Consider the following 72,089-nt stretch of genomic DNA (forward strand, 5'->3'; position numbering starts at 1 on the left):
CAGTTATGATCACAAAATGTTCTAGCCCATGAAGGGAAATGAAAATTTCATACATAAATGGAATAACAAATACTTCTATTTTTGAGTTACTTCCTTATGTGTGGACCTGAATCTCTCTGTCTCTATCTCTGTCTCTGTCTCTTCTCTCTCTCTCTCTCTCTCTCTCTCTCTCTCTCTCTCTCTCTCTCTCTCTCTCTCTCTCTCTCTCTCTCTCTCTCTTTCTCGCATTTGCAGTGGCAGAATTGCCAGGGGGCCTCATAGAAGAGGTTCTTGAAAGTCTGGATGAACAAACCTACAACAGGAAAGTGTCTAGAGTGTTATTTTAGTAACTGGGCTCTTATTCTCTGAAACTAAAGACCAACTGACTAGAGCCTCATATTTCATTCAAATAAATTTGATTTCAGATATATAATATTGGGCCTGGGCTATCTTTCATTTTTCTGCTATGGTGGCTGATTTTTTCCCAAATCACCTGTTTGGAAATATTTATTTCTAAATTGTAGAGAAAAGAAACAGGCTATCCTAATCACTCCTTTTGCTTTCAGAAGCCACAGGTTCACAATGTACACTGCTCAAACACAAATAGGGGTCTCTCTCTCTCTGCTAGTTACAAGCAGACTTGACTGTATCCTTGAGAATAAATCATCTTCCCTGATTTACTTGTTATTGTTTTCCTATCTCTATTCTGCTTATTTATTTTACTAAGGTTAGACTCTTGAATTTTATGAAGATAGGAATCAAATTGTGTTTCTCTCTTCCTCTTTGTATAGAAAATGTCAAAAAATTAATTTTCTTTTAAGGATTTCCCCCACCTCCTACGAGTTCCCCCGTCCAATAGTGTGAGATATCATTGTGTCCCCTTTGTAGAAAACAGGAGGAGAATTTTCTCACGAATTTGCTTGGTCTTCACTCCATAGACAATGGGGTTGAGAGCTGGTGGAATGACAACATAAAAGTTGGCAAATAGGATGAGGACATGACGTGGAACTTTGTGTCCAAAGCGATGGGCAAGAATGGAGAAGAAGGCTGGAATGTAGAACATGAGGATAACACAGATGTGAGACCCACAGGTTCCAAGAGCCTTCTGGCGAGCTCCATGAGAAGGAAGGTGAAAGACTGTGCTCAGTATAATGGTGTAAGAGACAGCAATAAGGACAATATCAGAGATTACAGTCATGAGGGGCACAGCAAAACCATACCAGATGTTGATGGAGATGTCAGCACAGGAGAGTCGAGCCACACCTATGTGTTCACAGTATGTATGAGGGATGACAAGTGTCCTACAGAAGGGCAATCGCTTTAGCAAGAACACATCTGGTAAGATGACACAGAAGCTCCTGATGATGATTCCCATCATAATCTTGACGATGACTTGGTAGGTCAGGATGGTGGTATATCTCAGTGGGGAGCATATGGCCACATAGCGGTCATATGCCATGGCCAGTAGTATGGCAGAATCCACAACAAAGCTGAAATGGAGGAAGAACATCTGGGTGAGGCAGCCTGAGAAGGTGATTTTCTTGTCACCAAACCAGAAGTTACTGAGGAGTTTGGGCACTGTAGTAGATGACAGAATCAGGTCTGTTTGGGCCAGCATGGAGAGGAAAAGGAACATGGGCTCATGGAGGCTGCGCTCCATGGCAATGAGGTACAGCAGGAGAGAGTTACCTGTAATGGCCACAAGGTAGATGACACAGAAAGGAATTGCAATCCAGATGTGGAATTTCTCAAGCCCTGGGATCCCTACTAGGGTAAAGGAGCTGGGGCTGTAGCTGCTTAGGTTGAATGTGGCCATCAGGACTCCTGAAAAGGTGATTCTTGGGCTCTGAAAAGAAGGCAAAGTCAGAAGTATCTGCCAGAGATCGTGGTTGCTCTGAGGAATGTGCCAGTGTCAAAATTCTATGTGCTTGGGGACCTCTTCCCCAGTGCAAAGAATTCTTCAGGGTGTGGTACACTGGAGAACTAACAGTTCAGTGTTAACCCAAGCATTTTCTAGGAGTAGAATAGACAGAGAGCATTTTGTTCCCAGCAGAGGAAGAGGGTGCTAAATAAATAAGGGTAGTCAATCCTACACATATACAAATATATAGACGTATGCACATATATCTGTATATATATAATACATGAAATTATATTCACTGATGTACATATTTGTCCACATGGTTTTATGTAATGTGCATAAAGTTCTACTCACAAAATACATATACCTATATAAAATGCAAATAAAAGTTCTATTCACCTAAAAGTTTGTATACACATAGGTGTGTGTGTGTGTGTGTGTGTGTATATATATATATATGTATATATATATATATATATATATATATATATGTATATATATATATATATAGTGGTATTCATAAACTTTATAGTTAACAAATTGCTTTCCTTACAGTAACTCTGTGAGGTAGGTAATGGAAAGTCTCATAACCCCACTTTATCGATGAAGGCTTTGGGTTCAGGGAGATTAAGTAATTGACACATAGTGACAAAAATCAATAAATTTGACAATCCGGATCTTGTGTCCTGGCCAGAGTTCTTTGTCTAAAAGGGCAGATGATCAAACACTTACATCCTTAGCAGTACTACCTAGGGTGATCCTTGACCTTAGAAGTAGGTAGAAATTATTCAAATTTGTATTGATGGGTAGAGTCCTTAATATTATAGCAAACAGCCCATTGTGTAAGAATGATATGATTTATTTGAGAATGTCATTGGTTTTGGGAACTACTGGTTAGAGACTACTCTATCAATGAAGGTTAATGTCCTCTCTTATGCTAATGGTTTTACAGAGTGTACTAGGGACATTAAATGGTTAAGTGACTTACTTAGGGACACAGAGTATATTTCAGAGGTGGACTTGAACCCAAGACTTCCTGGTTTGGAAGTCAGCTCTCTATCCACTCTACTATGCTACCTCTGATTTATATTCAAGGGGAAATGATACTTGATCAATATAATCATCAAGTCATCACCACTGTGGAGTGGGATCCCATGTCTCACCAAGGAATATAGAGCTCTATCTAATTCATCCCTAAACAATGATCACATAATGTCCACTTACAATCATGGGATTGTTGATTTTGAGCTAGAAGGTACCTTTGAAGTCATGTAATCCAATCGCCTCAGTTTACAAATGAGAAAACTGGTTCCCAGAGAGTCTGACTTGTTCAAAGTCACCCAGCTTGAGGCAGAGCTCTCTTTTGCCAACCTGGCCTTTTTCCTAGTATACAGTGATAGGGACCCCATTACTTCTAAATGGCAGTCCATTTTAGGTCTGAATAACTCTCTTAGAGAATTTCTCCTCCATTGGACCAAAATATGTCTCTTTGTAACTGTCTCCCATTGGTGGGAGCTCATATTTGTGGAGCCAAGTTGTATAAATTCCATCCCCATTTTACTTGTCACCTTTGTGGAGCTTTGCAAACAGTGACCAGATCACCACCAAATTTAATTTCATCTGAAATATATAGCTTTCATTTCTGAGAGCAGTTTTCATCTAGCCTGATTTCTATTTCCCACACCATCCCTGTTATCATCATATGGTGATACTCTGAAAATATGACAACCTGAATGGAAGCAAAAACTGGAGCACAGTACAGCTAGGTGATCACCTCTTTTGCTCCAGGCAGTCTTGTATCTATGTATACGGCCTAAGAAAACATTTGACTTTTTTAATTACTTAGCCATATCATTGAATGCTTTTCAGCTTATGCCCATCAAAGGACAAATTCATTCGTGCTGTAGATTTCTAAACGATTTATTATCTGGCCAGCCTCCTCCCCCTACCCCCAACACCTCACTCTGGACTTAATAAAGTTAATATTTTTGAAGTCCAATTCAAATCTTGACACTGATTCCTACAAAATTTTGTCAGTGATTTTAAATTTAAGTAAAATTGGGAAGGATGCTATAAGTCATAGATAAGGATGTTTTCTGGCCACCTGTTAACTTTGGATGCTTCATTGTATTTTTATTTATTTTGCTAATTTTTTCTCAGTTACATAGTTGGGACTGTTGTGGTCCACATCCAGTTCAACAACATCATTTTTCTGACTAGGAAATGGAGGGCCAGGGAAACCAAATGGCTCCTTTAGGTTACACCAGTAACCTAGGTTGGGTTGGTTTGGGTTGATTTGTTTTTTAAACAATCACGCAAGCTAGTTACCTGGAAAGATAATTTAAGAATTATTGGACCATCTTAAAGTCATGATGAAAAGAGCTTAATAAATATACAGAATGAATACTGTAAATTGAGGATTACAGTTAATTTCTGTTTAACTGGATTGAAGTTCCTTCCTCCATAATACAGCGTCTCCTTTAATGGTCGGAGAAGAAAAAAATGTCAGATTTGATTGGATTTATTTATTCAGAGATTATCTTCCTTGAAATTTCAAACTGACATCACCATACCCGAGTGCTAACCCTCCACAACCTGGAGCTAAGTTTTGATCTTATCTCATACTCCCTTATAGCAATATGAGGGCTCCCTTCTGCCTGCATATTGCATACTCAAGCTGAGGTGGACTACTTATGCTCTTTCCCCCCACACTGAAAGGATCATAAATGCAGAGGTGGTAGGGACCTCAGAGGCCAACTCTCCTCACTTTACATATGGAGAAAGTGAGGCCCCAGGAATTAATTATTTTATCCAAGGTGGCTTAGGTAATAAGCATTGAAAATAGGATTTGAACCCAGGTCTTCCGACCCCAGAATCCCACTATTTAACAATGTCATTCTTATACCTCTGTAACTTTGCTTTTGATTTTAACCCTGAGTGGTACATTCTCTTTCCCTGCCCCATTTTTATCTACTAAATTGAGACTCATCTTTAAAGTCTAGTCTAAATTATACCCTCTCCAGGAATCTGTCTCTCATACTGGGGTGATGTGAGGCTAAAATGAGATAATGGATATAAAGCAAATTGTAAACCTTAACATGATCTATGACTGCCGGTTCTTGGGATTGTAATTAAAGGCATTATTAAACCTTCATTCCCTTAGCCTTCTACTATATAGTACTGTTGAAATCAAGCAATGTTACACAGAACAATACAAGGTGTACTGGAAAATATTTAATTTGGACTCTCTGGGGAAAAAATATTTGAATTATGAGTAAGAAAAATGAAGTGACATATTCAAAGTCACAAATGCTCATGTATAAGAAATGATCAAACAAAGGCTTCTGATGGCATTCCTTACATCCAGTCCTCATTCTAGTTCTTTCCTAAGGATTGAGACCCTCTTATATGTACCCAGACACATATTCACACATTTGTGTATTTATGTGTGTGTTTATGTATATATGTATATATGTGTGTATGTGTATACATGTGTCACACCCACACATACATACAATATACACAGATTCACTATTAATCCAAGGTGGTCTTATGTACTTCCTTACCTCCTTATGTAGGCTGTATCCTACATAAGTCTGAGATAAGGTAGTTTAATGATATTTCTGGACAAATAGTACAACCCCCCACCTCCACCCCAGTCCTCAGCAATCAACATCACTTTGCTCACAACCTTGGTTTAGCTCACCGAACTCAGACTTCAGTTATCCTACTTGTAGAAAGGAAATACCTGTTGTTGATAGGGAACTCAGCTGAAGGCTGAATGAATGCCCTTGTAAGAAACAAGACGTGACTTCTTACTCTTCTCCTTAGAATCCCAGGAGGGAAAGCTCCAAGCCTTTAAATCCCTGAGTACTTATTTCTGTGCCATCCTCCAGGATATGATAAAAATAATTCAGATTAACCCTTGCCTGTCTGAGAAGAGATATTGTATTCTCTGCAGAGAATGACTCTAGAGGTTGTGAAGGCCAAGGACTCAGAGTAGTCTCAGCTAACGCGGCTGTGGTTCCTTAGATTAGCAGTATCATCTCAGGCCAAAAGTATTAGTGGTTTTCCTTCTCCTACAGTATAAAACGATACCTCATTAATTTGGCATTCACAGCTTTTCAGGCTTATTTCACACATTCTTACTTCAATCACTCCATATTTCAATTAGAGTGCAGATTTTATCTGCAAATTATTGTCTGATCTTCATGTGCCTACTTTCACCTTTAAGCATTTGCTTGGGCTGTTCTCCATGCCTGGAATAGACATAATCCTTCTCTATCACTTGGGTTCCTGATGGTAGGGTCTATTGAAATCCTACCTTTCCTTCAATGTCTAGCTCAGATGACATTTTCTCAATGAAACTCCCTCTGATGGCTCCAGCTAGAGGAAATCCTAGCTTTCTTAATTTCTTAGACCATTTAGTTTTGTATTCATTCCTTTTTAAGTTTTATTATGATAGGTAGTATTGCATATTGAATGGAGAACCAGCCTTAAGAAGAAAGACCTGGTTTCAAGTTCTACCCTCTGACACTTACTAGCTATGTGACCCTAAGCTAGTCATTTAACTTGTTGATGCTCTAGATTTTAGATAGTGTCAAGCTCAAATAGAAAAAGGTTTATTTAACCATACCTGTGGGCTTCATATTGAGTTAGAAAAATACATATTAGCATTATCTATGTCCTAGTGCATTTTTATTTATTTTGCTAAATATTTCCCAATTACATTTTCAAATAGTTCATCGGCACACTGGAATGTTTGCTGCTGCAATGCCAGTTGGTTGAATGTATGACATTTCTGATCTAGACAATATATGTCAGAAAAATCAGTGTCCTCACATTGGTGAACAGAGTTCGTTTTTTTACATGGGAGTTCTCTACAGCAATAAAAGCACAGGTACAGTTCCTGATTGTAATTTGTCTTATAGTTATTTGTAGAGTGGTTTTATCTTTATAATAGATTATAATCTACTTGAGATCAGATAGCTTCATATTTTCCTACATATGGCATGGTGTCTTGAATATAGCAAATGTCTATGAAATGGTAAGTTACTATTTCAGTATTTGTGTGTGTGTGTGTACACACACACGCACACACACACACACACACACACACACACACACATATATATATATATGTATATGTATATGCAGGGATTTAATAAGTGTGGTTTTGAGTGGGAGGAGGAGGGAGAAAACCCAGAATCTTTGAGATGACTCAGGGAAATCAGAACTGTGACACAAAGTCTTCATTGGACACTTGTCTCCGTAAAAATATCACAGAAGGGGAGTGTTCCTGCAAAAGAAACAGAACAGTAAATTTAAGCACATTATTCTTGTACTGCTTTCTTAATCTAACTTTGTCATTTTGCTTACACCCCATTCCAATACCCAGGGTTTCCTCTAGTGAAATTTCATTATTTTATGTCTCATCATGTTAGGACCTATCTGCTCCTAAATGTTCAGTACTTTCTATTGTGATATTATAGTCTCTTGAGATTTGATAATGGGCACTAAATAGAGAAGCATCCTAGTTAGTACATGCTTTTCTAGGAGAATCCTTGAAAAAGTATCTTTCCTAAGTTGTCTAACTTAGAGGAGCCACTCAAATAATGAAAGTTTCAGTGTAGGACTTCTGATGGTCCAGCTAATGTGATAAATACAGCTGGGTTGAAAAAGGACTTGCTCTTGTAATCTCATAGGTCACCACCTCCCCTTCCTAAAGGTAACCCATGAAGGCAGATCAGTGCTCTGTCTTTAGCCCCACTGTGCTAAACCAATTTTTGAGAGTCTTCAAATTCCATTTATCATCCTGTGCTCAGCCCTATTCTCAATCGAGAAAGGACATGCACTCAGAAAGCATTTCATCCAAACTTTGTTATTGTTCCAAAGTTAAAGAGGGAGACTTCTTAGGGTCTACTGTACCATGCACTGTACCAAATTAGTGAATAAATGGCTTTTAGGTTTCACAGCGGTCTAGAAGGATCATCTGTAATATGCTTAAATATACCTCAAACAGAACATCCTTCTCATCTCTGTTCTGTGAGCCCCCATCCTATGCTTTGACTCTTTCTTCCTTATTTGTACCCTTTCCCCTTCTCCCATTGAGTAATGTATTCTTAATAGTCACGTGGTTCTTGGCATAATCAGGTAGTATAGAAACTCAAATTGTAAAATGCTTTCAGAAGGCAAGGATTTGCAAGTTGGATTAATTCCCTTTTGACCTCCTTCAGTAGTTTCACATATGTTATACCACAGGTGGTGAAAAGGAGATAAAAAGAAGGAAAAATAGTAAGTTTCAGAATGAGAAAAGATGTCCTTAGGAGGTGTTCAGAGAGACCCAGAGGAAGAAAGTTTTTCTGAAAGTGGGCTTGATTTGTCTCACCCCAAATCTCCATCTTTTCTTCTCTACCTACAATTTTCTAGAGCTCCTCTGCACAGGGCTCCATAATATTTCAGGATAATTCTCATTTCTCATCATTCTGGTTCACCTGATTACAGTGGATCAACCAGGAAACATATTCACATATGTGGGCATCTTTCTTTTTCTTCCCAAAGCCAATGGAACTTGGAGCAGGGTGTTTCTTCAAGAACAAAAGGGCATAGAAATCTGAGGGCTCTGAGACACGTAAACTCACATGTATTTCTTAGTTTTCCTGACTCTCCTGATTATCCATCTCCCCCAAATCCTAGAGGATTTGAACAATAATGGTTATTGTAAAACTTAAGGACCTGAATCCAGTAGACAAAGTACACCATTATTAATTCATTTTTTTGTGCACTCTGCTTTTTATAAGAAGAAGAGCATCAGAGAGCTGGAAGGAATTTCAGACCTTATCAAGTTTAGCTACATCAATGTATAAGGAAGAAGGATATTGAATAACTTCCCCAAGGTTATACAAAAGGTATATGGGATTTGATAGCAGGAGAAAACCCAGTTTTCCTGACTTTAAATTCTTTATTGCCCTGAACTTAGCACAGTGCCTGGCATCTTAACTCCCAACCTAGTGCTCTTCCTGGATGAAATATACCATTCTGAGATACCCCCTCCAATTTGAAAAGTTCTGAGGAGTAAAAAAGAAATTCAATACATAGTCCCCACACTCAAGGAATTCACATCATTAATTTGTTGCTAATTCTGAATACCTGAGGTAATATTCTGTCTAAGAAACTATCCCTCTGTCATCAAGACCTTTCCTGATTACTCTTCTCTCTTGGTTTCAATTTATCCCCCCCAATAGTGTATGACATGTATAAGTCCCATACACTGCCATAAGATGGCAGCAGTGGATGACAATCACTGGATGACAGGAGCAAACCAGGTGCAATTCTTGAGCATCACTTTTGAGGGACTGTGAGTGACTAATTCAGCCTGACCAGGTTTAGAAACAAACTTACAGCAATTTCTTCAGGACAAAGAATATAGATTAGAAGGGTAGAGCCAAGATAGTGGAGTAGAAAGACACATATACTCTAGCTCTTCCCCTACAGCCTGTATAATACCTGTAAAGAATGACTCTCAACAAATTCTACAGCAGCAGAAGCCACAGAACAATGGAGTGGATGAAATTTCCAGCCCATGGTGACCTTGGAGGCCAACAAGAAAGGTCTGTCACACCAGACATGGAGCAAAGCCCAACCCAGCCTTGATCACGTAGGGCAGGGAGGAAGACCAGAACAGGCCTCAGGGGGCGGAATTCCCAGAAGTAGCAGTGGTGATTCACAAATTCCCTCATCCCACAGGTGACAAAGGTCAGTGAAAGGGCTTTTTCAAAGGAGAAGGGTCCTCCCCATAGTTCTGGCCCCAGGCAGTAGTGGCAGAGACCTCAGTGGGCAGTGGCAGCTCCCATTGCAGGGAGCAGCCAACATCCATTGTTAGAGGCATCATTGTAAAGACCCTGGGGGAACTGAGCAGCTGATCTGAACCTCAGCCCTGAGTGCTGGGGTGGCGGAACTGGAGGTGAGGCTATTGTGGAGAGGACATTCTACTACTCACAGATTCTGGGCACAAAAGTTTCTGGTTGCTCCCAGATCAGTGTGGAGGCTTGATGGTGCCACCTTGGAGGAACTGAAAGCTTACAGGTCCCCAGAATAATACTCTACTCTTGATAAAGAACCCAAAAGTCAAGTAACTTCTTGGGAAAATGCCCAAACAAGGGAAAAAATTAAGACTATAGAAGATTACTTTCTTGGTGAACAGGCATCTTCCCCCATCCTTTCAGATGAGGAAAAACAATGTTTATCAACAGGGAAAGACATAAACATCAAGGCTTCTGTATCCCAAATATCCAAAATAACTATTCAATGGTCTCAGGCCATGGAAGAGCTCAAAAATGATTTTGAAAATCAAGTAAGAGAGGCGAAGGAAAACTTGGGAAGAGAAACGAGAGAGGCGCAAGAAAATCATGAAAAACGAGTCAATAGCTTGCTAAAGGAGACCCAAAAATGCTGAAGAAAATAACACCTTTAGAAATAGGTTAACTTAATTGGCAAAAGAGGTTCAAAAAGCCAATGAGGAGATTAATGCTCTAAAAAGCAGAATTAGCCAAATGGAAAAGGAGGCTCAAAAGCTCACTGAAGAAAGTTCTTTAAAAATTAGAATAGAACAGATGAAAACTAATGACTTTATGAGAAACCAAGAAATTATAAAATAAAATCAAAAGAATGAAAAAAATAGAAGAAAATGTGAAACATTTTATTAGAAAAACAACTGACCTGGAAAAAAAGATTCAGAAGAGACAATTAAAAATTGTGAGACTACCTGAAACTCATGATCAGAAAAAGAGTCTTAGACATCATCCTTCATGAAATCATCAAGGAAAACTGCCCTGATAGTCTAAAATCAGAGGAAAAATAAATATTGAAAGAATCCATTGATCACCTCCTGAAAGTGATCCAAAAAGAGACACTCCTGGGAACATTGTGGGCAAACTGCAGAGTTTCCAGGTCAAGGAGAAAACATTGTAAGCAGCTAGAAAGAAACAACTCAAGTATTGTGGAAATACAATCAGAATGACACAAGATCTAGAATCTTCTACATTAAGGGATAGAAAGGCATGGAATATGATATTCCAGAAGTCAAAGGAACTGGAATTAAAACTAAGAATCACCTAGGCAGCCAAACTGAGTATAATACTTCAGGGGAAAAATGGTCATTCAATAAATACAGGACTTTCAAGCATTCTTGATGAAAAGACCAGAGTTGAAAAGAAAATCTGACTTTCAAATGCAAGAATCAAGGAAAGCACAAAAAGGTAAACAGGAAAGAGAAATTGTAAGGGCCTTACTAAATTGAACTGTTTACATTCCTATATGAAAGGTAATATTTGTAACTCTTGAAACTTTTCTCAGTATCTGGGCAGTTGGTGGGATTACACAGACACAGACACACACACACACACATATGGAGAGAGAGACAGAGACAGAGAGAGACAATGACAGAGCATGGCATGCGTTGAATAGGAAGGAATCATATCTAAAAAAACAAAATTAAGAGGTGAGACAGGAATATATTGGGAGGAGAAAGAGAGAAATGGAATGGGTCAAATTATCTTTCATAAAAGAGGCAAGAAAAAGTCTTTTCAATGGAAGAGAAAAGTGCGGAGGTGAGAGGGAAAAAGTGAAGCTTACTCTCATCACATTTGGCTCAAGGAAGGAATAACATGCATACTCAATTTTGTTTGAAAATAGGTCTTACAATACAGAAAAGTAGGGGAGAAGGGGAGAAGCATGGTGGGGGTAATGATAGAAGGGAGGGCAAGTGGGAGGAGGGAGCAATTAGAAATAAACACTGTTGGGGAGGAACAAGGTCAAAAGAGAGAATAGAAGAAATGGAAGACAGGATAAGATGGATGGAAATATTATTAGTCTTACACAACATGACTGTTATGGAAGTCATTTGCAAAATTACACATATATAGCCTGTACTGAATTGCTTACCTTTTCAGTGGGGTTGGGTGGGGAGGGAGGAAGGAAGAGAAGTTGGAATTCAAAGTTTTAGGAACAAATGTTAAGTATTGTTCCTGCATACAACTGAGAAATAAGAAATACAGGTAATGGGGTATAGAACTTTATCTTGCCCTACAGGACAAAAGACAAGATGGGGATAAGGGAAGGGAGGGATGTTAGAAGGGAGGGCAGATTGGTGGAATGGGTAATCAGAATGCTCAGCCTTTTGGCGTGGGGGGAGGGGAGAGATGGGGAGAAAATTTAAAACTCAGAATTTTGTGGAAATGAATGCTGAAAACTTAAAATAAATAAATACATTTTAAAAAAGGAATATATATTCCTGGGAAGTTAGCTGGTTCACAGGCATAGTGGACATGAAGGGTAACAAAAAGAATCAGCATCACAACCTAGCCTGACTCCATGCTTGCTTTATAAGAAGACTTAAGAAGGAAATACACTCAGTAAGGAGACAGGAATAGGGGTCAGTCTGTGCTAGGTCAGCGGGCTCACATCAATGAGCCATTGATTCATAATACCATATAATGACATTAGTCTAGCATAGGAAGGTACTTCAGCAACTGCCTAGTCTATTTTTCCTCTGAGCAGAAATCCTTTCTATCTACAACTATTCCTGACAAGAGGAAGTTGACAGTAATTATGGGCCTTACTCTACCTATCCAACAAGTAAATTCCACTTGGAAATGGTTCACATTGTTAGTGACTTTTTGTGTTTCCTTTTGCTGAGTCCAAATCTGCCTCTCTTGAATTTCTGTCCATTGTTCTTTATTCTGGCCTCTGATGCCATTTTTTTAAAAGTCACAGCAAACAGAACTCTTCATTAAAACAATTGAATTTAGTCAAATAAATTCAAAACATAGAATATTTGGTCCAACATATGAATGAATGAGAGGTAGTGTGAATGATACAATAGATAAAGCTGATGTCAGAGTAGAAAGTCTAGGGGTTAGTTCTTACCTCTGATACATATTAATTGATTTTGTGATGCTGAGTAAGTCATTTAATCTATCATTACATCAGGCAACCATCTAAGTTTCTAAATTGCTAAATCTTTTCCAATCTACATTAGTAGAGAGAATTAATTTGCTCAAAGGGCAGACGAGAGCATGAATCAAAAGTTTTGGATCCTGGATTAAGTCCACTTGGTATAAATTCAGTATTGTTTTGTGGAACTATGAGCTAGCCATGGAATTCTGTAATATCCTGAAATTGCAGTTTCAAAATAGAAGAGAGATCTATTTTGGCCATAACCTACCCATTTGAACCATGAATGATGAAATATGGCAGAGTTTGCTTTGATCTAGCCTCAGCAATGGTAGCAAAACAATTTTGTACTGCCTTAAAATTTTTTAAGGTCCCTGGAAGAGACATCTTTGTGATTTGTCCTCTGAGAAGTAACTAGACAGGAAAATTGTCAGCAGAGCCTAAAAATTGAATAAAGGGGGAACTGAAAGTAAATCCTTACTTTGTCCTCTGCAGGTGTTCCAGAGGTGCATGTCTTCTCACACTCAAGATCTAGAATCTGCCCAGAAATTGAAAATACACTCATTGATGTTTATCTGTGTTCTGACTTTAACAAAACAAAGGAAGAAAAATATTCTCCTGTCTGACAAACCTAGGATACGAAATGAAAACCAGCATGAAATGAAAGGCCTTCCCTCACTAGGAAGATTTCTTATAACATTCAGTGCTTCCATAAAAATATGCTAATCTCCCATTATGAGAGCATTAATGAGAAAAATACACACACATCCTTGGGTGATTACTCTCAGTTCCAGGATTATAACTGATTCCCCAATATTTACACATATGTATATACACACTGTGCAAAAACCAGATGATTATCAAACCTCCTAGTAACTCCTTTCAAGTGGTTCTTATAAATGAACAAAATAGTAGTTAAGGGTGATGAAGAATGAATGAGGGTGAATGAAGAAGCTAGTGATATCAAATATATCTTGGAAAGATCAACACAGAATTAAATTGAAGTCAGTGTGGTACATTTGAAAGGCAATGGGACTTGGAGTCAGAGAACTTGGTTTTAAGTTCTATCTATGTGAGTTTGAGAAATTTGCTTTTCTCTTCATCTTGGTTTCCTCATCTATAAAAGGAATGAGTTGGATTTGGTGACCTCTAGGATTCCTTCCAGCTCTAAATCTGTATGTCTATGAGTCTATGGAGGGACTAAAATTATAAAGGCAAGTAGAGATGATCAAAGAGATGCTTATTGGAGATACATAAGAGTAATGTTCAAATTAGTTAAGCTGAAATTAAAGTCCTCCACATCCTGTCTCCCACTTTCCTTTTCAGGTTTATCACATAAAACTTTTCTTAATGCATTCTGTTCTTCAGGCATATTGGACTCTTAGTTGTGCTCAGACAAGTCCCAACTTCTTAGACTTTCATCTGTTTTCACAGAGAGACCCAAATACTTGAGATTTGCTGAGATATCCTTAGTTTTACCTGCTAAAACCTTTCTTTTAGTTCTGCTCAGACTGAGCTTTCTGCAAATACTTCTTTGAATTCTGCTCAGATGAATGCATTTTCTTACTCCACAAATTTTTGATTGAAAAGATTTGAGCTGTTATTATTCATAAAAAGGCAGTCAAGAAAACATTAAAAAACCCTAACATTTCAAAAACACATAATTGGAAAATATGACCTTCTTTCATGAACTGAGTTCTCATCACCACAAATGTGTTCCTTGGGTAAATAGGCAGGGCAGGTATTTGAACTTTCTGGCCTTGGTGGGCTTGTCTGTAAAAGTGAGGTGACTTGTTGAGATGACTTTTCATGTGTCTTCCCATTCTAAATGCAATAATCCTAATCCTAGAATCTTAGACCTATTTATAAATGTCACCTCCCCTTGGAGGGATGTAAACAGTTTGCCCTTATTGAATAACTTGTTTTTTTTTCTTTTCCATTTACCTTTTCATGCCTTTTTTGAGTATTGTATCTGACGATGAAATTTTCTGTTGGAAGGTTTGGAAGTCCTTTATTTTATTGAATATCTATCTCCTTCCCTAAAAGATTATGCTCAATTTCTTACGGTAGTTGATCCCTGGCCGTAATCCAAGATTTTTTTCCCTTATGGAGTATCATATTCCAAGCCCTTAAGAGAAGGGTTTGAAAGGGCAAATTAATTGTTTGCAAATTCCTTTGAGTAAATAAGTGATACAGCAACCAAGAAGTTGTTAAAATTGTTTTAGAGTACATTAAAGAGGTATGGTAATACAAAGGATGTAGGAGATAGGTCTGTCTTAATTTGTCTTGGTCAATGTAATGGTAATTTAAATGGGAAGATCCTTCCCATTCATTAATGGACTCATGTGACCTGCTTAAATCACATGGAAGCCTAAGTCACATATGGTGAGAGAAGCTTGCTCTCCTGGTGGAACCAGAAAGGTGGAACAGAATTGGGAGGAAGTTGCTAACAGCAGTTAGGACAGAGGGAAGATAGGATACAGGGAAGCAGGCATAGCTAGACTAGTGAATGTTTGTTTGTGGGAAGGTCCTGGGGGGAGGATAGAGGGATAAGGCTTAGGAATGGCTTTGTCCCCTGCAGTGATAATGTATATTGACTTCTTGGCTACTATGACAAATTTCATTTTCTGGTGTTAAGATTTAACTTTCTGGTATCTAAATAAATGTTTTTCCTCTGCCTTCTATATGGCAAGTCTGTTTTACTTTGTGATTCAGAACTACACCAGCATATTAATAGTAGCCCTCAGTGCTGTGAATATTGCCTGAGCAATACAGTCAAAACATAGCTAGAGTTTTGTGTATTCTTTTGTTTACTTCTGAGTTTACTTAAAAGGAAATTTCAGGCAGAGGCATTAGCTATTGGGAGGAATTCCCATGTCTTAGGAAAGACATAAACAAGCTTTTCTAGGGGAAAAATAAGTTGCACAGTGATGGGATTGAATACTGATTGATTATTTTAACACCATACTATGAGAATAAGGTTTATAAAGTGAAACAGTGTTTTACTTTTTAAAAAAGAAGATTTAGGGGAAATATCGTAGTAGTCTTCAAGTATTTGAAGGGTTGTCATGTAAAAGAGAGAATAAATTCTATCTTCTTTATGCTAGATTGCAGAAGGTCAGGGGGTGAACATTTCCAAGAAGGTTATAGATTGATATAAAGAAAAGTTTCCAAACATTTCAATCTACTCAAAACAGAAGCAGCCTGCTTGAAAAGTTAGTGCATTCCATTCTATAATTATAACAACTAAACTTAGCACTCCAAAACAGAGGAGAAAATGGATCATTTTCATATCTCTTCAGAGTTGGGGAACTATGGGTGTTTAATATTACATATATTGTCAGTTACATTTGGTGTATTAGTTCTGCTGAACCGCTTTTTTCCTCTTTTAAAAAATCTTTATTATATCTTACATAAAATGTCTCACTGGTATGAGAAGAAGGCATACATATATTTGGAAATGAAGATGATTATAAAAACAAAAAAATTTCCTGATTTTTTAAAAAGAAGGTGGTATATTTTTAAGGGTTTTCAATACAGACTGCCTGACCACTTTCAGGAATAGTGTAGATTCTTGGTCAAGTAGTTTCCTCACCTTGGTACAGGTAGATTTAGAGACATTCTTATGGAATAGTAGAGAAGAAAGATGTTCTCTCTCCTGGCCATTGTTGTGGGAGTATTAACAGCCCTTCAGAAAGAGAAAGTAGGCATAATACAATGTAAAATTAGAAGTCATCTTTATCATAATAACCCTAACAGAAAGGAGAATAAATACCATAGAAAGGATTTGGTACTTTTAAACTTAATTTAATATAGTTTTCTGATTCATTTCCTCCTTATCTGATTTTCACAAAATCTTGTAAAGTAGGCAACATAGATATTTTTGCTAAAGAGGAAATTATCTCACAGTCCAATTTCTTATCCAAAATTGTACAGTATTTACAAACTCAACCTTTATTAAGTGTTTACAATGAGTCACAAAGCATGATACTAGGCACTGGTCAAGAGTCCAACTTTAGCTAATATTGCATATTTCCCCTCATGGAGGTTATCCTCTAACGGACATAACATAGACATATAAACAACTATAACACAAAATAATTCAGAAGAATTTCATTAATTCTGTCCCCCAAAGTGCTAGATGCTTTCAAAGGAGTGGGAAGGCCAAGGTTTTCACCCAGAGGTGAGATCAGGGTTAGGCTTCCCAGAAGAGGCTGTGTTTATTTAGGCTTTAAACGATAGGTAGGAATGCAACTAAGAAACTAACATTTGAAGACTCTCATGACATAAGGAGCAGAATGATCAAGGTGAACCTGGGGGAAAGAGTCGCTCTTTATTTTTTTGACTAGATTGTTATGCATTTTTTCAAAAGGATTCTTTGCTTTGAAAATAGATATATGACAAGATTCATTCAAATGGTGAATTCCTTGAATATTCACCAAAATAAATCAATTACATGCAACTGTATAGGACAACAATATCATGAGAAAAAGGGAGCCTAAACTTTGCTTTCACTCTGTATTTCAATCAAAAATTTGTTGCAAGATAAGAAGAAAAGTAATTATGTTTATCTCCCTACCATTATTCAAGACAAAACCAAATCTCTTCCCATGATGATTCCAGCCTCCTTCAACAACAGTTTCCCCTTGATGAAAACAAAAGGGCCACACGCTCCCTTATCTGTTTGGTTTTGACACCATAAATGACTGGGTTCATCATTGGAGGTACAAGTACATAGAGATTAGCCAGTAGAATATGGACATGCCTAGGGATTTTCCGGCCAAATCGCTGAGCGATGACAGTGAAAATCCCTGGCAGGTAGAACATGAGGATTACACAGACATGGGACCCACAAGTGCTCAGTGTCTTCAGTCGGGCATCCCGAGAAGATAGCCTGAAGACTGCCCGGAGGATGAGAATATAGGACATAACAATGACTGCCATGTCGAGCATGACACTGAGCAGGGGCACAGAGATTCCATACCAGATATTGATGGTGATATCTGCACAGGCCAGCTTGGCCAGGCCCATGTGTTCACAGAACGTGTGAGCAATGATGTTGGTCCGGCAGAAGGGAAGGCGCTTCAGCAAGAAGACAATGGGGAAGACAGTGGCAAAGCTCCTGAATACTACTATGCCTCCAATTTTGCCAATGACACTGTGATTGAGGATAGCGGTATACTGCAGTGGGTAGCAGATGGCCACAAAGCGATCAAAGGCCATGGCCAGCAGGATCTCTGACTCCACCACAAAGGCAAAGTGCATGAAAAAGAGCTGAGTGACACAACCCCCAAAGGAGATGGCTGTGTCATCCATCCAGAAGATGGCCAGGGCTTTGGGCACAGTAGAAGTGGATAGGATCAGGTCCCAGAATGCCAGCATGGACAAAAAAAGGTACACGGGTTCATGAAGACTACGCTCCACAGCCACAACGAAGATCAGGATGAGATTTCCTGAGGCAGCAACCAAGTACATCAGGCAGAAGGGGATGGAGATCCACAGATGCATCTCCTTCAGGCCAGGGATGCCAATCAGGACAAACATGTCATAGTTGATGGTGGAAAGGTTGGGAGCAAACATGTCATGAAAACTGCCAGTTTCATCCACTCACCTCCCTGCCTGTCCTGCAGCCAAGGGGATGAGAAGTCACAGGACTAAAAAGGAGAATCATCCCATCAAGTAGTTAATCAACATTTCTCAAGCCCCTTCTCTGGGTTCAGCTTTGTGCTTTTTAAAAATAACAATTCACCATAATCCAGTAGCCATGATCCATCATTATTAAGGGGTTTTTCTTCTAAGCACTTTATTAAGAAAGCATTGGATCGTAGAACTTAGAATTGGAAAGTTCTTAGAGATAATCTGGCCTTATTCCTTTTCTCTATTTTCATGTGAGGAAGTTGAGGCACATAAAGATTAAGTAATTTGTCCAAGGACATGCATGTAATAGAACAGAATCAATTCCTCTCATCCCAAATCCAGGGCCCTTTTCACTGAAGTATAATGTAAAGCTAACTAAACAAACATAAAACAATGCAAAATTATTGACTACTTGTTGATTTTGCAAAAGCACATCACAAAGCACATGTAAGACTCAGTTGGGTGGTATAGTGGATAGAATATTGATCCTGCAGTCAGGAAAATCTGAGTTCAAATCTGAGCTCAGGCACTTACTAGCTGTGTGACCCTGGATGGACAAATCACTTAACTGCTATCTGCCTTAATTTGCTCATACTTAAAATAAGAATAAGACTTGTTTTCCAACATTGTTGTGTGAAAATCAAAAATATAATATTTCTAAAGAATATAGCAAATTGCCTGGCCCAGAGTAGATGATCATTAAATGCTTCTTTCCTTCCTTCCCAAATCCTCATTCTTAATGAATACATAATATAGCTAAATTCTATGTTCATTTTGATCATTTCAAGTGTTGGTCTACTTAACAGACTTGTAACTTGTCAAGTCTGTAAACTGTGGGATATATTGTTAAGTCTCATGAAGTTTATATATCACAATTATCCTATACTTTCTTCATATCAAATTGTGTTATTAGATACTTATGTATTTTGCGATGACAAGATGGGGAAGATGCAACTAGACAGTAATTCATTTGAAGAGACACCTGAGGGTGCTAATGGACCTGAAGCTCACTATAAATTCAATTGCTGCCAAGAAAGTCAATATACCTTTAGGTTGTATTAAGACAAGCAAAGAGTCAAGGACTGGGCTTTCCTCATTTGGGGGTATTGTGTTCAATTCTGGGTACCACATTTTAGGAAAAACATTGATAAACCAAAGAGCATCCAAAGAAGGGAAACCAAGATGATAAAGGACAATGACTTAATGATGATCTATTGAAGGAAGTGGAGATTTTAATCTGTGGAAGATTTAGTGGAAACATGAAGTCTTTAAATAAAGATTGATTGACCACATATTGGCTATGATTTAGAGGAATTTCTAAGCATGTCTCGGAACAAATTCGGAGATTCTATGATTCTGTGGAAGAAGCAGAAGATCAGTAATATAGAAAAAAATGGAAGATAACATTTGTTTAACCCTGTTGTTGAATCAGGATCTAAGAAACATTAAAAGGACCAGGGCACTAAGTAGCTCCCAGAAGGCTGTCTTACATAAATAAATTGAAAAAAATACAATGCAATTAGAAAGCATGGATAATTTGCTGTCTGCCCTGTTGGAGGGAGTGATCCTATGTGGAAGGATACATTATTGGGCTAAATTATCCCATCACAGATTTACAGAATTGCAAATCTGAAAGAGATTTCAGAAGGTGTCTAGACCAACACCCACCTAAACAAGAATCCCCTCTATACTCTTCCCCCAAGTAGTCCTCCCACTTCTTCCTAGACAGCTGCAGTAAGGAAGGCAGAAAGGAAGCTCATTAATTCTTTAGGAAGACCGTTGACTTTTTGGATGCTTTAAAGTGTGCAATTTTTTTCTTCATATTGAGCAAAAAAAAAAAAATCACCATTGCTTCTTCCCACGTCATTCTTACAGTTGATATCTACCCATTGCTATTAGTTCTACCCTCTGGGATCAAGCAAAACAGGTTTAATGGATGTTACTTTAATTTGCCATCAGAGAACCTGGGTTCAAATCTGCCTTAATATGTCTAATGTTGAACAAGTCACTTGTTTTTAGGGCCTATTTGACTCATCTCTAAGATGATAATATTAAGTCAGATGATTTTAGTGACCTCTCCCAGTTCTAAAACCTTGGATCCTAATTTAGATAGACATTTTGTGATGCTTTATATAGAACAATGGCCTTGGAATGAGGAAGGCAGAAAATCCTTCCTCAGATGCTTTCTTAGCCAGATGACCCTATGCAAGTCACTTATTAGCTCTCAGCTTTCATGTTATCATCTATAAAATGAAGATAATAATAGCACCTTCTTTATAGAGTTTTTGTGATGATTGAATGGGAGAAAACAAGCAAATAAATAAAACCCATGCTTTTTATTTATTATTTAAAAGCATTTATTTTAATACCATTTTTTTGCTGTTGTTTCCCCTTTTATATTGTGAGCTCCTAGAGGGCATTTTTGTTACTTATTTATCCCCAACTCTTGCTCAGTACCTGGTACATAATAGGCACATAGTAAATGTTAACTGACTATCGAGAAGAAACTGGAAACTGCAATATAAATACGAGCTGTGATTTTTGAAACAATGAAATTTAGAGAGAGAATTCTTTAGGAAAATGTGTAAATGAATATTTATTAATAACGATTACCTATCATCCCTGATTTTTACTTGGCATTCAACTGGTCAAATTAGTTATTTCATTTACAGCATGAAAGGTAAATGAAAAAATATTAAATCAGGAAAACATATCCTAGCAATAATAATAATGCAAATCATATTATGTGTCTTAGGAAATATAATTCAATGTTTAGGAGTGCAGGAAAGCTGAGAAATACCAAATGGTGAATTATTTCATCATGTATTAATTCTAGGGGATATTCAGCTTAGAGAAGAGAGGGTTACGAGGACAATCCAGTTCCTATCTGGAAGTATTGAAAGGCTATATTGAAGAGGGATTAAATTTGTTCTGCTTGTCTCAGAGGACAGAACCAGGAGCAATGGTATATATTCACATTCATATGACACTCTAGATTTCTCCTCCACAGATGCTCTCTAGTGTGTCTCATTATCTCAAAGGTTCTAAAAGGTCAACTGAGCCCAAAGTGTATAGAATTCTACCAGATCAGAGAGGCTTTGAGTATGGACCTGGTGAAATAATACGTATCATTCTTGAGGACACCTAATCAAATTTGATGAGGACCATGATCAGATTGGCTCTAAGCAGAGATAAAGTTTTAAAGGACTGACAATTGCTTAAGACCATCTAATTCATTGTAAAGAATGTCATCATCAGAAGGATCATCTTACATTATTGCTGGTACTTTGTACCCAATGCATTCTTTGCAACTCTTCCTCTCTTTTATGTGTTATCTTCCTGTTTTAGAACGTAGCTCCATTAGGGCATCTGTCATCTTGCTATATTTGTATCCTTAGTGTTGCAAAGAGCCTGACACATAGTAAGTGCTTACTCAGTGTATTTTGATCTCTTCATCTACCCATTCATTTACTCAACCATTAATTTATTCAATCAAAATCTCTGTAATGAGTTGTAGGCTACTTTGGTCAAGACTCCCTTCCTTGATCAACAGTCTTTCTTTTTTCATACCTTTCCCTCTCATTCCTCTAAAGAGCTTTGTTGACTTTCTATCCTATGCTTGCCTACCTTTCAATTATACCATTGGGAACTTCTTTGTTAATAAACTTAAGAAGGCAAAAATCACCCTGATCTATTTTGACTCTGATAGCCACTGACTTCTTCAAAAGATTGGAATTCTGGTTTCCCTGAGTTCAAATCCAACCTCAGAAACGTATTAGCTCTGTGACCCTGGGCAAGTCACTTAACCCTGTTTGCCTCAGTTTCCTCATCTGTAAAATTAGCTAGAGAAGAAAATGGCAAACTACTCAAATATGTTTGCCAAGAAAACACCAAAATGGGGTCACAAAGAGTCAGATACTGAAAAGACTCAACATTATACTCCTACTCCTAACTTCTCTCCTAAGTATTCTCTTCCACATGCTAAACAGCCCCAGTATCATTTCTCTGCGATTTTAATTAGTGCTTCAGATAAAAACAAAACAAATAACTGCCATCTTGGGAAGCATAGAGAGCTTAGTTCTGAGGGGACATGAGAGCTGTTATGTCATCTGAAAAACTATAATATAAAAGAGAGATTAGATCTGTTTTGACTGATTCCACAGTGGCAGTGGATGGACATCACAGAAAGGAGAACATTTATAGAGTGCATGCGATATGCCAAACACTGTGCTAAATGCTTTGCAAATATTATCTCCTTTGATCCTTGCAACTTTGGGAAGTGAGCCCTATTATTATCTCCATTTTTAGATGAGGAAACAGACAGAGATTCAGTAAATTTGCCAGGATAGCAAAACTAGGAAGTGTCTAAAGCCAAATTTGACCTGGAGTCTTCTCTACCTCAGATCCACCACACTTATCTACTATTCAATCTAGTATGGGAAATCTCTCCTGGGAATTAGAAAAAAGAAATATATATGTGTATGTGTGTGTGTGTGTGTGTATGTGTGTGTGTGTGTGTATAAGTAAAAGTTGTATTTGGAGTCCAAGGACATCTTTAGATTCTGGATTCCCATTTCATATGGATGTTGCAGGAGGGATTCCTTGTGCAGTAAAAGATGTACTGATGACTTTCCAGCTCCTTTTCAACTCTGAGATTCTGGAATTCTGGCCAAACACAGGGTCAGAGAGGTTCCTTGGAGAAACTGATTATGATAAGAAGGAGTCTTGAATATTTCACTGCCTACTGACTGTCTGACTGAAAAGGAATGTACAAAGAGACTTTGACCAAAGAGATATTTAATCTATTTCTATTACATGCCAGCCTAGCCTGGTGTACCCAGGAGTGGACTCTTTCAGTAACCACAGCTTTTTAATATAACAACAACTAAGAAACACCTGTTTTCTTTGTATTCTTGGAGCTCTCTCCATCCACTAGCCCCTGTGACTCACTCACCTCCCTCCATGGTTTTTCTAACACCACAGGTGAAGGTACAAGGTAGAAACAGAGACCTCAAACCTGTTGGGAGTGGCTATTTATCCTTTCTAGAAGCCTTAAGGAAGATTTCAGGATATTCAGGGTCTAGAACTCTCTTCCCTAGTTAAAAAGTCCCCAAGGAGAATTAAACTCAATTTAACAAATGTTGGAGAACAGTATTAAAGAGTCTTCCATCTCACTCTCACTTGATTTCTTCCTTTTGGGTCCCCTGATGATCTCTGGAGCTGTTTATGCATGGAAAGTAGGAGGAGTTAGTAGAATTCATAAGGTTGTGTGTTTACCAATCATCTGAGGATTCATGCTTCTCAATTAGACTTCTCTTGTCCTTGAGGGGTCACTTTATCCCAGTGAAACTCCCAATGCACAAAAGTATGTTATGTTTCCTCTCCAGAATGACGTTAACAGCCAGACTGTAAGAAAAAAAGTCATCATCTTTATTCGCACACTTCAATTTTTCCTCTATAATCAGCATTACTACATATATCTCCTGCTTTTCTTATTTTTGGCTCCCACTCACTTTGGACCATTTCCAGTAACTTATATGATGCTTTGAGATTTTCAAAGTCTTTTATAATATTATCTCAATGTATTCTCATAACGACCCTAGGAGATAGGCATTATTGTTCCCTTTTAACAGATGAGGAAACTGAGGCATGAAGGGATTAACTGACTTGCCCAGGGTTACGCCTCTTGGAAGTGCCTAAGTCCAAATTTGAATCTGAGTACTACTGATTTGAGTCTAATGCCACCTAGCTGAATTTATTTCCAGTCTTACAACCCCTCCAAAGAGGAGAAAGATATGACTGTATCAAGCAGATTGCAATGAACATTTCACAGACTCTGAGGGAGTAACTCCAAAGGGAAACTTTACCGTTAGTTCTAAATCAAGTGAGTTTATCAATGTTTTGTGGCAAGTTCATCACATTGGGTTAAGTGTAAACCCTTAACAGGATTACCTTAGAGGGATAAAATCAGGGGTGTGCTGGAGGTTTCAGTGTTAGAATTTAACTTTATAAATTGGCAATCACTACAATTCAGAACTTGATTTATTATTTTATTAGTTGCCTGGACTTAAGAAAGTGTTAATAATATGGATTAAATTTAAAACTATGCATGTATGTAATTTTTGAGAGACTACTGGTGAAACATTAACTAGCACACATCTGTATTGCCTCATAAACATTGCTTGAGCTCAGCAGGAATACAGTAGAAGGCTCAAGGAATGGAATTATCACCAGACTGTATGCCTGTTAACTATAGGTTAACATTAATAAAAATGACAACACCAACAACCGGCGTTTATGTCTCACTATATGGCTTTCAAAGTACTTTATATCTCTTATCTCATCTGAGCCTCACAACACTGCTGGACAGGACTTTGTGGATATTAGAGTCTTGAGATTTTGTTTTATTATATTATTAAATTATTAAAATCAATGCTTTATAGATACAATCATAGCAAAGAGAGTTGAATATGAAATGGTCTGGCCAGTTTAGAGATCAAAACCCAATCTAGACTTTCATAGGAAAAGTTGGACCCATTATCCAACTCTACTATCAATTTCCATCCTCAAAATTAGCATCATCATCTTGACTACCAACATATCATCATCATAATTGTCACCTTTGTCATTACTATCAATATTGCCACCACCATTTTTATCACTATTATCACAGATATCATCATTAGAATAAAAATTTCTCTAATGAAACTATGCCTTCATGTTTTATCTCACATTCTTTGCAAGCTTTTGTTAATCCCAATTACATTTCTAGAAACCTTTAAAGCACAGATCAGGCATCATCTTCTACAACCTTTCCTGATTTTTCCCTTCACCCCAACCTTTCTCCCCAGATTTTGGTGTGATCTACCTCTTGAAGTCTCTTTGTATATGTTCCACCTTTACTCACTTGTGTCCTTTTTGCATTGTCCTAATAGTATGAACATTTGTTGAGGACATGCCTATTTATTTTTACATCTTTGGTCTCTAGTGTCTAGCACATTACCTTGCATGTAGGCTTTTAAATATGTGATGAATTAAATTGTTGCATTTTAAAATTCTAGTAATATTTTGTTGGTTGGGAAACAGGATTCTAGGATTGCCCTTTTCTGTTGTATTTCTAGAGTGTGACATTACCGCAAAAGACTATGGTCATACTGTATATTGCTTAAACTGAGGAACTATAGGAAATTGTCTTTTTGCATGAGAAACCTTACTACTTTTAGGGTAAAACAACAATATTTCCCTGTGACTGTAATCTATTTTCCTGTCAAAAATGTTATTTCTTTCTAGAATATTCTGTATTAACCCTGATTTGTCTTTCATCTCTGTGCCTTCATCAATCATCTCTTGACTTCTCAATCAACCTAATAAGTATAAATATGCCAAGTATGAAGATATTTATGTTACCAAGCATTATATGGAAGATGAGTTGCATAGTTGCACATCTCTCTTTTTCACATATACATATGATGACCTCTAGTGTAGAACTTAAAATGCAGTAAATAATAAAATTAAAAAAATAAAATAACCTATGATCAAAATAAGTAAATAAATAATTTTTAAAGTGAAAAAGAGAGATATGCAATGATGCAACTTTGGTTGTAAATAATGCCTGGTGATATAAATATCTCGATTCTTATGAGGGCTAATACTTCTTCCATAATAAAGACAACTATTCTGATCAATATAATGATCTAAGACAATTCTAAAGACTCCTAATGAAAAAAATGCTATCCACCTCCAAAGAGAGAACTGATGAGCTCCAAGTGCAAGTCGAAATATAATTTTCATCCTTTATTCTTGTTTTGCTGAAATATGGATAACGTGAAAATATGGTTTCATGACTTCATACGTATAATTGATATCATATTGCTTGCCTTATCAATGAATAGGGGGAAACAGGGGGAGAAACAGAATTTGGACTTAATATATATTTTAAAAAGAATGTTAAAAGCAATTAAATATCTGATTGGCTAAAATAATAGAAGGGGAAATGACAAATTCTGGAGGATGTGTGGAAAAACTGGAATGCTGTTGGTATAACCACTTTGGAGAGAAGTCTGGAATTATGTCCAAAGAGTTATATGTTGTTTTAGTCAGAATAGTCAAGTCTTACATAGTTGATCATTGTTACAATATTGCTGTTATTGTACACAGTTCTCTTTTGGTTCTTCTCACTTCATCTAGCATCAGTTCATATAGATCTTGGCATGTTTTTTTCTGAAACTACCCCCTCATCATTTCCCATAGTATAATAACACCCCATCACAATTATATGCCACAATTTTCAACATACATTTCTTAAGCACTTATTATGTGCCAGGTACTCTACTAAGTTCTGTGGATACAACAAAAAGGAAAAAAAAAACAAATAAACCCATTCCCTTGTCCTTGAAAAAGAAACAAAATAAGAATTGAATAGTATGTTTTTTTATTGTTGTCTATTATCATTATTTCATCCACTTGAAGCAACTGACATGCCATTCTTTGATCCTATCCCTTATTTTACTTCAATTGTCTCTGACTTTAGCTTTTTATTCTTCTTTTTTATTTTGTCCTTAAAATTCAGAACAAGGCTCAATTCATTTTCGTCATTATCATTCCTGACATTTTTTTCTTAAAACAACATTTTATTTCTTGCAATTACATGTAAAAACAAATTTTAAGATTCATTTTTAAAAAATCAGTTCCAAATTCTCTCCCTCTCCTTCCCCCTCTCTGAGAGAACAAAATATTTGACATGTTATATATGTTCAATCATGCAAAATATATTCACATACTAATCGTGTCATAAAAGGAAACACCAAAAAATTAAAAAATGGTAAATAGTATGCTTCAATTTGCATTCAGAATCCATCACTTCTTTCTCTGGAGGTGGATAGTATTTTTTATCAAGAGTCCTCTGGAATTGCCTTGGGTAATTATATTGCTAAGAATATTTAAGTCATTTACAGTTGACCATCATAAAATATTATATTAACTGTATAGACTATTTTCCTGGTTTTTCTCACTTCGCTTTGCATCAGTTCATGTAAGTCTTCTGAGGTTTTTCTGAAATCATTCTGCTAATAATTTCTTATATCACAATAGTATTTCTTTACAACCATATATCACAACTTTTTTAGCCATTCCCCAATTAATGAGCATGTCCTCAATTTCCAATTCTTTTCGACCACAAAAAAAGGTGCTCTAAATATTTTTGTACAAAAAATTCCTTTTCCTTTTTTAAAATCTCTTTAGGATACAAACTTAGTAGTGGTATTGCTGGCTTAACTGATATGCACAGATTTATAGCCCTTTGAGTATTGTTCCAAATTGCTCTCCAGAATGGTTGAATCAGTTCACAACTCCATCAGCAATGAAGGTGGGAGGTAGCTGCTATAAGTGTCCTTATTTTGCAAATAAGGAAACCGAGGCAAGCAGAAGTTATTTGACTTACTGGGGATCACATAACTAGATTTGAACTCGGATTTTCCTTACTTCAGACAGGCTCAGCTCTCTAACCACCGAGCCACCTACCTGCCTCCTAACAAAAACTATATGGAGGACACCTTCCTGAACCAGTGTGACTGGTTACTGTGGTATATGTGGAGGCAGAGGACAATAGCCATTTTGTTTGGATTACAATCTTGTTAACTTTAGGATCCTTTTCAGCATCCCTATTGATCATCCCTCCTCCCCACCTCCATTCTCTCTCCAAATACCCGTACATTAATAAACACACACACACACACACACACACACACACACACACACACACGCACTCCACAAAAACTTCCAAAAACTTCCTTGTAATAGACAAGTAGGTGGTGCTTTGGACAGAGCACAAAACTTAGAGTTAGCAAGACCTGAGTGTTAATATGGCTCTGGACACTTACTAGCTTCTATTACTCTAAGCAAGTCTCTTAACTTCTCTCTGTTTCAGTTTTTTCATATGTAAAGTAGGGATAATAATAACAGCACAGACCAACATATTGTTTATGAGGATAAAATTACATGATATTTGTAAAGCATTGTGAAAACCATCTGTGCCATATAAATTCTAGTTGTTATTATTAACAAATAAGCATAATCAAGTCAGGTCAATAAACATTTTTCAAGTTCTTACTTAGGAAAACAAATCCACACCTTGTCCTCATTAAAAAATGTTTATCTCAATCTGTTACTCTAATCCTCTATCTCTCTGTCAGGTGGTGAGTCAGCCTCTCTGAGAGTTGGTATGGGGAAGCAGGACCAAAGAGAAAGACACTAGGATAAAGGTATACCATAGATGGGAATGGTAGAGTATGGTAAGATGAGGTGTGGAACAATTTACCATGGAAAAGTATGACTCTTCCCCACCCTATAGCAGCATTCTAGCTCAACAGAGCAAACATTTATCATTTATCAAGCATCATATACTTGATAGAAGCTATTATGTTCCTATTAAGACTGGATGTTTTATACCAGATTTCTTCAAATGATCCTCATATGGAATAATTTCTAGTCCCCTCCCCATCCTAGTTAATTTCCTTGGATACTCTCTTATAGTTCCCAAAATATTTCACCCAAAACAGAACATAATTTTCCAGGCATGGCTTTCTTAGTAGTGGGGATGTTGGTCCTATCACCTGTCTCCCTTGAGTGCATGAGGCTTATATATTAATGTCGCATTAATTTCTTTAGCTGCCATATAGCATTGTTAGTTTACGTTGAACTTTGAGTCCTCTATAACCTTCACATTAAAGATTATCTGGTCATATTTTTCCAGTCTCTCACTTACAGATTTGTTTTGCCAAAGCTAAATATCTATATCCTTATTGAAATTCCTCTTATTAGACTCAGCCCATCATTCTATTTGTTAGTTTGGGTTGAGATACAAATTTTGCTACCTGATAAAATAGTTTGCCATAAAAAATGAATGATTAATGAGGAAGACCATCCTGAAAGAAGATAGTCTGCCATGAAAGGAAGTGAATTCTCCATCATATAATTACAAGCAGTGTGATCCTGAGACTGAACTGTTTTATATCTGATTTTCCTCATTTTGGAAATTGAGATGATAATAGTATCTCCCTCCCAGGATTGTTGTGATGAGAAACTAAAATAATGTTTGTAAAACATTTTGAAAACCTTTAAACACTTTATAAACATTAGCTATTTGCATTATTACACAAAATTAGCTATGCTGAATTTCCTTCTTACCTCTGTGCCATATCTTATTCCATATTTTTCCGATGGATTCATGTAACCAAAGAAACCCAGAGCAAACATCAATGTGTCCTAATAAACCACATCAGGCAGAAAGGTCCTAAATGAATTTCTGAGTCATGAGGGGAACTGCTGAGACTACAGTCCCATTGGGACTGCAAGATCTCAGGTATAAATGCTACAGGTACCAAGATCTTTTGTATCCTAGGACAAAATCCAAGCAAGTTAGGAGTGAGGTGAATGATACATCTTTCTTCAGCTAGAAGAGAGAAACTGGAGCCCCTGATGGGCACGGGTAAGTCACTGACAGACACAGAGAAGTGCTAGAGGGTGGATGGGGGAGTAGCAATGAGTATAAGAAGAAACTGACTGGAAGAGATACTGAAAAGTATTAGAAGACAGAACTGGGAAAGGGAAGATAGTGATGGTGCCTGGAGGAGTAACAGGGATCATAAAAAGTGATAAAGGTGAGACCCAGAGAGGTTGACACACCATTAATAAGTGGTGGAGGCAATATTTAAACTTGTGTTTTTTTAATCTGACTTCTGTTCTCTTTTAATTACATTGCCTGCCTTAAACCATGATGCCTGGTGTCAAAGTCAACTTAAAGCCCAGCTGGCAAATAAGCCTGAGCCCTGTGAAAATATGAATAAAAATATCCTAATTAAGATGGATTTCTGAGATAATTAGTGTGGATACTCTCCTATAGATGATGTTTCATAAGCCCCTTCTTATGTTAGGCCATCCTTATCCATATCTTCTCATATGTCCTTCATACCAGATCTAGCCAATAAGCTGAATTCCTTCCCCTAAATCATTTTTTGGCAAGTTTGGGTAACTCACATCATTCATTTTTTTACCTCTTACTTCAATATATAGAAAGTGTTTTGAAAGTTTGACTATGGACTACAGTTATTGCACCTTTCCAGAATTCTTTTCACCTCATATATACTGCTTATATTTCCAGTGCCTTAGTGACTTGTGATTTCATCACTATAGGTACTATTTTCTCCAATTCAAATCACACCTCATCTTTGAGAATTGCTGCAACTAAATATTACATCACCCTATAGCCAACCTGGGCATCTACATAAGAGGTAAATAACCATTGTTACTATATAATATCATAATACCTTATATTTTGTTATATGATATATTATATTATAATCACTACAAGACAACAAAGTGATTTTCTGAGCCAGGGCTTGGTTGTTTCCACCAATGATCAGGAAGCATGCTAATTGCTATGGTGGTCACATCAGGGACAGAGTGGAGACCAAATAGGGTAGTCTAGATCTATGCCCACTGATCTGCAGGCTTGTCAGTGTGAGTGAAGATGCTGTTCCATTCAGTAACAAGCAAACTAAGAAGGCTATTTGTATTGAATCAAGTGCAAATGACAATTCCCTCATTTGGTTTGACTTCCTGTATGCTCCACTTTCTGTGGAATCACAACAGGCCAACGGGAAAGGAATTGGGGTAAGTGTAACAGTAAGCACCCTGACATACACAGGAGGCCTGCTATCACAGGTTCTTTGATCTGCTTCTCTGAAAGGAAAGGCAGCTTTTGAGGAGTTAACAATCACTTTAGTCAAGCACATTTATCATTCAATTAGTCCAGGGGAAAAAGTCAACACCGTGAACTTCAGAGAAAATACAGAGAAATTTAAATAAGGAGAGAGCACTTCCAAACTGTCTAACAGTAAGTAATACATACATCACAATTCAACAGACAGGTACAATTGTCTGACCATAGTTATCAGAAAGGGAAGCACCAACATATGGGTTTTCAAAGCCAGAGAGCTTCTTAGCAGTTTCCCAGAGTCTTATCTGGCACACCAAGCTTCTTCCAAAAATTAAGCCCCAAAATAAAACTACACCTCAGAGTTTTTATGTACTTTTTAGAGCCAGAGAGCATCAGATCTTGAGAACCAGTGCCTCACTAAAAAAAGGTGTGGACCTTCCTACAAATCTTCCCAGGTCCAACAATGGGTGGGAAAAGATTCTCCTTAATCACATTACTCAGAGGCACTTTCAGTAAAATAAAAACAGTGAAAGATCCTTCTTTGCTTGCCCTTACAGTAAGAAATTCAGAGTTGTGACATGGTAAATGGAGAAAAGGAAGGATTTTTAAGTATTATCACCATTATTTACACTCCATCTATAATTTTCTTAGGTCTAGACAATCTGTAAACAAATAAAGCCTTGATTTGTAGCAGTTGCCAGTTTCCAAAGTAGAGGCATATCTTGGAGACGTTGCAGGATTGGTCCCAGACCACCATGATAAAGCAAATATCACATAAAATGAGAAACATGATTTTTTTTGTTTCCCAGTGCATATCAAAGTTATGTTTACACTATACTATGTCTGTTAAATATGCGGTAATATTATACCTAAAAAACCCAATGTATACACCTCAATTAAAATAATTTATTGCTAAAAATAGCTAACCATCATCTGAGTTTTCAGAGAGTGATAATATTTTTACTGGTGGAGAGTGTTGCCTCGATGTTGACGTCTGCCAACTGATCAGGGTAGTGGTTGCTGAAGGTTGGGGTAGTTGTCTCAACTTCTTAAAATAAACTAACTATGAAATTTACCACACAGATTGACTCTTCCTTTCACTTGAACATTTAGAGGCTATTGCAGGTTATTAATTGGCCTGATTTCAATATTGTACTACAGAGAATATTGAGGTCCAAGAAAAGGGAGATGGGAATGGTCTATTGAGAGAACAGTCAGAACACACACATTTATCAAATTTCTGTCTTATATAGGCACAGTTTGGGGTGTCCCAATATAATTACAGTAGTAATATCAAAGATCTCTTACCAGAGATCACCATAACATCTGTAATGATAATGCAGAAGTATGAAATATAGTGAGAATTATCAAAATGTGACACAGAGAAATGATGTGAGCGCACATACTGTAGGAAAAATGGAGGCAGCAGAGTTGTTTGATAAAAATTTATAAAAGAAATACAATATCTGCAATGAGAAATAAACTGAAGTACAATAAAATGAGGTATGCCTGTACAAAGGTTCACATGTAAAATTTAACATTTGGGTCTCACCAGGTGGTTTCTGCTGGCTTCAGCACACAACAGACCATTGCTGCTTGTTCCCTGGGCCTGAGCTCATAATACTCATTAGGATTGGGGATTTTGCTTCATGGCTTTGGCCTTGGAAATGTAGACCCTGACCATCTGTCATAGTCCTTCTTATATAGAGGTATCTTAACAGTGATATTGTCATGGAGCAAGATGAAATGAGATACTTAATTGGTAAGTGGATTTCTTAAAAGGAAAGTAGATTTTTTAGAAGGAAAAGAAAGGGATGCGTAACTAAAGAGAAACTATAAGTGTAATGTACTATGAATTTCACTTACCTTCTGAAAGATCCCTGGCTTACTATTGGTGTCCCTTAGAACGTTATTTTTTGACTACATGAGCTTGCAATTGCTAACTGCAAAGGCTTTAAATAAACATCCCATTATGTGATCAGATCCCCTATTTGTTTTTTTTTCCCCTCATCTTCTTAATTTTTTTTAATTTTTTAAATTTATTTATTTAACTTTTAACACTCATTTTCACAAAATTTTGGGTTCCAAATTTTCTCCCCATTTCTCCCCTCCCCCCACCCCAAAATGCCGAGAATTCTAATTGCACCTATCACCAATCTGCCCTCTCTTCTAACATCCCTTCCTTCCCTTGCCCCCACCTTCTCTTTTGACGTGTAGGGCTAGATAACTTATTATAACCCAATACATGTATTTCTTATTTCCTAGTAGTAAGAACAATACAGTTGTTCCTAAAACTTTGACTTCCAACTTCTCTTCATCCCTCCCTCCCCACCCATTCCCTTTGGAAGGCAAGCAATTCAATATAGGCCATATCTGTGTGGCTTTGAAAATGACTTCCATAGTAGTCATGTTGTGTAAGACTAACTATATTTCCCTCCATCCTATCCTGCCCCCCATTGCTTCTGTTCTCTCTTTGGATCCTGTCCCTCCCCAAGAGTGTTGACTTCAAATTTCTCCCTCTTCCCACTGCCCTCTCTTCCATCATTACCCCCACCCTGCTTATCCCCTTCTCCCCCACTTTCCTGTATTGTAAGATAGGTTTTCATACCAAAATGAGTGTGCATTTTATTCCTTCCTTTAGTCGAATTGATGAAAGTAAGCTTCATATTTTTCTCTCACTTCCCCTCTTTTTCCCTCCACTGAAAAGTCTTTTGCTTTCCTCTTTTATGAGAGATAATTTGCCCCATTCCATTTCTCCCTTTCTCCTCCCAATATATTTCTCTCTCACCGCTTAATTACATTTTTTTAAAGATATGATCCCATCCTATTCAATTCATTCTGTGCTGTGTGTGTGTGTGTGTGTGTGTGTGTATGTAATCCCACCAACTACTCAGATACTGAAAAGTTTCAAGAGTTACAAATATTGTCTTTCCATGTAGGAATGTAAACAGTTCAACTTTAGTAAGTCCTTTATATGACTTCTCTTTGCTGTTTACCTTTTCATACTTCTCTTCATTCCTGTGTTTGAAAGTCAAATTTTATTTTCAGCTCTGGTCTTTTCATCAAGAATGCTTGAAGGTCCTCTACTTCATTGAAAGACCATTTTTCCTCCTGAAGTATTATACTGAGTTTTGCTGGGTAGGTAATTCTTGGTTTTAGTCCTAGTTCCTTTGACTTCCAGAATATCATATTCCACTCCCTTTGATCCCTTATTGTAGAAGCTGCTAGATCTTGTGTTATCCTGATTGTATTTCCACAATACTTGAATTGTTTCTTTCTAGCTGCTTGCAATATTTTCTCCTTGATCTGAGAACTCTGAAATTTGGTGACAGTGTTCCTAGGAGTTTCTCTTTTTGGATCTCTTTCAGGCAGTGATCTGTGCATTCCTTGAATACTTATTTTGCCCTCTGTTTCTAGAATATCAGGGCAGTTTTCCTTGATAATTTCATGAAAGATGATGTCTAGGCTCTTTTTTTGATCATGACTTTCAGGTAGTCCCATAATTTTTAAATTGTCTCTCGTGGATCTATTTTCCAGGTCAGTTGTTTTTCCAATGAGATATGTCACATTAGCTTCCATTTTTCCATTCTTTTGGTTTTGTTTTGTGATTTCTTGGTTTCTCATAAAGTCATTAGCCTCCATCTGTTCCATTCTAATTTTGAAAGAAATATTTTCTTCAGGGAGCTTTTGAACCTCCTTTTCCATTTGTCTAATTCTGCTTTTGAAAGCATTCTTCTCCTCATTGGCTTTTTGAACCTCTTTTGCCAATTGAGTTAGCCTATTTTTCAAGGTGTTATTTTCTTCAGAAATTTTTTGGATCTCCTTTAGCAAGGTGTTGACCTGCTTCTCATACTTTTCTTGTATCTCTCTTATTTCTCTTCCCAGTTTTTCTTCCACCTCTCTAACTTGATTTTCAAAATCCTTTTTGAGCTCTTCCATGGCCTGACCCCATGGAATATTTATTTTGGATGTTTGGGATACAGAAGCCTTGGCTTTTATGTCTTTCCCTGGTGGTAAGCATTGTTCTTCCTCATCAGAAAGGATGGGAGGAGATATCTGTTCACCAAGAAAGTAATGTTCTATAGTTTTATTTTTTTTCCTTTTTTGGGCATTTTCCCAACCCGTTACTTGACTTTTGGGTCCTTTGTCAAGAGCAGGGTATACTCTTCAAATCTGTGAGATGTCAGTTCCTCCAAGGTGGCACGATCAAGCCTGTACTGGTCTGGACACAGAGAGGGATTTTTATGCCTAGAATCTTAGCAGATACCTCTCCTCAGCCACTGAGCCTCCAGTTCCCAAGTCAGCATGGGGGGCTGATTTTCAGATAAGCTGAATGGGCAGGGCAGCCATTCAGTGTGAGATAAAGACCAGCTAGGCCAGGGCCTCCACCCGGAGTGGAGGCAAGACTCAGCTCTTCAATGCCCCCAGGTGTTTTTACACTCCAACAATGGAGCTTCTGTAGCTGTGCAGGCTCTGTGGCTGCTGCCTGCTGCTGGAGCTATGGGAAAGCCCTTCTCCCTTCCTGGCCTGTTGATTAAACCCCATCACTGACTTTTGGTGCCTGTGGGCCAAGGGATCTGAGGCCCCGCTACTTGCGACTGGAGAGTCCACCCCCAAAGAGTCCTCCTTCCAGAGTCTCATCATGCTGCCCCACGCCATGCCACTCGGCCAAGGTTGGGCTGGGCTCTGCACTCAGCTCTGTGTCCAGTGCAACTGATGTTTCCATGGGCCTTTCAGGTCACCATGGGCTGGAAATCTCCTCCACTCTGTTTTTCTCCATTTCTGTTAACTCCAGAATTTGTTGAGAGTCCATCTCTATAGGTATTTTATGGGCTGTGGGGAGGACACTGCGTAAGTGTGTCTGTCTAGTCTGCCATCTTGGCTCCACCCCACCAGATCCCCTATTTGAAGCCATGCTATTCAATATCCAACAATATTGACTTAGTCATTATAAATTGATTGGCTGTTTTCAAAGAAAGTAAAGGGTAGTGAAATTCCTCAGAGACCTTTGATTGAAACCCTCATGCAAAACCAGGAAAAAGAAATATGCAGTCATCTCCCTTCTGTAGCTGAAGCTAATTTCTTCTGAGTAATCAGACCAGTGGGATAATACCAAACAACAATTTCTTACATTTCAACTTAGAAACTATTAATCAAATGCTTTTGATATGACTTTATTTTAATAAATTGTGTAAATTGGCAGAAAATTTATAGTTGTTTATAGCATGATAAAGGATAAGGTCATGCATTTTGGGATAAATAATCCAAACTATTCACTTGAAATGAAGGCTTGAGTCAGCTGTCATAACCAAAAGAGACTTTGTAAATTTTTACCCTAGAATATTGGCTTGATGTGTTGAAGTAAAACAATTCAACATAATGCCCAGACATATTTTGGGGAGTACTGGGTGCCACATTTAGAGAAGGATGTTGACAAATTTGGGTATATCTAGAAGAGGTCAGAAGTAGGATAGAGACCATAGAATCGCAGATGTAAAGCTGAATGACATCTTAGAAGTTATATTATACATTACATAGGAGATCATCTATTTGACAGTTCAGAAAACTAAGGTCCCATATCATACAGGTACTAAGTGACAGATCTGGGATTCAAACCCAGATTCTTAGATTCAAAACCCAGGTCTCTTTCTACCATACCATGTGACCTCCTTGTGTGGTTCACCTCACTCATTTTTATAGATGAAGAAAACAAACCCCAGGAGAACTCAGTGAATTGTCCAAGGCTCACAGGTGGTGAGTATAACAATAGGAATTTGATCCCAGGTCCCAGAATTATAGTTACAGAATTATTTGGGAATTCAGAAGCCATCTAGTCTGAATCTTATCTGAAAAAACATTCCCCACTCTACCATACTCAGCACAATGTTCATTGAACTGATCAAGGCCTTTGACAATGTTGGCCATGAGGACTTATGGAAAATTATGACAAAATTTGGGTGCTTAGAGAAGTTTGTAAGTATTTTATGTCAGTTTCATGATGGCATGATTGCACAGGTTCTGGCCAATGGTGGATACTCTCATGCTTTCTCAGTTACCAATGAAGTATGCTTTTTATCATGATGCTTTCAGTAATGATGTCAGATACCTTCAATGAGGATGAAAATGGCATCAAGGTCAGCGACCATACTTAGACCAAATTATTTAACTTGAAAAGTCTATAAGCCAAGACTAAAGTGGAAGGAGAGTTAGTGCATCTTGTTTTGTTTGCAAATTACTGTGTACTCAATGCAACCTCTGAGGCTGAGATGCAACAAAGTGTAGATCAATGCTCTTCAGCTTGTGCTAATTTCTGCCTAACAACAATAAGAAAACACAGGCTCCCCACCAGGCAGTACCACACCATCCATCTGTGGAGCCATCATTTGCAACAAATGGAGTTTTGAACGCTGTGGAGAAGTTCACATCCTTTGGTAACTTCATCGTTGTATGTCTGTGAAACATTCTTCATGCCAGGAAACGGAATCACTTCATTTTAATTTTCTTAGGAAGATTCTGAATATTACGCGGCAAGATAAAATACCAGATGCTGAGGTCTTTCTCAAACTAAACTGCCAACATAGTACTGTCATTCTGGTCTTCTTTGACAACAAATGACAACAACCAATCAATCAACTAGTGATGCAAAGAAAACAATAACCAATCAACCAACTGGGGATGTAAAAATAAAAGTCTCTTCCATCAAAGAGCTTATATGCTATTGAGGAAAGATAGAGAGATAGAGATAGAGGGAGAGAGAGAGAGAGAGAGAGAGAGAAACATTGATATAGATATAGATATGCATATCTATGTGTAATGTATGTGTATACATGTATATTTAAATTATATATACATATGTGTATATATATATATATGTATATATATATATATGTATATGTATTTAAAGTTTGTTGGGGTTTGATGCGGAAGCAAGTAAAAGCTGGGGAAGCAAATAAGATTCCAAGAAAGGTATAATGTATGAGGTTAAAGGGAGCTAGGAATTCCTAAAGGTAGGATGAGGAGGGAGGACATCTTTGCCACAGGTAATAGCCTGAATAAATAGACAAAGAGGTACAATGTTGTGTACAAAGAATAACAAGGAAAACAGTTTGACTGGAAGGCAGAAAAGGTAAAGGGTGAGCTACATTGTGAAAAGCCTTGAACATCAAACAAAGAATTTTCCATTTCATATTAGGAGTAATTGGAGTGTTTTGAGCAAGAGATTGCCACAGTTAGATCTGTTTCCTAGGAAAATCACTTTGGGAATTGTGTTAAGGATGACATGGAGAAAGGAGAGACTTAAGGCAGATTCGTCAGTTAGGAGGCAATTGGGGTAGTCCAGGTGGAAGGTGATGAGGACTTAAACCATTTAGTGACCATAAAAGGGAAAAGAAGAGGACAAATGGTGAGGATGTTTTGGGATCAGAATCAGCAAGACTTAACAATTACTTGGATATTGGGAGAAGGAAGTAAGGTAGAATAAAGAATCAAGGATGTTGCAAACTTGTGTTACCTGAATGATGGTGCCTTGGAAAAAAATAGAGAGAGGTGGAAAGTTTGTGGGAAAAAATAATAAATTCTATTTTGGATGCGCAGTGTTTGAGGTGAATGTGGAAAGTAGTCATTAGGAACCCCTAAGCATGGACTAGATAATTATTTGTTAGAAATATTTTTCAAGGGATGTCTCTTTAGCTAAGAATTAATCGGATTGCATGACTTGTTCTTATCTTTTTGTGAAAGGTTTGCTGGAAACCAATTTTTTAATTAATTGTTTTTTAGTGAAGCTATTTTTTTTCTGTTTTTCTAAGATCATATTTTTGACTTATCCATTAGTAGCCAGGAGTCCCTTGATTATGGATACCATGTTTCAATAATAGAACTTACTTGCCTCATATCTACTTACCTTAACACATAGTAGAAGGATTGGATATTTTCCCCTTTCTCAGCTCATATCCTGCGTTTGAATGACCCTAAGTCTTGAGTTTCCTGTCTTAGGGACTCCTCTGAGCCTTTGGTCATTGCAGAGCAGAGATGAGAGAGCATAACGAAAGAGCAAACTCCTTCAATATCCAAGGAGCAACTCCAGTCACTTTTCAAGTTTCTCAAAGGTGACACTACCCCTCCTCTCCTACCCACCTCTCAGGCAGGTCTAGCCACAAGGCCACAGGAGAAAGTTTTTCCATGGTCTTTTCTATAGCTTTATAGTATCAATATTACTTTACAGAAAAAAGGGGCAATAATAGTTTTTCACCAGTAAGAGTGCCATGCTTTTGTGACTGCTATATAGCAGTATTCCTAAACCTGGAATCTTTATCTTTTTAGGTGACAAAGTCCAGGAGTGAGGAGAATATGCAAAACATATCTGTTCAATGTCTGCTGTCGTGGATAACACCAATCACACTTTCCACCCAACTGTTTTCATTTTGAAGGCTATCCCAGGTCTGGAGAAAATACAATTTTGGAACTCCATGCCCTTCTGCATCATGTACATGATGTCACTTGGGGGCAACTCCTTGCTAATCATACTTATCTGGATGGAACAGAGTCTCCATGAACCCATGTATCTCTTCCTGGCCATGTTGGCTATGTCAGATATCTTGCTGTCCAACATCATCATGCCCAAGATGCTGGCTCTTTTCTGGTTCCAGGCTGGGTCTATTTCTTTCCAGGCCTGCATCACCCAGATGTTTTTTGTCATTTTCATCTTCATCACAGAGTCAACGGTTCTTCTGGCCATGGCATTTGACCGCTATGTGGCCATTTGCTTTCCATTGAGATATACCGTGATCCTGACCCCCTCTGTGATTGGGAAAATAGCAGGATTTTCTGTGGTCAGGGGCCTGGTCATGACTTCACCTTTTGTCTTTCTAGTTGAGCGACTGCCATTCTGTGGAAACAACATCATTTTTGATACATATTGTGAAATGAGTAAGATTTCCAAGCTGGCCTGTGCAGATATAACTGCCAATAGCATTTATACTCTGGTGGTATCATTCTTGTCCACAGGATTAGATGTCTTACTCGTTTCCATCTCCTATGTATTTATTCTTCAAGCTGTCTTCCGACTCCCATCCCGTGATGCCCAGTTGAAGGCTCTGGGCACTTGTAGTTCACATGTGTGTGTCATCCTAATGTTCTACCTACCAGCCTACCTGACGGTGACAGTTAGTCATTTCGATTATGGAGTCCTACTGTCCAATCTCTATGTGGTTGTGCCCCCTGCATTGAACCCCATCATATATGGTGTCAGGACCAAGCAGATCCGAGGTTTTGTCACATCAAGGCTCTCCTGGTTGGGCCTTTAGTGTGGAGCGATAGCAGTTCAGGAACACTAGGCAAATTAAGATATTCTATGTGTGTTGCTCTGTGCTAGAGATCCTAAAAAGTTACCTCCATTTTTTTGTACTGATTGTAACATCAAAAGTTATTGCTTTCATGTGTGTAATCAGTCTTGTCGATTATACCTGGACACAATTAGTGTTATTCATTGTAAAGAATGAAAAAAGAAGAAACTCTAGGTAAAGATGCTCAGAAACGTCCAAGACAGCTTCCCTTTGCCTAAGTAAAATCTGTAGCATTCAAGATCTTCCATAATTTGGAACCCAAATTCCTTTTCAATCTGGCATCATATTCTTACTCTAGTAATCTGCACAAATATAGCGAAGGGACTCACTTATTTTTTCATAAGTGTGTACCATGGTCTGCTTTTTTATTTGTTCATAGTTTTCTCTTTTTCCTAGAATGCCTTTCCTTCTTTTTCAAATCTTTGCAGTTCCACCTACCTTTCAGAGCCCACATCAAATGTCACCTCCTCTATGATGCTTTCCAAGGTCATCTTTCCCTTCTCAGAACTTTCACAACCCTTTGTACATCCCTCATGTACATATGCAACTCATTTGAATTTGTTTTTGTATATGTTTTATGTCAGCTTCTAGATAGTGTATGATCTCCTTAAGGCCAGACATGTCTCAATTTTTCTTGCATTCTGTGCTTTGCCCAACTTGGTACCTGAAAGACATTGACACATTAAATAAACACATTAAGTAAATAAATAAATGGATACATGGATCAACAGAATTTTAGGCCTAGAAATTCCAGCAATTTTGTAGGGATGTACTTAATGCTAGATAGTAAGTAGCTCAATTTCTCATTAAGTCCGAACCAGGTAGAGGCAGCAAAAATATGCCAGTCCCTTTCCACCATCACTAGAGTTTAGCTACAGTAGGAGAAAAAAAATCTGTCTTCTCTAAATATGTATTTATAGGTCTTCACATGTTTTTACATTTCTCTGGATTGTTTATTTAAGCTCCCACCTTCTCTTGAATAAACCAAGGACAAGAGAAATTGATTATCTATTACTCACTCTTTATATCTAAGGAGATCAGAACTCTGGTTTAACCAACTGCTATCTAGGAGCAGCCACGTATGCTGAGGAATTAAGGAAGGACAAGTGACTCAGCAACAGAAAGAAGGGGAAGTTCAAGCGATATAGAGCTGAGCACTTTTCACAGTGGAAAGAATATTGGCTCTGGAATTGAGGATCTGGATTAAAATCTTTTCTCTGATCCTTCCTACCTATGAGACTTTGAATAAATCACTTAATCTCTGTGAGCCTCAGTTTCCTCATCTGTAAAATGAGGGTATTGAACCAGATACTCTTTAATGTCCCTTCCAGCTCTAGATCTCTGAGTCTACGACCATTTGTAGGGCCAATGCAATATTCACAGCACCTACAGAGGCTATGAATATCCCAGCGCAATTCTAAATGATGAAATACCTCAGACTCTCTACATGAAGACAGAACCAAAACACTTATTCAGTCACCAGAAAGACAATCCATCATAGCAACAAAAATATATACACAATAACAATGCAGAGGACAACACTAACCCCAAGCCTTCCCCTGCTAGACTTCCCACAAACCAGCTCCATTAAACAAATCACAAGCAGGCTCTCTTAAACAAAATCACAATTTCTTTCACTCAAGCTCAACAGTTGCCCACTTGCCTGCATCGGACTAGCTCGGACTAGACTCTGATCAATTTCCTTTCTGCTCTGCTCTACCTACACCCTTTCTGTTCCACCTATTCAGCAAGCTCCTCCAACCATAGGCTCCATATGACTCAGACTCATGTAACTCAGGCAGGTCACATGGACCTATTAATGGATGGGAAAGATCTTCCTATTAAGAAGCAAAGTTATATTAACATAAGCAAAAACACATTATCAATACACCATTCATAGACAATATTGGACAACTTAAAAATCCTCTAAGGATTATTCTCTTTGGTCTTCATTGAATTATGAATGAATAAAACTATTTAATAATAATATTCATATCACATGCTAAGACTGACAAAGTGCTTTACATATATTCTATCATCTGATCCTCACAACTTTGTGAGGTAGGGGCTATTATTTTTTTCATTTTACAGATGAGAAAAGTGATGATAATTGGAGTTAAATGACTTGCCCATGGTCATATAGCTAGAAAGCTAGAGCCCTTCAATGATTTTTCTCTTGGCTCTTATGAGAATGTCCTTTATACAACCATTAGGCTCACTTGTTTATTTTCTGGCCCTAATGCTTATGATTTTCTGAAATATCACAGTGGAACCAATAAAGCCACAAATGCTATTGGTGCCAATAGTGAGGTGATAGGGATGCAAAGGCCTGAAATTATACATATACGTGTATACATATGCATGTTATATATGCATACATATTATGCGCATTTATATTTTAGAGAAAACTCCAGCAGAATATTTTATCAACAATTTGTTTCACACAAGACGCCATGCTTTGATGGCTCTTTCATGAGATCTCCCAGTGTCTCCATTGTCTGGCAATTCTGGTGTCTTGAAATCATTCCTTTTCTCCAGAGTATGGTAAGAAGACTGGCAGATGGAGTCAGAGATGCTGAAGGAATTGTCTAATTGAGTCTTGATTGATGTACAGCTATGGAACTAGAAGGAAGGAGGCTACCATTGGTGATCACAGGCTCTTATCTTTAACTGCTTCTGTTTAGTCTTTGAAAAATTTGCATACAATTGACTACCAGGCACCACTCACGTGCAGCATTTCTCCAGCAAGGTTTGCCTTGGAGGAGTTACTGCTATGTACTTTATCTTGGCAAAGCATCAAGTGGGTCTCAAAACTTGAGCCATACCAGCACACAGCAAACTGAGCATGTGCAGATTCCTAAATGGCCCCTTGACTTTTCTGACTTTCCTGAATTCACAGTTCTTTCTGAGGGTAGGCATTAATTCTCCCCAAATGGTCATTTCAAACAACTCAGTCCTTAAGCAGTTCAGCCCTTTTCAACACACAATCAACAGCAATTTATTAAGTGCCTACTATATACCAAGTACTATACCATCTACCGAAGATAAAGTTCAAGAATAAAACTGGCCTTTCAATCAAGAACTTACATTTTATTTAGAGAAATGATTAACATGTGCATATATCAACATGTAAAAACATAAATAAAAGTAGATAAAAGGCCGTTTCAAAAGGGGTAGACAATAACAGCTGGGGGAAATCAGGAAAGGAGAGGTAGCACTTGAAATGAATTTAGAAAGGAAACTGAGAAAGAAGGAAGGTGGGAGAGAGCAGAGGGGAAGAGTCAGAAAGAGACATAGACAAACTTATGGACAGAGACAGACAGACAGACAGACAGATAGATAGATAAATAGATAGATAGATAGATAGATAGATAGATAGATAGATAGATAGATAGATAGATAGATAGATAGATAGATAGACAGACTGAGGGAGAGAGAGAGGGAGGCAGAGAATTAAAGGGAGAGAAAAGGAAGGAGAGAGTGAGAACAACTACAGTGAGAGAGACAGAAACAGGCAATTTGCTGAAAGAGGGATAAGGTCAGATCTGTGCCTTAGAAAGATCAATTAGACAGTTAAGTGGAGAACAGACTGGATTGGGGAGGAGACTTGAGGAAGGTAGACCAATCAACTAGTAGGGTATTCAAATAGTTCAAGCATAGAGTACTTAGTTTAGAAGACAGTTTCAGTTTTTCACTGAATTCTTTTCATTTCAGGTTACCTCTATATTAACCTAAGCTCGAGGTTTGTGATCACATAACTACATCTCCTGCTTGCTCCCCACCTTGGTACATGGCTACCATTCCAGACTCGAGGCCTGATTCAACCTTAGATATTTATTCTCTACCAATCCCCCATTGCCCTCTTTGTAAATGCAGCTATCTCACCAGCAACACTGCTACACATCATCATGGCTTCATCAGTAGGTAACCATGACCAATAAGTTAGTTCAATTTTGAGGAGAAGTAAGTAGGCTATGTATATAATCTACTGCAACTTTCACAGATTCTATGACAAATCATTGTCTCAATAGTTGTATACCTTTGAGTTTTGTTGTTTTGCTTTGTTGGTAATGAAGTTTGTTTGTAACACTTTGAATTTTCAACATGATCCTGATTATGCATCATATTATATATTCTTTTTCAAGTTGCTATTGAACATCATATAAAGACAAAGAGCTGAGTCAATCTGAGATTGGTTGGACTGTTCATTCAGAGTTTATATACAAGCAACAAAGAATAATAATAAATATATCGCCCCAAAGTAAATATATATCCAGTTGAAGATAAGACTGAAATTCTTCTGGAGCAGTACTAGTCCTTCTTCCATCATACAACCAGAAGAGGGTAGTCTTTAAGGCGGTAGAAAACATGTAGATGGAAATCTACTTTCTGAATGACCCAAGGCTATGCAGTAGGTATTGGGACTATAATGAAAAAAAAAATCTAAAAGAAAAAACAAACCCCAAACGTATATGTTTTAAATGAATGCTTGAGGTATTGTCATCACCCAAAATGGCAACTAAAGAACTACATAGCATGTTTGCTTGTTTTGTTAGGATATTGACTTGATGTCAGGGGTATACTGGAGCCAGCTTGAATTTGTTCAGAGAGCTGATTGTTAAATATCCTCAGAAATCGCTAAATGCTTTAAATCATGGCTTCAAATAGGTTAAAAGAATTCTGGGGACTGGAAACAAATTGGAAAACGTTCTCCTGCACTCCTCTACAAAATACTCGTGTGTCCTTTTTTTTTTTTTAATTTCTATTTATTTGTTTATTTAACTTTTAACATTTATTTAAACAAAATTTTGGGTTCTGAATTTTCTCCCCTTTTGTTCCCTCCCCCTCCCCCAAACACCAAGCATTCTAATTGCCCCTATGACCAATCTGCTCTCTCTTCTATCATCCCTCCCTTCCCTTGTCTCTGTCTTCTCTTTTGTCCTGTAGGGCCAGATAGCTTTCTATACCCCTTCACCTGTATTTCTTATTTCCTAGTGGCAAGAACATTACTTTACAGTTGTTCCTAACACTTTGAGTTCCAACTTCTTTACCTCCCTCCCTCTCCACCCCTTCCCTTTGGAAGGCAAGCAATTCAATATAGGCCAAATCTGTGTAGTTTTGCAAATGACTTCCATAATAGTTGTGTTGTATAAGACTAATTATATTTCCCTCCATCCTATCCTGTCCCCTATTACTTCTATTCTCTTTTGATCCTGTCCCTCCACTGAGTATCGACCTCAAATTGCTCCCTCCTCCCCATGCCCTCCCTTCCATCATCCCCCCCACCCTGCTTATCCCCTTATCTCCCACTTTCCTGTATTGTAAGATAGGTTTTCATACCAAAATGAGTGTGCATTTTATTCTTTCCTTTAGTGGAATGTGATGAGAGTAGACTTCATGTTTTTCTCTCACCTCCCCTCTTTATCCCTCCACTAATGAGTCTTTTGCTTGCCTCTTTTATGAGAGATAATTTGCCCCATTCCATTTCTCCCTTTCTCCTCCCAATGTATTTCTCTCTCACTGCTTGATTTCATTTTTTTTAAGATATGATCCCATCCTCTTCAATTCACTCTGTGCACTCTGTCTCTATGTGTGTGTGCATGTGTGCATGTGTGTGTGTGTGTAATCCCACCCAGTACCCAGATACTGAAACGTTTCAAGAGTTACAAATATTGTCTTTCCATGTAGGAATGTAAACAGTTCAGCTTTAGTAAGTCCCTTATGACTTCTCTTTGCTGTTCACCTTTTCCTGGTTCTCTTCATTCTTGTGTTTGAAAGTCAAATTTTCTTTTCAGCTCTGGTCTTTTCATCAAGAATGCTTGAAAGTCCTCTATTTCATTGAAAGACCAATTTTTCCCCTGAACTATTATACTCAGTTTTGCTGGGTATGTCATTCTTGGTTTTAGTCCTAGTTCCTTTGACTTCTGCAATATCCTATTCCATGCCCTTCGATCCCTTAATGTAGAGGCTGCTAGATCTTGTGTTATCCTGATTGTATTTCCACAATACTTGAATTGTTTCTTTCTAGCTGCTTGCAATATTTTCTCCTTGACCAGGGAACTCTGGAATTTGGCCACAATGTTCCTAGGAGTTTCTCTTTTTGTATCTCTTTCAGGCGGTGTTCCGTGGATTCCTTGAATATTTATTTTGCCCTCTGGTTCTAGAATCTCAGGGCAGTTTTCCTTGATAACTTCATGAAAGATGATGTCTAGGCTCTTTTTTTGATCATGGCTTTCAGGTAGTCCCATAAGTTTTAAATTGTCTCTCCTGGATCTATTTTCCAGGTCAGTTGTTTTTCCAATGAGATATTTCACATTCTCTTCCATTTTTCCATTCTTTAGGTTTTGTTTTGTGATTTCTTGCTTTCTCATAAAGTCGTTAGCCTCCAACTGTGCCATTCTAATTTTGAAAGAACTATTTTCTTCAGTGAGCTTTTGAACCTCCTTTTCCATCTGGCTAATTCTGCTTTTGAAAGCATTCTTCTCCTCATTGGCTTCTTGAACCTCCTTTGCCAATTGAGTTAGCCTATTTTTCAGGGTGTTATTTTCTTCAGCATTTTTTGGGGTCTCCTTTAGCAGGGTGCTGACCTGCTGTTCATACTTTGCTTGCAAGTCTTTTATTGCTTTTCCCAGTTTTTCCTCCACTCTCTAACATAATTTTCAAAATTTTCTGAGCTCTTTTTGAGCTTTTCCCAGGTCTGATCCCATTTAGTGGGCTGGAATCCAGAGGTCCTGACTTCCGTGTCTTTCCCTGATGGTGGGCACAGCTCTTCCTCATCAGAAAGGAGGGGAGGAGAAACCTGCTCACCAAGAAAGTAACCCTCTATAGTCTTGGTTTTTTTCCCTTTTCTGGGCATTTTCCCAGCCAGTGACTTGAGCTCTGAATATTCTCCTCACACCCACCTCGCCTCCTGATCCTCCCAGCCAGCGTTTGGGGTCTGAGATTCAAATGCTGCTTCCAGCCTCAGGGCTTTTGGCAGGGGCAGGGCTGCTATTCAGTGTGAGATTAAGTTCAGGTGCTCAGGTCAGGGCAGGGCCACCTCACGGGCTCAGTTCCCTCAGGGGGTTTATGCAGAGAGCTTCAACAATGGATCAGGGCTCCTGCCTGCTTGGGGAACCTTGGTCTGCTCCCGCCTCTGCTGTTGCCTCCCGAGGGGGCCTGAGTTATGGGGGCACCCCACTCCCCTCTAGACCTGCCAAAGAGACCCTCTCACTGACCCCTGTCACCTGTGAGTGGAGGGAGCCATGCGGCCACTGGAGATTCCGTCCCTGAAGCCAGCTCGGATCTTCTTGTCTTGGTGCCATGGCCGCGGCAGGGCTGTGCTCAGCTCCCAGTCCGCAGCGCCCAGTCAGTGGCGCAAAGGACCTTTTGCGAGAGGTTTGCAGGTCCCTCTGGAACAGAAATCTCCTTCGCTCCACTGTTCCGTGGCCTCTGATGCTTCAGAATTCGCCATGGGTTCCTTTTTACAGATGTTCTATGGGTTGTGGGTTTGGAGCTATGTGTATGTGCGTCTTTCTACTCCGCCATCTTGGCTCTGCCCCTCTAGTGTGTCCTTTTGTCAGACATATGAAAATTAGGCTTTGGATACTCTTACATGGCTTGGAGAGTCCTTGTTAGTTTTTTGTGGTAAATACATAGCAGGACTTTGAACGGATGGGGTATTGAACAGGAAAGAGGTCTATGGGACAAGCAGAAGATATCTAAAAACTTTAAGTGGGTGATGTCTGGGAAGGAGTAGATCTGGAAGGTATAAAAAGACTAGTGGATACTAACCAGACCTGAACAGTCATTAATAAATGACTGTCAACTTCATAGAAGTATCTACTTTAGCATCTGAGAGATTAAATATCCTTCATTTGTGCTACTAAACATTTTTATTGAGGAAGTTTGTGTAAACACAGATGGCACACTTATTAACTTCAAAGGTGACACAAGGCTGAAAGAGAGAGGGCTGTTCAGCTAAGCAACAAAGTTGGGATCTAGTGGACTGTATCCAATTAGATTAAGAGTAATAGGGAAAATAATAAAGTATCACTTGGGTTTAGAAAGAGTCAAATGCACTAAGCACATAGGAGTAAAGAGACTGAAAATATTCAGCTGAAGAATGGAGTATCAATTCCCCATAACCAAGAGGGAAATTGTTGTTCAGGCATAAGTTGAAAATGGCTTCTGAAGTTCCTTCCTAACTTGAAAATCTGTCAAATTTCTTTTGGTCTCAGGAGAAGTATTTTTGTTTTACAAAATCCTGTCTAAACACTGAAAATTTTAAGATATTAATCTCTGTTAAGATAATAAGATATTCAATAAAATAGAAAAAAAGACTTTTGAAGCATTATTACTGTTAGAACTTCATACAGAGATTAATACAAACAACACAAGGTGGCTTGTTTCATTTCAGAATAAGGAAAAGGGAAAGACAATGAATTTATAGTCAGAGGGTATGGGTTCCTCTCCTAACTCTGCTGCCTATGTGACCCGTATCAGGTTCTTCATCTATAAAATAAAAAGGTAAATTAGATAACATTTAAAGGATCTCCCACCTCTAAATCTATAGTGATCCTCAAACCAGTAAGTGACATCTGGGAGTGTTTAAGTGAATAAGGGTGTATTTTTCTTCTTTCTAGGTGATAAAGCAAAAGAAGGAAGAGGAGAGAACAAACCATAGTCTCATATACATGGATATAATTAATCAAACCACCTTCCATCCAGTTCTCATCATACTGGTAGGCATCCCAGGCTTCAAGAAACTGCAGTTCTGGATCTTCATACCTTTTTGTTCTACATATGTAGTAGCACTTGTGGGTACCTCTTTGCTGACCATTCTCATCTGGTTAGAGCACAGTCTCCATGAGTTCATGTATCTCTTTTTGGCAATGTTGGCTATGACAGACTTCTTGCTGTCCAATACCATCATGCCAAAGATGCTGGCTCTTTTCTTGGTGCAGAATGAGTCCATTTCTTTCCAGGCCTGTTTCACCCAGATATTTTTTGTTCTTTTCATTTTTATCAAAGAGTCAATGGTTCTTTTTCCCATGGCATTTGACCGCTATGTAGCCATCTGCTTTCCACTAAGACACACCATGATTTTGACCCACTCTGTGATCAGGAACCTCGGAGGGTTTTCTTTGGTCAGGGCCTGGCCTTCACCTTTTCTTTTGTCTTCCTTGTTGATCAGCTACCATTCTGTGGAAACAATATCACTGCTGATATTTCCTGTGCACAAACTAAAGTCTCTAGGCTGACCTATGAAGATATCACTGCCCACAATATTTATGCTCTGGTGATGTCATTCTTGTCCACAGGTTTAGACGTCTTGCTCATTTTCATCTCCTGTGTGTCTTTTTTCTTCTAGCTGTCTTCCACTTCCCATCCCATGATGCCCAGTTGAAGGCCCTAGGCAGTTGTAGTTCACATGTATGCCTCATCCTCATGTCCTACCTGCCTGCCTACTTGAAAGTGTTGGTCATCCAACTGGAATGCAGAATCCTTATGACCAGTCTCTATGTGGTTGTGCCCTGTGCTTTGAACCACATCATATACTGTGTCAAGTCCAACCAGATCCGGGATATTGTCACATCCAGGCTCTCCAAGTTGGGTCTGGGCTTCTGAAATGAAGTTTTCTAGGAAAATTGTACAGTTTAAATATTGTGTATGAATCACTGTAGGTTATAAATATTGATTAATTGTTTCCAAATGAAGTAGTGGTTGTAGATGGAAGGTATTTCCTTTACTTTGTATAAATGATCTTAATAATAATAGCTAGCCTTTATATAGAGCTCAATGATTTACAAACTACATATTTCATCCTCACAGCATCTAATTCAATTATATTTGATGATTCAATAATTCAGATATATCCAATGCCATTATTATCCACATTTTACATATGAATAATCCAAGATGGGGATAGGGTAAGTGACTTATCCAGGGTCACATAGCTAGCAATTGTCTGAGGCAGGATTCAAACTCAGATCTTCTTTACTCCAAATCCAACATTTTCTTCACTGTGACTGCAGTCACCTCTAGAATTATCCTATTATAGAACTATCCAATAATAGCACTAAAGAGCACCAAATTAGTGCTATTTATTATATATTTAATTGTTCACACAGAACATAGAGGGGTCAGGTAAGTACTGGAAGCATCTAACCAAGTGTCCAAGTGGTGATCTTGTATGTGCGAATATGAGTTACCAAAGTTGTTTGAAGAAAATTATAAACAAAATGATACTTGCCCAATGAACATCTTCAGCTTTAGAGTGAAGAGTCTGCTTCTAAGTTAGTTTGTCCATGATGGATATGGATCCAGTTTCATTTATATAATAACTATATTTTTCCTGAGCAACCAAGTCTTTTATTTTTTAATATTATTTCTTTTCAGTTATCAACATTTACTTCCACAAGATTTTTAATTCCAAATTTTCTCCCCATCTCTTCCCTCCCACACCACTGGGCAGCATGTACCCCTACCACCTCTTTCCCCAATCTGTCCTTCCTTCTAACCTTCCTTCTAATTCTTTGTTCCATCCCCTCCCCTCTATTTTTCTGTAGGGCAAGATAGAGTTCTATACCCCATTTCCTTATTTCCCAGTTGCATGCAAAAACAAAAATGATTTTAAATGATTATCACTTCCTTCCTTCCTCCCCATCCACCCTCATTGAGAAAGCAAGCAATTCAATATAGGTTATACATGTGTAGCCATGCAAAACACTTCCATAATAGTAATGTTGAGAAAGACTAACGACATTTCCCTCTATCTTGTCCTGCCCTCCATTTATTCCATTCTTTCCCTTGACCTGTCCCCCCACAATGTCTGCTTCTTATTACCCCTTGCCCCAATCTACCATCTCTTTTATTACCCTCCCTCCCTCTCCTATCCCCTTCTTCCCTGCCTTCCTGCAGGGTAAGATAGATTTCCATGCCCAGTTGAATGTGTGTTATTCCCTCCTTAAGGCAAATCCAATGAGAGTTCATATCACTGATTCCCTCTCTCCTCTCCCCTCTTCCTCTCCATTGAAAAACCTCTTTCTTGCCTCTTTTATGTGAGATGATTTACTACATTTTACCTCTCCTTTTCTTTTTTCCCTAGTATATTCCTCTCAACAATTACTTTTATTTTTTCAGGTACCGTCTCTTCATATTCAGCTCACCCTGTGCCTTCTGTCTTTGTCTCTCTATTTATACAGATAGATAGATAGATAGATAGATAGATAGATAGATAGATTGATAGATCTCTCTATATATGTGTGTATGTGTATATATACACACATATGCATGTATATGCATATATGTATGTATGTATATGTATATGTATATAGACATGTATATATGTATATGCACACATACATATATGAGTGTGTGTTTGTATGTGTAGATATGTGTAGAGGTATATATATACATATACCTCTACACATATATGCATACACCTATATAATACACACACAATTATTATGCATATACACATATATTACACACATATATAATATATGTATATATGTATATGTATATATATACATATATATATATATATATATATATATATATACATTCCCTCTAATTACCTTAATATTGAGAAAGGTCTCATGAGTTACAAATATCATCTTTCCATGTAGAAATGTAAACATTTCAGTTTTAATGAGTCCCTTATAGCTTCTCTTTACTGTTTGCTTTTTCATGTTTCTCTTGATTCTTGTATTTGAAAGTCAAATTTACTGGTTTCTGGTTTTTTCAACAAGGATGCTTGGAAGTCCTCTATTTCACTGAAATTCCATTTTCCCCAGGAAGTATTATATTCATTTTTGCTGGGTAGGTGATTCTTGGTTTTAATCCTAACTCTTTGGACCTCTGCAATATCATATTCCAAGCCCTTTGATCCCTTAGTGTAGAAGCTATTACATCTTCTATTATCCTGTTTGTGTTTTCGCAATACTTGAATTTTTTCTTTCTGACCACTTGTAATATTTTCTCCTTGATGTAAGAACTCTGTAATTTGACTACAATATTCCTAGGAATTTTCCTTTTGGGATCTCTTTCAGGAGGTGATCACGAATTCCTTCCATTTCTATTTTACGTTTTGATTCTAGAACATCAGAGCTGTTTTCTTTGATAATTTCTTGAAAGCTCAGGTTCTTTTTTTTAATTTTATTTATTTTAATTAATGTTCTACAATCACTACCATAAAACTTAGATTTTTATCCCCCCCACACACCTATCCCCCACCACCTTCCTCCTTCCCCAAGATGGCATACAATTCTATATAGGAGCTACATGTACTTTCCTACTGAATACGTTTTCACTGCAGTCATGCTGTGTAGACAAACTAAAATAAATGGAAAAAATCATGCAACAAATCAAAATATAATACACACACACATATACAAACATGAACTGCTACATTCTGCAAATGAATTTCTTTCTCTGAATGTGGAAGACATTTTGCCTTAGAAAACCTTTGGGAATTTTTTTTTTTTAAGTTCTTGCATAGTTACGAAGTTCCAAGTCTACCAGAAAAAACTCTCGCACACTGCAGTCGTTGCTGTGCACAGAGTTCTCCTGGTTCTGCTCCTTTCACTCAGCATCAGATCATATGAGTCCTTCCAGGCTTCCTTGAAGTCTTCTTCACCATTTCTTATGGCCCAATAATATTCCATTACATTAATATACCATAATTTATTCAGCCATTCCTTAATTGATGGATATCACCTTGATTTCCAGTTTTTGGCAACTACAAAGAGTTCTGCTATAAATATTTTTGTACCTGTGGGACCCTTTCCCATTTTTATCATCTCTTGGGGATACAGTCCTAGAAGTTATATTGCTGGGTCAAAGGGTATGCACATTTTTGTAGTCCTTTGGGCGTAGTTCCAAACCACCCTCCAGAATGGTTGGATGAGCTCACACCTCTACCAACAATGAATTAGTGTTCCAACTCTCCCACATCCTCTCCAACATTTATCGTTTTCCTGTTCTGTCATGTTCACCAATCTAATAGGTGTGATGTGGTACCTCAGACTTGTTTTGATTTGCATCTCTCTAATCAAAAGCGATTTAGAGCATTTTTTCATATGGTTATAGAATTCCTTAGTTTCTTCCTCTGAAAATTGCCTCTACATATCCTTTGACCTTTTTATCCATCGGGGAATGACTTGTATTGTTGTACATTTGACTCAGTTCTTTATATATTCTTGAAATGAGGTCTTTATCTCCAAGATTAGCTGTAAAAATTCTTTCCCAATTTACTACATCCCTTCGAATTTTGGTGGCATTGGATTTGATTCTGCAAAAACTTTTCATGTAACCAGAATTATAGATCTTGCACTTTGTAATGCTTTCCATCTCTTCTTTAGTCAAAAATTCTTCCCTTCTCCATAAATCTGATAAATACACTATTCCTTGCTCCTCCAGTTTGTCCATGGTATCAATCTATATACCTAGATCATGTATCCATTTCGACTTTATTCTTGTGTGTGGTGTCAGGCATGGTTCTATGCCTAGCTTCTGCCACACTGTTATCCAATTTTCCCAGCAATTATTGTCGAATACTGAGTTCTTGTCCCAGAAGCTGGGGTCCTTGGGTTTATCGAACAGGAAGTTGCTATATTCCTTGCCTACTGTGTCTTGAGTGACAAGTCTATTCCACTGGTCTACCCATCAGTTTCTTAACCAATACCAAGTGGTTTTGATAATTGCTGCTTTATAGTACAATTTGAGATCTGGTAGCACTAGGCCACCTTCCCTAGCATTTCTTTTGATTAGTTCCTTTGAAATTCTGGACCTTTTGTTCTTCTAGATGCATTTTGATGTTATTTTATCCAGCTCTAGAAAATAATTATCTGATAGTTTAATTGATATGCCACTAAATAAGTAAATTAATTTAGGTAGAATTTCCATTTTTATTATATTAGCTCAGCCTATCCATGAACAACTGATGTTTTTCCACTTACTTAAATCTGACTTTATTTGCGCAAAAAGTGTCTTGTAATTGTGTTCATATAGTCCCTGGGTTGGTTTTGGCAGTAAACTCCCAAGTATTTTATAATGTCTACCCTGGCTTTAAAAGGGATTTCTCTTTGTATCTCTTGCTGTTGGACTTTGTTGCTAATATATAGGAATGCAGAAGATTTGTGTGGGTTTATTTCATAACCTGCAACTTTGACAAAGTTGTTTATTATTTCAAGTAGTTTTTTACTTGAATCTCTGGGATTCTCTAAGTATATCATCATATCATCTGCAAAGAGTGATAACTTAGTTTCTTCTTTGGCTGTTCTTATTCCTTCAATTTCTTTATCTTATCTAATTGCTACAGCTAACATTTCTAGTACCATATTGAATAATAGTGGTGATAATGGACATCCTTGTTTCACCCCTGACCTTTCTGGAAATGCATCTAGCTTATCTCCATTGCATATAATGCTAGCTAAAAGTTTGAAGTAGATACTGCTTATTATTTTTTAGAAAGTTCCCTTTATTCCTGTGTTCTCCAGTGTTTTTAGTAGGCATGGGAGTTGTATTTTATCAAAAGTTTTTTCTGCATCTATTGAGATAATCAAGTGTTTTTTATTAGTTTTGTTGTTGATATGTTTGATAATACTGATAGTTTTCCTAATATTGAAGCAGCCCTGCATTCCTGGAATGACTCCTACCTGATCATAATGTATTATTCTCATGATAAGATGCTATATTTGTTTTGCTAAAATCTTATTTAAAATTTTTGTATCTGTATTCTTTAGAAAAATTGGTTTATAATTTTCTTTCTCTGTTTTGTCTCTTCCTACTTTAGGTATCAAAGCTGTATTTGTATCATATAAAGAATTTGGGAGGACTCCTTCCTCCCCAATTTTCAAAAATAGTCTATATAGTATTGAGTTAACTGTTCTTTAAACTATTGATAGAATTCACTTGTAAATCTGTCTGACCCTGGAGATTTTTTCCTAGAGAGTTCATTGATGGCTTGTTCAATTTCTTTTCTTAGATGGGGTTGTTTGAATATTGAACTTCTTCTTCTGTTAATCTGGGCAATTTTTATTTTTTAAAATACTCATCAATCTCACTTAGATTATCGAATTTGTGGGCATAAAGTTGGGGAAAGTAATTTCTAGTTATTGTTTTAATTTCCTCCTCATTAGAGGTGAGTTCATCCCTTTCATTTTTAATATTAGTAATTTCTCTTTCTTCTTTCTTTTTTAAATCAAATTGACCAAAGGTTTATCAATTTTATTAGTTTTTTTTTCATAAAAACCCACTATTGGTTTTATTTATTAATTCAATAGTTTTCTAAATTTCAATTTTATTAATCTCTCCTTTGGTTTTTCTAATTTGGTATTTACTTGGGAATTTTCAGTTTGTTCTTTTTCTATCTTTTTCAGCTGCATGCCCAAGTCATTGACCTCCTCTTTCTGTATTTTATTTATGTAGGCATTCAAAGATATAAAACTTCCCCTAAAGACTGCTTTTGTAGTATCCCATAAGATTTGGTAGGTTGTCTCATTATTGTCATTCTCTTGAATGAAGTTGTTTCTATGATTTCTTCTTTAACCCACCCCTTCTTCAGGCTTGGATTATTTAGTTTCCAATTGATTTTTGGTTTATCTTTCCATGGCCTTTAATTACGTATAGTTTTTATTGCATTATTATCTGAGAAGCATGCATTGATTATCTCTGCCTTTCTGCACTGGATTGCGAGGATTTTATGTCCTAGTATATGGTCAATTTTTGTAACTGTGCCATGTACTGCTGAGAAAAAGGTATATTCCTTTCTATTCCCATTTAATTTTCTTCAGAGATCTATCATATCTACCTTATCCAGAGTTTTATTTACCTCCTTAACCTCTTTCTTGTTTATTTTGAGGTTAGATTTATCAAGTTCAGAGAGGAGGAGGCTGAGGTCCCCCACTAGTGTAGTTTTGCTGTCAATTTCTTCCTTCAACTCCCCCAACCTCTCCTCTAAGAATCTGGATGTTATACCACTTGGAACATATATGTTTAGTAATGATATTGCTTCCTTGTCTATGGCGCCTTTTAGCAGGATATAGTTTCCATCCTTATATCTTTTGATTAGATCTATTTCTGCTTTTGCTTTGTCTGAGATTAGGATTGCTACTCCTGCGTTTCTTACATCAGCTGTAGCACAATATATTCTGCTCCAACCTTTGACCTTTATCCTGTGTGTATCCCCCCCTGTCTCAAATGTGTTTCTTGTAAACAACATCTTGCTGGATTATGGCTTTTAATCCATTCTGCTATCCAACTCCGTTTTATGGGAGAGTTCATTCCGTTCACATTCACAGTTATGATTACAATCTGTGTATTTCCCTCCATCCTCTTTCCCACCATTTGTGCTTTTAGCTTTCCCATCTCCCTTCCCCTTCTCAATAGTATTCACTTTTCACCACTTCCTCCTGCAGCCTTCCCTTACTTCTTTATGCCCCCCTCCCTTTTACTCCCCTTAACCCTTGTTGCTTCTTCCCTCCCTTTTAGCTTCCCTCCCCTTTCTTCCCCCTTCCAATCCTACTGTATTTAGAGCTAGTTAGGATTATCTACTTAAGTTTATTGTTCCCTCCTTGAAACAAATCAGATGAGAGTACCTCTCAAACAATGCTTATCTCCCTCCAGTCTTTCCCTCTACTGTAATTTTGTACTGCTTCCTGTGATGTAGTTTACCATTTTCTGCTCCCTCCTTTTCACACCTCCTTTTACAATCCCTTCACATACTTAAATCATATTTTTAACATGACATCATTTACTTTATACCTGTTCCCTCCATGTATATCCCTTTTATATTTCATAATAACTGCAAAATTCTCAAGATTAACAGGTATCATCTTCCCTTATAGGGAGATAAGCAGTTTGTCCAGATTGAGTAACAGGTTGTTTGGTTTTTTCCCCGCATGTTTACCTTTTTATGATTCTCTTGATCCCTGCATTTGAAGACTGAATTGTCTATTAAGTTCTGGCCTTTTTGTCAGGAAGGTCTGGAAATCCCTTATTTTGTTGAATGACCTTTTCCTTGCCTGAAATGTTATGCTGAACTTTGCTGGGTAGTTAATCCTTGGTTTTAGTTCCAACTTCTTTGCCTTACGGAATATTGGATTCCAATTCCTTCAGTCTTTAAATGTAGAAGCTGCAAGGTCTTATGTAATCATAACTGTAGCTCTTTGATATCTGAATTGTTTCTTTCTGGCTTCCTGTAGTATTTTATCTTTTACTTGGTAGTTCTGGAATTTGGCAACGATATATATTGGGGTTTTCAGTTTGGGATCCCTTTCAGGAGGTGAACGTTGGATTCTTCCAATAACTATCTTGCCTTATGAATCTAGCACTTCTGGGGAGTTTTCCTTGATGATTTCCTGGAAGATATTGTCCAGACTCTTACTTTCATCATGGTTTTCTGGAAGGCAAATAATTCTCAAATTTTTTCTCCTGGATCTATTTTCCAGGTCAGTTGTTTTTCCAGTTAGATATTTTACGTTTTCTTCTATCGTTTCATTCTTTAGATTTTGTTTGACTGATTCTTGCTGTCTCCTTGATTCACTAGTTTCTACTTGCCCAATTCTAATCTTTATCAATTTGTTTTCTTCAGTTAACTTTTGCATCTCCTTTTCCATCTGTTTAATTTTTCCTTTTAAGGAGTTATTTTCTCAAGTTAATTTTTGTACTTCCTTTTCCATTTGTTCAATTTTCCTTTTAAAAGAGATGTTCTCATCAGTGAATTCTTTTTTTATATAATTTTAAAATCATTGGCCAGTTTTTCTTCTCTTTTCTTCTTCAGCTGTTCCAGGAGAGTGGTTTGTGCATCCAAGCAGTTCATAGTCCCTTCTGAAGTTTCAGATGGAAGTACAGTCTCAGTACTGATCTCTTTGGTATTTGTGTTTTGGTCCTTATCCCCATAGAAAGATTCTATGTTTGTTTCGTGCTTATTTAGCTTTCTTTTCTTCATAATGTTGATTGTGTGTTGTGGCTTCTAGTTCTTTCAGTTAGAAGCTCCAGAACTTGGTGTTGAGCTGACTTGTGTGAAAAAGCTAAAAGCTGGTTTTTGTTTTGTGTTTCCCATATCAGTTCTGGGGTTAGCTTGTCAAGTGTGGGGGAGGGGTGGTCTGGTCATGGGAGATCTCCTCAACTGAACTGAGGCAAAGGCAAGTTCAGGACATGGTGATCCCAGATGCCTATTGTCTTCCCATTTCTCCTGGAGTGCTGAGGCATGCCTAGATGCGAGTGCGGGTTCCCATCCTTCCTGGGGCTCCTCTCCTGGAGCTGAGGCTTGCCCTGGTCTTAGTGCAAGTTTTCTCCACCCTGGGTCCTCTTTCTTTCCAGGTTTGCCTTCTCCACAGTAGGAGTAATCCCCCATAGCTATTTTCCTAGCCTCAGGTGTTATGAGACTATTTGCCCCCTCTCCTATTCCTGCTGACCCAGGATTTTTCTGGGGAAATATTTTGTGGTTCTTTCATGGTCATCAAGGGTGGAGGAGGGAGCATTTACTGATTACTCTGCCATACTGGCTTCCAGAAGTTCAAGTAGGTTACTTGCCAATGTTTAATCTGTGGGCTGAAAGTCTCAGGAGCTGCTGCACTCATATCTGGCGCTCAGTGGCTCTCACTGGCTCAGCTTTGCTGGTCTCCTGCCCTCGGGTGCTACTCTGCTGATTCCACCTGCTGCTCTCAGGTTACCTGGGGCCCTTCTATTCTGCTACGTTGTGCACTGTGGGCTCACCCCCGTGGAACAGATCCTTCCTGTGGACCTTCTAGCCTGTCCTGGGCCCGAATCTGCCACAGTCTGCCTCCCACTGGATTCTGCACCTTCAAGATTTGGTAAGATTCTCCTTTCAGAGGTATCTGAAGGAGTTTGTCCAAGAGCTTAGGTGAGTAGTTGTTCTCACTCTTCCATCTTGACTCTGCCCCCCTCAGACTCTTTTTTTGATCATGGTTTTCAGGTAGACCAAAAATTTTTAACCTATCTCTCCTGAATGTATTTTCTAGGAAACTTGTTTAACCAATTATATATTTAACATTGTCTTCTATTTTTTTTTAATTGATTTGGTTTTGTTTTATATTTTTGTTTTATTTTTTATAAAGTCTTTAATTTCTATTTGCTCCATTATAATTTTTAAAGAATTATATTCTTCAGTGAGTTTTTAGACTTCCTTTTCCATTTGGCCAGTTCTGCTTTTTAAGGCATTCTTCTCTTTGTTGGCTTTTTGGACCTCTTTTGCCATTTGGGCCAGCCTATTTTATCAAGTGTTATTTTCTTCAGCTTTCTTTTGGGGGGGGAGGTCTCCTTTAGGAAGCTGTTGACTTCTGTTTTATGATTTTCTTGCATCACTCTCATTTCTCTTCCTAATTTTTCTTCTATTTCTTTTATGTGACTTTCAAAATCCTTTTTGAAGTCTTCCATGGCATGTGATCATTTCATATTTTTCTTGGAGGCTTTGGCTGTAGGAATCTTGACCTTGCTGTCTTCCTCCAGTTGTATACTTTGAGGTACCTTGTTGTAAGAAAATACCTTTGTGCCAAGAAAGTAACCTTCTGCACTCTTATTTTCACCCCTTTCTGTCATTTCCTGAGCCAATTATTTGACTTTTCAGCTCTTTGTTAAGTGTGGGGTGGTATACTGCCTCAAGTGTCAGGGGATTTGTGCAGCTGTTTTCAGAGATATATCTAGGGACTTCTACATTCTCACTTCCTCCAAAGTGGTATGAGCCAAAGAGATATGTTTGCTCGTTTTCTGGCCTGCAGTCTGGTCTGTGAGCAACCACAACCATTCTTTTCTGCCCTGGAACTGCGAGTAGGATTCCCTCTCCACAGCCAACACCAGTTTTGCCACACCAGCACTGCTCCTTGCTCCAAGACTGTGAAACAGATCAGTCACTCAATTCCCCCACTGTCTCTAGGCTGAGAGATTCAGAACCAGCCACTACTGTGGCAGTAGCTGTTGCCACACTGAGGCTAAGGCTGGGGCTGAATCATGTTCCTCACCCAGGTAAAAGAGCTTTCCCACTGACCTTTGAAGCTTTCCTTACAGTTTGTGGGTTGAGAAATCTGGAAACCACTACAGATGCCAACAATTCAGTGACCTGAGGCCTGCTCCAGTCTTGTATGTCCTGCTGTGATCCATGTTGGGCCATGCTCCACTCTGAGACTGGTGCAATAGACCCTTTCTGTCAATCTTCCAGATTATCTTGGTCTGGAAATCTATTTCACTCTGTCATTTTGTGGCTTCTGCTGCTCTACACTTTGTTCAGAACCATTTTTTGCAGGTATTTTGTGGGATTTGGAGGGAGAACTCAGGCAGGTCCCTGCTTCTACTCCACCATTTTCTATAATAATGTTGATGTACAATACCTCCATCTAGAAGAGCACATGTGGGAGTTTTTGGCAGGGGGAAGGAGGCACGGTTTTCAGGAGCTTTGTCAACTCATAATCATTACTTATGTCTATGTTGTGCAGGAGATCATCAGGAGTCTGTGGGAACTTTCCAGTACTCTTTTCTGTCTCTATGTTTCAGAGGTAAGCAGGGAATATTTTCTGACTATTGTACAGAAGCAAACACCATTGTTCAAAAATTCAGAAAGAACAAGAGAAAGAGAGACAAATCTGAGTTCAGCATTGTGAAGTGCCTGTTTTTTCTATCTCCCTACTGTAGATTGTCTATCTCCCTGCTATAACACATAATGAAGGGGAAAAGTAAAAGCTGACATACGTATTATTTAATTATAAAATCATTGTTATAATAATACATATTGTATGGCATATAACTATACTATATAGAAAATGTACACATAATAAAATTGTATATTACACAATATCATATTATACAATATAAAGATTACACAACTCCTTTATATACCTCATATAATTTGTCATGCAATTATGTTTATGTTGAAGATGCTTTTGGTGGAAACAGGATATAGTTTGAAAAGCATTCACTGCATGTGGGGTCAAGACCTGGATTTAAGTTCTGATGAGTTTCTATCTGTGTGACCTAGGAAAGTTATTTAATCTCTTTCAGGCTGTTTCCTCATATGTAAAATGAAGATGATAGAAGTATATACCTCACAGACTTCTTGTGAGGTGCGAATGAGATAATACATGTGAAGTATTTTGCAAACTTTAAAATCATTATTTAAATGTTCTCTCACTTGGTATATCTATCTATACATATATATATATATATACACACACATACATACACATATGTATACATATAAATATTTGCATATATGTACATATCTGTGTGTACACACATACACACACATATATATATATCATATAACACATCTCCATTCTCAAGATGACAGCACTGAAGTTCAGGAAAGTACAATGGATGCCTTTGGTCATATACTTTGAAACTATCATAGATGAACTTTGAATTTTTCAAGTATAGCACTTTATTAACTGTATAGCTTTTAAAATAATTTTTAAGGTCCATAATCATGATTTTTTTAGCATCCATTGAAATGAAAATGGAAATGTTATTTTAGTGGACATTATTAGATCCCTTGAGTGCTTCTTCCCTAAGCACATTTAGGGTACAGTATCACTGATCCCACTCATTCCCTGTTAACTTCCTGGGCCTAGTCTTATTGAGTTTTAACTGCTTTCTAAATTCTCATCCTTTTCTCCCTCAGAGCAGAGTACAGAGTGGGACAAAGACAACTATGGATGTTAACGGCCTAAGGAGTCACAAAGAATGAAAATATGCATTTACATCTCATTGCAAAGTCCAGATTTGGGTCACCTCAGCGTAGGAAGATATTTTCATAGAAATCTGGCACAGGCCATGTTGTAATATTCTTTTTTCATGAAACTGTAGCTTTAAAGTGTTGGTCCACTCATTTGACTTATAATTCATCGTTTTCCCTCCAACATGGAGAAGTCATTGATAAGTACATTAAGAACTATTGAATAAATGATTCATCTGAGTGTTTATTCATGCACAGATATAAACTTGAAAGGAATGTTCTGTTGGTGATCCTCGTTCTCCAAGGTGTGATCTTCTCTGTTTAACTATTTTGCCAACGAATTAGATGAAAGCATAGGCATATTTCCATTCTATAAACATTTATTATTTCAATTAAGTTCAATGAGCATTTATTAATCATCTATGTATTAAAACAAAATTTAAAATAGCCTCTGATGTCAAGAAGTTATATATACAGTTTAGCTGAGCATATAGAACTGTTGAATAAATGATTCAGTGGGGTATACATCTAAAGCATAGTTGTAAGCTTGAAAAGAAGACTGTAATAGTTATCCCCCTTCTCCCATGTGAAATCTGTTCTGCTTAATTCTTTTTATCAATAAACAGGATGAAAACACAGACATATTTTCATGATATGTTTATTCATTCTATTATAATTATGAGCATCTATTAAGCATCTGTAACATGCTAAAACAAAATAAAAATAGTCTCTGATATCAAGCAGCTTATATTCTACTGGCAGGGATAGAGACAAAATATTTACACAGTTAAGTAAAAGCAATATAATTTGAGAAGAAAGTGAGCACTTGTTAGTGAGATCAAAAAATTTTTCTCTTAGTTGGTGCATGAGGTGAGCCTTGAAAAGCAAGAATTCTGAGAAACAAAGGTGAGGAGGAAATGCTTATAACCTATATGAAGTCATGAATATGAGAGAGGAAAAGTCAGGTTCAAGGGAAAGAAAGTAGATCTGTTTGTCTGGAACACAGAGTATGTGAGGACAAGTAATGAGAAATGAGTCTGGAAAGACATAGTGGAACCCTAGAGTGAGTAGTTTTAAACGTCAAGATGACTAGTTAGTATTTTATTCCCGAAGCAATAGGAGCCATTAAAGATCGTTGAATGACATAATGATGTGGTCAAACCTATGTGTTGTAGCTATATAGAGAACAAGTGAAAGAAGGAAATTTATTAAAAACAAAAAGTCAAATTAAGCCCCTTTTGAATATTTAAGGGTAACAATCTTTTTTTCTCCCCATCCCTGCAAGTAATCATTTCTGCCCAATATCTTCAGCAGTCTCTCATATCTGCATAGTCTCTGTGTCCTCTTCATCATTCAACAGCTTTTAGCTTATTACTGTCCTTAAATATTGGCATCCGGAACCAAACACACGATTTCAGATGTGGTCAGATTAGGGCAAAAGAGAGGCCTCTCTCAATATTAGCTTCTATTAATGCATCCTAAGGTTTCATTAGCTTTTTTTTCCATTTCACAATACTGATTTTTCATTGAACCTGCAGTTCGTTAAATCCCCAGATACCTTTCAGGTAAATAGTTTATAGTCACATCTTCCCCAAAATATATTTGCATAGGTGAACTTTTCAGTAAAAGTTGAGGACTCTTCATTTCTCCTTGCTACCTGGCTTCTTACCAAATTCAGTTCATCATTGTAGCCTCTTAAGATGGTTTGGAATCTTGATTTTGTTACATAAATTAGCTCATTCCACCTAATAGAATGAATAAAGAAAAGAATATTCAAAACCAAAAATGTCCAATGATGGGATAAATTGTGAATTCTCCATGCTTGAATATCTTTTTTTGCATCTTTATTAAGATAAGTTTTATTTAGAGAATTCTCAATAAGTTATCATTTTAAAACATCTTAAAGACTCATTTAACTGTGCATATGAAGTTTTTTATACTATTACATGAATTTAAAAGTCTCAATCAGCTTTTCAAAATTAATGAACTTAGCAGCTATGAAAGTTTTTTTTCTTGTGATTAATAAGTAAAATATATGAATGATTAGAAGCAAACCAAAAATATGCACTAATTAATAACCTACTGATGTGCTTATTCTTTTGAAGACAAGGAACAAATGGAGGAAACATTCTTTTAAAACTATATTGGAAACTTATATGACTAAAGATTCTCACTAACATTTCAGTATTTGATCTAGGAGTAGACAAAGCATGTGTTTAGAAATTTGCATGATATTTGACCCCACTGACATTCTTAAAATGACAATTATAGGGCTTTGTAAAATATCAAAAGCCAAGGGTCACATTTTTAATCCTTGCTGAAAATACTGCTTGCTCATTGTGTAATCTCAGACTTAGTCCAATTATGTAGCAAAGCATGACAGCCTATTATAAATTACTCTGTACCAAATTCATATAGGGATATTCAGAATGCTTAATTTGTTATTGATGTAAATTGTAACCTTCTTTCATTAGCTTGGAGCTGAATAACAGTTTATTTTTGGCATTCTGTGGCTTTTCTAAATTTTCTATTCTCTTTTAAAAAACTAATGTGTAGTTAGACTAACAATTAAAAAGATCTTAGGATTCTCCATTTCCCTTTTCTACTATTTCTTAGTTTTAGAACTGAAATCCTGAAAAGTTGACTTCCAAAATGATAGGACTTAAAAAAAACAGACAACCTTTTATTGTTTAGGAACATTGCTACATTTATTTTGCTCCTGCTGGCCAAGAAAAATTGTCTGTAACTTCTGTTAAAAAACAAACAAAAAAAAAAACCTTTTGTACAACATACGCGCTCTTTATCAACTGACAATAAAAGCAGACTACAATGAAATCTTGTTTGCTAATCTATTTAGGTTTTCCCTCTGCTTCAGATTCCCAGGTGAATACTTAAAGAGAAACTTAGCTTATTTTTCTGTGATTTTAATGCATTTTCAAATATATGTGTGTGTGTGTATATGTTCACGTGCATAATATTTGCGTATGTATGTATATGCTTATGTAGGAACTTTACAATTCTGTTTCAAGGTATTTTTCTCTTCCCAACACTCTCCATTGAAAAATAAATACGCACACTCAAAACACTTAAAAGATAAAATTCATTTTTTTTCTTGATAAAGCATGCAAAAGTTACACACTTTTTGGATTGTTGCCTCTCTAAAATTGATAAAAATCGAAATACTTAACAAATCTAGCAAATAACAATCTTGTGGTACAACTTAGAATTCAAACAATCACTAACCAGAGTACTAAAAATTAAAATAAAATATGGCCTAAGTGAAAGTTTGACAGTTTGTAAAAGTCATTATGTTGTCTTATACTCGTCCCCTTATTTTAAATGAATTCAAATTTCGATATAAATTACAGCTTTAGCAAACAAATGTGAATTATTTTGAAAAACTATCATAGCAAGTAAAAATAGCAAAAACTGGTGAATAAATCATTCATTGGCTTGTTTGGCACTGTTCCATTTCTGCCATTTTTGTTGGTGAATAGTTTCTTGTGCTGTTTGCTGCATTTTCTTTCATTTTTCAAAAGTCAGAAATTTTAGTGGCAAAAGTTTGGGTTTGCACAGAATCATGGTGGAGACATCTTCCACAGACAACATCCCTCATTTGGAAAGGATTTCTTAGAGCATTGACTTCACCTCTTCCATATCAGAACTATTATTTTCCTTTCTTTCCTTTGGATTCCAGTCCTGCTCAGGTCTGGGCACCCCCTGGGAGAGGGAAACAACAGCTACAGAACTCTCTCCCCTCCTAACCTGAAAGGTCCATACCTGAAGATCTTAACTCAGCAGACAAACAAATTATTTGTGCAGAGAGAACTCTTGATTCCAGTAAGTGTTAAAGTTCATATTCTCTCATATCCCATCAATCCCATCAAATGATCAATTAATTTTTCATTCTAATATTTAATGTAATAGAAATAGCCAAACCAGGTCAAAGCAAATCTTAATTTTACCTTCTTCTATGACATCCCCAACCGAGGGGAGATTCTGAGTAAATTCCTTCTCTCCTCCTTGTCCCCTAACAACAAGGGAAGAAAGAGTTCATTGTCTTGTTTTCATTTCGTTTGAAACAGAGATGGGAGGTAGCTATTGAGACTCCATCCTCATGGGAATGTTAAGCATGAGACCTTGATATAAGTGACTCAGAGTCTCATTGTCCCTTATACCAGAGATCCTGCTACTATAGCCAATATAAAATCACCATACCAACAAATAAGGTGAGTGATATATCTTTCCAAAGAGTAAAAAGAAGGAGTTCCAAAGGGGATGAATGAGTCATAGACAAACAAAAAGAAAATAAGAGGAGAACGGTAAAAAGATAATGAGGGAAGGAAGAAAAATGATTGGTGTGAGGAATGCTGGAAGTTGAGAGATAATGAGAAGATAAGGAGAACATCTGAGAGATAATGATGAAGAAAAAAAGGTAATGAGAAGAAAGGAAAGATGGTTCAGGGGATATGGAATTTTTTTAATGGGATGAGGGTAGTGAGGGGTTCGAGAAAGAATAATCGAAGGGAAGACTTTGGATTGTGGTAACAATAGATGGATATGATGAGCCAATGATGGGGATATAAAAACAGAGGTAGGAATGAGTTGAAAGAAAGAAGGATAAGAAGAGAGGAGTGGGGTAAGACAGAAGGATGGCAAAACAGTGAGTATGGAAGAGAGATAATATAAATGCAATGATCAATCAATTAATACTCAATTTCTCAATTAGGAATTTGGCATTTTCCAAAGGCTATGCCTTGTGCTTGTTGTTGGAGGAGGAAAAACATAGCAATATAAAGATAGGTTCCCTTTTTCAGAACTTACAGCCTACCTACGGAGGCAATTTGTAACTTTATGAACAGAATAATTAGCAATATTTTGACACAGATACATCCATGATTTCATGCAAATGGGAACTCCTTTCACTATGGCAGATCACAACCATCCATTCCTACTTGTCCTATGCAAAGCATATACATTTCCTCTCATAAATCCTCCTAGGGGTAAAAAAGAAACTACCCTAAGAGGGAGAATGCTCTTCTAGGTCTTCTAATGGCCCGTGGACAACAGTACAACATTTGACCTTTCTACCTTCCCCCCTTTTCAGTGAGTGACCTATATCCTATTCCAAACATCAGTCTATCAATCAAAAATTATTAAGTTCCTACAATGTGTTTGTATGGAAATGCCAAAAAATAAAATAAAATGAAATTGTCCTTACCCTAAAAAAATAACTTACGTATAGTTGTGGGCAAACAGGTATAAGGACATATAAATATAAAGAAAAGAAATACAAAGTAATTTGGGGATGAGGCAGTAGTAGCTGAGGAAACAGAAAAAGCTCCAGATAATAAGTGGTATATGAACTGAGCTTTAAAGGAAACAAGAGATATTAGAAGGTAGATGGGGAAGATGCTAATTCCAGGTATTAGGGACATAGTATATGAGAACAGTCAGGTGGCAAGATTTATTTAATTAAAATTGTTCATGGATCAAAGTATAAAATAAGTGGTTGTTTGGCACAGTAGAATTCTCAGTTTGTAGAGGAAAAGAGGATAAGTGATAAGGATGGTTATAATCCAGGGCAGGTCATTTTGTCCAAGGGCAAGTCCTTACCACTCTGTGAGGTTTTCAGCAAAAGTCGCAGACTCATTAAAAATATATAGGAAAGATATTTGTAGCTTACGCAAATCTCAATATCCCACTGTGGTCTGTATCTGTGCTTCACCAAGTGAAAGTAAATGGAGGTGGCCTCACAGATGTGGCCAATGTTAGTAGGTGGCAGCCGTATTTGTTCATCCAGTAGTTAAGTATAGCTAGGGGTCAGGCATGTAGAGACTGTAAGATTAGGAAAACAAAAAGCCAGGGAAAGGGATTCTGTAAACACCTGAAAAGAAGGAGCATGTAGAAATGCAGTTAGAACTGGGTCTGGGATCTCTGTTCATTAAACTCCTGTTTCTATAAGACTTTACCTTTTTCAAATTATCTTCACAACGAAATGGTGACATAGCATGTAAGGATATTAGTTTCCTAGTCTACATTTTATAGAAAAGAAAAAAAAATGAGGTTCTACACTTTTTAAGTGACTAGAGCCAGGGGTGGAGAACCTGTGTCCCAAGACCACATGTAGCCCTCTAGATCCTCAAGTGCAGCCCTTTGATAGAATCCAAACTTCACAGAACAAATCCCCTTCAGAAAAGGATTTGCTCTGTGAAGTTTAGATTCGGTCAATGGGCTGTCCTTGAAGACCTAAAGGGCTACATGTGGCCTCAAGGCCATGGGTTCCCCACCCCCAACTAGAACAAGTCATAGAATTGGAATAGCAACTACACCAATAATAAGAATAATAGAATGATGATGATGATGATGATGATGATGATGATGATGATGATGATGATAGCTTTTTTAGGTGTTGCAAAATGCTTCATTTTATCCTCATGATTATTTTAAAGGTAAGTGCTGTTATTATCCCTATTTGCAGTTGGAGAAACTGAGGCACAGAGAGGTTAAGTGACTTGCCTAGGGTCATGTAGCTAGTATCTGAGACAGGATTAAAAATCAGTTTTTCCTAACCCCAGGCACAGCATTCAATTTTCTGTGCAGCCTAACTTCCCTGTTATCTAGCTAGCTTTTGGCATATAAATCTGAGGTTTCTGATCCAAGCCCACTCTTCCTCTCACTACATCAGTTTTACTCTGTGTAAGCTGAGCCTAACGCTGCTGATCACACAAACATTTGCTATGGAGTCCTCACCTTAGCACATAGTTAACATTCTCCTGCTTGGAGCCTGATCTATGTCTTCAGCTTGGAAAATCTAGCTTCCTTCCACATTTCTCTTTGCAAGTGACCACCTAATTAGCAAGCTGTCCTCTCCTCTCTAATCATTATTCCATATAGCAATTTTTTCTCCAATGAGAAAAAATTCCTAATTTATTACCTATATTTATTTGAGAATATAAATAGGTTGTTGATATATTGTGGATATATCATACTGCGACATTCTCTGACAGGTCATTGGCTCATTCTTAGTGTCTTTCATATTATTACTTTTTGTCACAGGGCAAGTTTTATAGTACTTTGTTTTTCCTAGTGCATGTGGGAAAATGGAATTGAGTGTTTAATTTGTCCAAATCTTGAATTTTAGGGGATAGTTTTTATTAAATTATTTAACATGCAGTGGGAAAGCATTTGAGTTGCCATGGCCCTGATTGGACTGTTTAGTCATGGCTTGCAAAGAGAAAATGGAAATATAGAATTTCTGAGCTGGAAGAGTCTTAAGAGGTCATAGAATTTAAATCATAACTGCACAGGAAAAGAGAGTAAGAAAGAACACTAGACTAGGAGTCAGGAAGACCTGATTTTATCCTCAGTTTCAGGCACTCACTAACTTTGTCACCCTAGGCAAGTCACTAACCTTTGTTTGACTCAGTTTCCTCAATTGTAAAATGGGGATCGTAAGAGCTGAAAAGGTAGTTCTGAAGACTGAATGAGATAATATGTCCCCTGATTCATGTCTAAGAAATGGTCATCTAGGCTGGTTCAGAAGGAATCTCATCTTTTGAAGGGGAAAACATGCTTCTCTGATCCTGCTTCTTAAACCAGCCAATCCAGCTTTTGAATAATTTTAATTGTCAGAAATAAGTAATTTACTTTAAGCCTAATTAGTAACTTCTACAAATTTCTCATAAATCTGTCCTCTGGTAGTCATATCTAACAAATCTAATTCCTCTTACACCTGAAACACCATCAGATATTTGGTGATGGTAATTGTGCTTCTCCCCTCTAGGGCCTTATCTTGCCCCCAGGTCTGAATAATAAAACAGAGGCATAACTGCTCACTTTTCTGGATGCAGTAAGAAAAAGAAAAATTTCATAAAGTTCAGTACAAGTTCTAAGAGCCTCTTATATTTGATCAGTAAAAGGAATCACTTAGTGAAATCTATCATATACCAAAGAAACCAAACTTTTCTGTATGTGAAGAGTCAAGATAGGGGGAAGAGAATAAAAGAATGACTTACAAATGAGCTGTTGAAAATCTGAGACAGGTAAGCATGGTCAAATGCAATGTAACTCATTTTGGAATAAGTAATTCAAATTATACATTTGAATTGATTGACATGCAAGAATCCCTAAAAAGTAACTAGAAGTTCTTGGACCTTTTCTCTTTTAAGACACTTATTTGATATTATTTTTAAATTTAAATAGGACAGTATAATATTGGGCATTATCACAGAAAAGGCTTGGAGGCAAAGCCACATATTTTTACCTTGGTACCCTATAGAAGATCCAGGCTGGGCTGTGGACCCTAACAAAGATATCATGAACCAGAGAGTTCTTATTAATTTTCTTTGTGTAATCACACTACAGACCCATGAGGAAGCAGATTATGGGATGGAGTAATTTGAGTTTTAGGCAGAAGTGTCCAGAATCTATAAAAGAAAAAGGGGAGGGAGCGGAAATAAGTGTTGAATTGGCACTTTTTATGATCCAGGGACTCTGCTAAGTTCTTTACAAATATCATCTCATTTAAGCCTCATAATAATCATGTGACGCAAGTGCTATTATAATTGCCATTTTACAGTTGAGAAAACTGAGGCAGAAAGAAGTTAAATGACTTCCCTAGGTCAAATAAGTAGAAAGTGTTTGAAGCTGAGTAGAAAATCAAGTCTTTGTGACTTTAGGAACAGTGCTCTATGTAATAATGTGACACTTTGCTGCCTTTGAGAAGAGCAGACTTCAGTTTAGCCAGAGAGTACATGGATGAGAAAGAGAAACAAAAGTCACTGAAAATCAGGTTAATGGGAAAAGAAGGGTAAAATTTAGATACTATAGAATTTTTCCATTCCCTGACTCTGATCAGTATCACCCCACAAGGAAATCTTCATAGATTATTTTCAGTCTAAGAATGATATACTAAAATAGTTATACCAAGAGATATACTAATATAGCTGAGTGTTGAAATCCAAAATGAATTAAGAGATGGGAACACAATATCTAGCATGTGACACTGAATGCAAGTCAGTTCCAGAGGAGCTACATCGTTTGAAAGTGAATGGCCTGGAAGATGTGATTGCTGAGCTATCAGTGCGCTTTGAAAAATTGAGAACTAGAAAAAAATGCTCTCAGACTGTAAATGAGTGTGTTTTCCCCAATTTTAAAGAATAGGAAGCGTTAGTACCTTCACCCCATGGATCAATGACTTTAACTTTAATTCACGCAAAATTCTAAAAAAAATCATTGAAGAGATGATTTTTGAATGACAAGTAAAGGAGAAACGAATGATGATCACTAAAAGCAATCGTGGCTTCATCATAAGCAATGTAGGAGAGACTCATCTCATTTACTTTTTTGAAATTGTTATTATGCTGTTATGATATAAAAAAATTATTCAGGTACAGTATACCTTGATTTTAGCAAAACTTTTTGCAAATATTTTATCTAATGGATGAGATGGATATATTTTGTATACTATATATAGATATGTGTACATAGATATGTAGAAATATAGATATGGATATATCCTGGTGGACAAGATGCATGTGTGTGTATATTTGTATGTATGTGTATTTATATATGTATTCATATTATTTACATACATATTATATAATATAGAGAGAGACAGAGAGAAAAAAGAGAGAGAACATTGGTTTATACTGAAGGTGGAAGGATTAAAAAATAGTGAAAGAGATCAAAACATATTTTTTCACTTTATTTTTTTTTCATGTTTGTTGACCTACTGATGTATTTCTTCTTTCTCTACTGTGACTAATGTCAAAATATATTTTATGTGATAGCACATATATAATCTATATCAAATTGCCTAATATTTTTTGAGCAGGGCAGGGGAGGAAGGGAATGGGAAAATTTGGGGCTCAAAACCTTGGAAAATGAATGCTAAAAATTGTCTGGGCATGTAATTTGGAAAAAATG

General features: G+C 37.3%; 3 protein-coding genes and 1 pseudogene across 4 annotated transcripts; 2 read left to right on the plus strand and 2 right to left on the minus strand.

The window, feature by feature from the left end:
* Positions 1–847: 847 nt before the first annotated feature.
* Positions 848–1,795, minus strand: LOC140508706 (olfactory receptor 52H1-like). Its single transcript, XM_072616587.1, has one exon. The coding sequence runs from the start codon at positions 1,793–1,795 to the stop codon at positions 848–850; it is 948 nt and encodes a 315-aa protein (XP_072472688.1).
* Positions 1,796–17,422: 15,627 nt separating this feature from the next.
* Positions 17,423–27,804, minus strand: LOC140508707 (olfactory receptor 52B2-like). 2 transcript variants are annotated; one of them, XM_072616589.1, is made up of 2 exons: positions 27,773–27,804; positions 17,423–18,335 (listed from the first exon to the last, which is right to left on the minus strand). In XM_072616589.1, exons 1-2 carry the CDS (start codon positions 27,781–27,783, stop codon positions 17,423–17,425), a joined length of 924 nt encoding a protein of 307 aa, XP_072472690.1. In that variant the 5' UTR covers positions 27,784–27,804. The 2 variants fall into 2 exon arrangements, with proteins under 2 accessions (XP_072472690.1, XP_072472689.1); XM_072616588.1 differs by lacking the exon at positions 27,773–27,804 and having other exon boundaries at positions 17,423–18,373.
* An 11,707-nt stretch (positions 27,805–39,511) lies between these two features.
* On the plus strand, positions 39,512–40,447 carry LOC140507568 (olfactory receptor 52B2-like). The gene has a single exon (XM_072615604.1). The coding sequence runs from the start codon at positions 39,512–39,514 to the stop codon at positions 40,445–40,447; it is 936 nt and encodes a 311-aa protein (XP_072471705.1).
* Positions 40,448–49,161: 8,714 nt separating this feature from the next.
* On the plus strand, positions 49,162–50,095 carry LOC140507569 (olfactory receptor 52D1-like; annotated as a pseudogene).
* The last annotated feature ends 21,994 nt before the right edge of the window (positions 50,096–72,089 follow it).

Source organism: Notamacropus eugenii, chromosome 5, assembly GCF_028372415.1.
Source record: "Notamacropus eugenii isolate mMacEug1 chromosome 5, mMacEug1.pri_v2, whole genome shotgun sequence".
NCBI classification, from domain to species: domain Eukaryota; kingdom Metazoa; phylum Chordata; class Mammalia; order Diprotodontia; family Macropodidae; genus Notamacropus; species Notamacropus eugenii.

Coding starts and splice junctions, on each gene's coding strand:
- LOC140507568 (XM_072615604.1), top strand. CDS start 39,512: ATGTCTGCTGTCGTGGATAACACCAATCACACTTTCCACCCAACTGTT.
- LOC140508706 (XM_072616587.1), bottom strand. CDS start 1,795: ATGGCCACATTCAACCTAAGCAGCTACAGCCCCAGCTCCTTTACCCTA.
- LOC140508707 (XM_072616588.1), bottom strand. CDS start 18,373: ATGTTTGCTCCCAACCTTTCCACCATCAACTATGACATGTTTGTCCTG.